The sequence below is a fragment of the Pleurodeles waltl genome, chromosome 9, assembly GCF_031143425.1.
Source record: "Pleurodeles waltl isolate 20211129_DDA chromosome 9, aPleWal1.hap1.20221129, whole genome shotgun sequence".
Classification (NCBI taxonomy): domain Eukaryota; kingdom Metazoa; phylum Chordata; class Amphibia; order Caudata; family Salamandridae; genus Pleurodeles; species Pleurodeles waltl.
The window spans coordinates 1,072,461,846-1,072,533,934 of record NC_090448.1 but is presented as its reverse complement, the minus strand read 5'-3'; positions in this window follow the sequence as shown (position 1 = coordinate 1,072,533,934).

Genomic DNA, 72,089 nt, shown 5'->3' with positions numbered 1-72,089 from the left:
ACCATTTTTAGAAAATAACCAGGCCAAATAAGAAGTAAAACCTGTCACAAAAAAAGATTGTGGTAGTGATCCGGAGCACTGCCAAGTAAATGCACAAATGTTTGAGGAACATGTTTGAAAAACTCACTAACAATATCAGAAAAACAGCTGAGGAAGAAACAATGTTTCCTGACAAAGCGTTACCTGGGTAAAAACAGCCACAGAGTAATCTGACTTGCATAAAAGTATAAATTGAGGAGTGGCTATACAATAACAAAAACAATGAGAGAAGAAAATGGCCACAGAGTATGACAAACGTGATGAATTACATTGATGGACATTTTACACTGGGGAGTAGCTTCAGAGGTTTTTTTGTGTGTTACACCCCCCTAATAAATGAATTTCTGGAAAATAGTTGGGCACAGATGCTTTCAGTTGTGCGTTTTTGTAGCGCTCTGCTTACTCGTTGATATGGTGAGGTGTCTGTCAGTATAGTGAGGTGTTTGTTAGACTTCCAAGGATATTTCACCTAAACGCAGACAAGAATGCAAGCACTCTCTTCCTCTCATCTTTGAAAGTCTTCAAAAATGTTGGCTATTTTAAAAAAAAAAAATGTTTTTCTTCACTTAGCACCCTATACCAATGTACAGACACTTGAATTGACCAGACAAATTGCTCCACCAATTAAGAACAGGCATGCACCACCACCCACAGAATCGACACAGAGCTATCAATCTGTCAGTCCTTTCCGTGTCCTCCTGATGGTGCCCTTCTGTCATGGCTGTTCTTAGTTGGTGGTGCAATTTGTCTAGTTAATTACGATAACAAACAAGACTCATCCATGCTAACAAGTTATGCAACCCCCAGGGGCTGTCAATGTCTTTATAATTGACCATACATAGAATGGGTGCTCTTACATTTTAATAAAAGGATCAAATTATACATGCTCTCCATGAACTCTCGTTCATGAATATTTAGACATTATTGTGGACTTATTTTGAGTGATGTGGTATTTTTCATTACATGTTAGTGCAGTGAAACTAATCCGGTCACACAGCTATGCCTTTTGGAAGTAGGGCATAATATATCGTTCCACACCACACAAAACTTATAATGTACCTTTTGCATACTTACCTGCCCACTTACTATTCAATACTTTGAGGAGGTGCATTCATCAAGACCACCACTACCCTGTGTTTTCAAATTATCGACATTGGTTTAATAAAATTAAGCAACACAACTCCTAAAACTGTGGCAGGAGACATTCACTGTCCTAGTCAGGAAAGATGTTTTGGCATTTGTTAAACCTGACAGCCTTGGATGGTCTTCCCATCAACCTTTTGCCTATCTCTTCCATTTTTCTGACCTTGTTTTTGTAGGTATTCGGGCCCTGTGCACTTTACCACTGCTAGCCAGTGCTAAAGTGCTTGTGTTCTCACCCTTAAACGTGGTGATATTGGTTCATCCCCAAATGGAATATTTAATTTACTTATACGTCCCTGGTAATGTACACTGCATGTGCACAGGGACTGTATAATATATGCTACTTGTGGGCCTGCAGCACTGATAGTACCACCAACTTAAGTAGTCCTCTATGCCTCCGGCCTGCCAATGCAGAGCCTGTGCAGATTTACACTATCATGTCGACCTTGCAATAACCCTTTTTCCTGGCCCAATCCTCTTTCTACATATTATTCACCCCTATGGTGGGCCCTTGACAACCCAGGGGGCAGGGTGCAATGTATTTAAAAGGCAGCACATGTACTTTTAATTGTTACATTTCCTGCTGGTAAAAAACTCCCAAAGTTGTTTTTCACTATAGCAAGCCTTATCTCTCCCATAGGATAACATTGGGATTACCGTATTAGATTTTCAAGTGTAATTCTGTTAGAAATTAGGTCTTTGGTTGGCAGTCAGGTTACCCCCTGTCCAAGCAAGGACCCTCACTCTAGTCAGGGTAAAACAGAATCACCCTCAGCGAACCCCTGCTTACCCCCTTGGTAGCTTGGCACGAGCAGTGGGCTTAACTTCAGAGTGTTAGGTGTAGAGTATTTGTACCAACACGAACAGTAACTTACTGAAATCACTACAAAATGACACAACACAGGTTTAGAAAAATAGGAAATATTTATCTAAACAAAACAAGACCAAAACGATAAAAAATCCACAATACACAAGTCAAGTTATCAATAAATATGCAAAAAGAGTCTTCATGTAATTTTAAACACACACTAACACTGTTAGCGTGAAATTGTACCTTGGGTGCGTCAAAAATAACCCTGCACAGGCGAGTGTGTGTCAAAAAGGGCTTGCGATGCGTCGATTTCACTCCAGAGCGAGACCTTGCGTCGTTTCTCTTTTCGTCAGGTAGGGGTGCGTCATTTCTTCTCTCTGCAGGAGAGCGATGCGTGGATCCGGTCAGCACTCTCGGGTTCCGGGCAGGCCTTGCATTGTTTTTACACGCCCAGCGGTACTTGCGTCGGAAATCCAGCCGCACGATGATTCGAAAACCACGCAGCGCAGGTTGTGATCTCACCAGCCTCTGTCAACGATGCTGGACGTCGTTTCTCCAGCTCCGTGTGTCGATTCTTTAGTTGAGTTGCAGACGAGCGTCGATTTTCAGCCACGAAGCCGGTGGTGCGATGATTTTTCAGCCGCAGATCGGAGTCACGATGATCTATTCCCTGCACTGCGTTCTGTGCATGGATTTCTTCCTCTTAGGCTGCCAGCTTTTCCTTTCAGTGTCCCAGGAACTGGATGGGCACCACAGGGCAGAGTAGGAGTCTCTCCAGAGACTCCAGGTGCTAGCAGAGAGAAGTCTTTGCTGTCCTTGAGACTTCAAACAACAGGAGGCAAGCTCTAAATCAAGCCCTTGGAGATCTTTACAAGATGGAAGGCACACAAAGTCCAGTCTTTGCCCTCCTAGTCTGGCATAAGCAGCAACTGCAGGCTAGCTCCACAAAGCACAGTCACAGGCAGGGCAGCTCTTCTTCCTCAGCTCTTCAGCTCTTCTCCAGGCAGAGGTTCCTCTTGGTTTCCAGAAATGTTCTAAAGTCTGTGGTTTTGGGTGCCCTTCTTATACCTTTTTTCTCCTTTGAAGTAGGCCTACTTCAAAGTAAAGTCTCTTTTGAATGTGAAATACTGCCTTGTCTAGGCCAGGCCCCAGACACTCACCAGGGGGTTGGAGACTGCATTGTGTGAGGGCAAGCACAGCCCTTTCAGGTGTGAGTGACCACTCTCCCTAGCTCCTACCACGGATGGCTCATCAGGAAATGCAGACTACACACCAGCTCCCTTTGTGTCACTGTCTAGTGTGAGGTGCAACCAGCCCAACTGTCAAACTGACCCAGACAGGGAATCCACAAACAGGCAGAGTCACAGAAATGGTATAAGCAAGAAAATGCTCACTTTCTAAAAGTGTCATTTTCAAACACACAATCTCAAAATCAACTTTACTAAAAGATGCATTTCTAAATTATGAGCTCAGAGACCCCAAACTCAATATTTCCATCCGCTCCCAAAGGGAATCTACACTTGAACAAGGTTTAAAGGTAGCCCCCATGTTAACCTATGAGAGGGACAGGCCTTGCAACAGTGAAAAACAAATTTAGCAATATTTCACTGTCAGGACATAAAAAATAAAATTACTATGGCGGTCATTACAACCCTCACGGGCTGGCGGTGCAATCTTGGGTATTTTGACCGCGGTCGCACCGCCGGGGGCCAACGGTTTCCCGCCACATTTGCCCCGGCGGTGATAATCCAGGGGATTACGAGTCCCCGACCGGCAGCCTTTTCCTTGCATTTTGAACCGCCAGGAAAACGCTGGCGGAACGGGGAGTCGTGGGGCCACTGGGGGCCCCTGCACTGCCCATGCCACTGGCATGGGCAGTGCAGGGGCCCCCTGACAGGGCCCCATGCAGCTTTTCACTGTCTGCTAGGCAGACAGTGAAAAGCGCGACGGGTGCAGCTGCACCCGTCGTACGCCCGCAACACCGCCGGCTCCATTTGGAGCCGGCTCCTGTGTTGCGGCCGAGATCCCCGGCGGCCCAGCGGGGATCTCATAATGACTGCGGCGGGAGTGCGGCCGGATTGGCGGCCACCTGGCGATCAGATCTTGGCGGGCGGCTTCATGAGGGCCAATATGTCCTACCTTAACCACATACTGCATCCTGCCCTTGGGGCTACCTAGGGCCTACCTTAGGGTTGCTGACATGTAAGAAAGGGGAAGGTTTAGGCCTGGCAAGTGGGTATACTTGCCAAGTTGAATTTACAGTTAAAACTGCACACAGACACTGCAGTGGCAGGTCTGAGACATGATTACAGAGCTACTAATGTGGGTGGCACAACCAGTGCTGCAGGCCCACTATTAGCATTGGATTTACAGGCCCTGGCACCTCTAGTGCACTTTACCTGGGACTTACTAGTACATCAAATATGGCAATCATGAAAATCCAATTACATACACATTTATTATAGGTGCACTTGCACTTTAGCACTGGATAGCAGTGGTAAAGTGCCCATAGTAACAAAAACAGCAAAAACAGAGTCCAGCATACTCAAAAACCTAGGAAGCAGAGGCAAAAAGTTAGGGGAGACCACGCCAAGGATGCCAAGTCTAACACGTGTCCCCTCAGCTGAAAGTGGGGAGCAACTACCCAACCTCATCGGAGTTTTCATCACTAAGGCGGAAGAATGTGGACAGACCATCAGCATTGGCATGTGCCAGGGTGGCGTTCCACTGTAAAGTCCATCCTCTGTAGGGAAATGGACTACGTCAACAGTTTTGGATTCTCACCCCTCAGCTGCATTAACCATCTGAGTAGCCTGTGGTCTGTCTGAACCCGGAAGTGAGTCCCAAACAAGTGGGGTCTTAGCTTCTTCAGCACCCAGACCACAGCAAAAGCTTCAAGCTCTATGGCACTCTACCTACGTTCCCTGGGAAGTAACCTCCTGCTAATGAAGGCTACCAGTTGATATAGGCCCTCTTCATTAAGCTGTGAGAGTATATCTCCTATACCATCCTCTGAGGCGTCTGCTTGCACAACAAACTCCTTGGAATAGTCAGGTGTCTTCAGCACAGGTGTTGTGCACATGGCCGCCTTCAGGGCATCAAAAGCAGTCTGGTAAGCCTCTGTCCAGATCACCTTCTTAGGTTGCTTTTTGGAAGTCAACTCAGTGAAGGGGGTAACAATGGTGCCATACTCCTTGACAAACCTAATGTAGTAGCCAGTGAGGCCTAAACAGGCTCTCACCTCAGTCTGTGTCTTGAGAGGCTCCCAAGACAGAATGATGTCAATTTTTGGCTGTAGGGGTGCCACCTGGCCACTCCCCACCTGGTGTCCCAAATATACCACAAAGCCTTGCCCTATTTGGCACTTGCTTGCCTTAATAGTGAGGCCTGACTTTTGCAGAACCTCCAACACTCTGCAGAGGTTGTGCAGATGTTCCTCCCATGTGGAAGCAAAGACAGCAGTGTCCTCCAGGTAGGTGGCACTGAACTCATCCAGCCCAGCCAGCACCTGGTTGACCAACCTCTGAAAGGTGGCAGGGGCATTTTCATCCCAAATGGCATCACCTTAAACTGAAAGTGCCCAGCTGGGGTAGAAAATGCAGACCTCTCCTTGGCCCACTCAGTCAAGGCAATCTGCCAATACCCAGACGTTGAATCAAACATGCTGAAGTAGGTGGCAGCTCCCAACCAATCTATGAGCTCTTCATCTCAGGGGATAGGGTGCGTGTCAGTCTTACTGACCGCATTGAGTCCCCGGTAGCCCACACAGAGCCGGAGTTCTGGAGTGGCACCAGGTGCAGTGGCCTTTGGGACCAAGTCCACAGGGCTGGCCCAAGGACTGCTGGAGTGCTCAATAACCCCTAGGGCTAACATTTGGATACCTCATCCTTAATGCTAGCCCTGACCTTGTCAGTCACCCTGTAAATCTTTTGTTAATGGGTGTATTGTCCCCAGTGTCCACATCATGTGTGCCCAAGTGTGTGACCCCTGGGATCAAGGAAAACAGTGAGGCGAACTGTCCCAACACGTGGCGACAGTCCCTCTGCTGCTCTGCAGTCAGGGAGAGGATCACTCCCTCCACAGACCCATCTTCCTCTCCTGCAGATAGGAAGTCAAGAAGAGGCTCACTCTCCTTCTCCACCCTGTCATCTGTTGCGAGGAGCATAGACAGTTCAGTCCGCTCAAAGTGTAGCTTGAGCCAGTTAACATGCTAGACCCTTAAAGGGTTCCTGGGAGTCTGCAAGTCCACCAGATAGGTGACTTCACTCTTTCGCTACACCACCTCAAATGGCCCAGTCCACTTGTCTTGGAGCACCCTAGGCTCCACTGGTGCTATCACCCACACTTTTTGACCAGGTTGAAACTCGAAAAGAGTGTCATTCCGGTCATTCCACCATTTCATATCCTCCTGGCTTGCTTCCAGGTTCTCCTGTGCGAGACCCCTGATGTGGGCAGTCTGGATTCTCAGAGCCAGCATGAAGCTAAATACATCCTGGGAAGGGTTTACTAGCAGCTTTTTCCAAAGCCTCCTTTACCAGACTTAACGGTCCCCTCACAGGGTGGCCATAGATCAGCTCAAAAGGACTAAAGCCAAGTCCCTTTTGAGGCAACACTCTGTAAGCGAACAGAAGGCATGGCAAGAGGATGTCTCATTTCTGCCTCAAGGGGTCTGACAGGCCCCTGATCATGCCTTCCAAGGTGTGGTTGAATCTCTCAACCAGACCATCTTCCTCAGCCTGGGTCCCCACCAATGACTACGCCACACACAGGGCTGTGTATTACACACCTTTATTCATTTGCATGTAATCACAAACTTAACATTCTAAACCTGCATTCACTTCACCATGCCCTAACACTTATGTCACAGTTCTATGAAAGTTCATCAGGAGCCAAAAGGTTTCTATCATTACAAACTCACAGGAAACTACATCTACCCCTCTGCTAAATAAAAAATTACAGTTTTTTACAAATGTATACACAATTATAGTTCTTTGATGAGCGTTCATGGTGATCTGATTACTTTCCTGATAGTGTCTTTGGAAACTGGGAATATGCAATAGAAATGGCCATGATCTGCATTGGCAAAGCAGGAGCAACAGCAGTCAGGGGTATTTTAACTGTACTTTAAGGACCAGTCTCTACCTTGACATCAGTATCTGATGAGTGGTGAGCTTTATGTTGGAAATGTGAGAAATCACATGTAATGGACTTAACAGGATGTTGTGAAGTCACCATGTGTCCTTTGCTTGTTTTGACATGGAATGGCTCTCCATCAAATGGAGCTTCAGACTTACATTTTCTTGACAAACTCTCAATCTCTTATAGTGGAAAAAATGTTTTTACATGTTGTTGCTTGTCTGCATAAGCCTAAAGTTTTCTTTTATGATCAATCAATCAATCAATCAGTCATTTGTAGAGCACGCTACTCACCCGCTAGGGTCTCAAGGCGCTGAGCGGGAGAGGGCAGGGGAGGTGCTACTGCTCGAATAGCCAGGTCTTGAGGTATTTCCTGAAGGTCAGCAGTTCCTGGGTCTGTCGTAGGTGGATGGGGAGGGAGTTCCAGCTCTTGGCGGCGAGGTGAGAGAACGATCTGCTGCCAGCTGTAGTTCGGCAGATGCGAGGAATGGTGGCGAGGGCGAGGTTGGCGGAGCGGAGTTGACTGTTGGGAGCGTAGAAGGTGAGTCGCTCGTTGAGGTAAGCAGGGCTGATGTTGTGGAGGGCTTTGAGAGCGTAGGTGAGGAGCTTGAAGGTGATCCTCTTGTTGATGGGGAGACAGTGAAGACCTCTCAGGTGGGCTGAGATGTGGTTACGGCATGGGATGTAGAGGAAGAGGTGTGCAGAGGGGTTCTATATAAGTTTTTTCTGGAGCTTGGCTGTGGTTCCCATGTAGAGAGCGTTGCTGTAGTCCAGTCTGCTGCTGACGAGGGCCTGGGTGACCGTCCTTCTAGTTTCAGTGGGGATCCACCTGAAGATCTTGTGGAGCATGCGGAGGGTTTTGAAACAGGAAGATGAGACGGCGTTGACTTGCTGGGTCATGGTGAGCGATGAGTCCAGGATGAAACCTAGATTGTGTGCATGGTCGGGGGTGTCGGTGCGGTGGCTGGCCACCAGGAGACCTCCCAAGCCGATGGGTTGGAGCCAAGGCTGAGGATCTCCATCTTGTCTGAGTTCAGTTTCTGGTGGCTGCTCCCCATCCAGTTGGCGATGGCCTTTATTCCATTGTGGAGCTTGGTTTTAGCAATGGGGGGGTCCTTGGTGAGTGAGAGGATTAGCTGGGTGTCATCGGCGTAGGAGATGATGTTGAGGTTGTGTGAGTGTACAAGCCGTTGGTACGGGTTTCTTCCTCAGTAGTTTTCTGTTTGGTCCATTGAGGTAACCTTATCATCATGGTTCTTCCGAACATTAAAGTTTCAGGGCATTCACCTCTGATGGAGTGAGGGGTTGGATGGTCGATTTCAAGACAGTTTTAAGGTCCAGCTTTTCCAATAGAGTACACTGAACAGCTTTCTTCAATGTACTCATGAAATGTTCAACAAAGCCATTGGCCCGCGGCCAAAGAGGTGTGCTCTTCTGATGCTTCACATTAAGGTGACTGAGAAAGTCACTGAATTCTCGAAAGGTGGACCATTGTAAGATTTCAAGATCGCAAGAATACCCCATATTGCAAATATGCTGTGTAATCTCTTGATGATTCCTTCTGAGCGATAGATGAGAGAGAGATCTTCTTTTAATGGAAAACAGGAGTATTCATCAACATTTACCATCAAGTCATATACATTGTGAAACGGAGAAAACAATTCAACAGCAATTCCTTCCCATACATGCTTTTGCAACTTTTACATGGTTAAGGCATGATGAGTGTTTTTTGTGGACAGGCAGTTGCGTATATGACAAGCCTTCAACTCTCTTTCAACTCTCTAATTGAGATGAGGAAACCAAACTCAGTCTCAGAGAGCTCATTTTGTGGCAACAATTCCACAACGTGCTCCATTGGTTACTTAAATTATCTGTTATACCAGAGTCTTCCGAATAAAAATTATGAAATCCTTCAGGATAATGTCTTCTTCAGTATGGACAGTTCATCTTTTACATTTTTTAACTTCTGGTATTCACTGTCTCTAGCAAAAGGTCAAATGTGCTTTGTTCCAAGAAGGATCTGTAATAATGTCTTTCACTTTTAACATGTCGTTATCTTGGCTCATAAAGTGACAATTTGCTGTAATGAAATGGCAGCTGATGTGTTTGATTTCACAATGAAATTCATGTAGACTTCAGTTGTCTTTGAAGGGATACCATGATACTATATAAGCACTCTTAGCAGGGTATTTATCTTTCCCTGGATGGTGCACGATTGTGTAGTTGATTTCTTGTAATCATAGACCCCCAACGTTCAATGCGAGGAGATATCTTGGCCGCAACAAAGATCAACAATGCTTACTGATGTATCACAAGTGTAAAAGACTTTCCGTATAAGAACACGTGGAAATGTTCACAAGCCCACACCACTGCTAAAATGTATTTCTCAGGTTGTGAATAAGCATGTTCAGTTTGGGGCAAACGTTTGCTTGCATTTGTCCAATATGTCTTCGAGCATTGAGGTGTCCACTGTGCTGTGCAAGGATTGCACCTAACCCAACTGGGCTAAAATCAACAACAACTTCTGTATTGAACTTTGGGTTAAAATATGCCATTTAGTTGGCATTCTTGATAGCTTGTTTCTCTTTAAGCTTTGCTCGCATTAATGTGACCAATGAAATGAAACTTTCTTTGCTGTCAAGTCTCTCAATGGAGCACTCAAGGTGGCAAATTCTCGTATGTATCTGGAAAACTAACTAGCCATGCTAAGGAATGATTGTTACATGGAAACATCTTGTAGGAATTTGGCAGTTGACAATGCTTGCACTTTAGCTGGATCAGTTGTCGTAACCCCATCAGAAAAGATATGGCCAAAGAACTTTAGCTTTGTCTTTTGGAAATCAAATTTCTCAGCATTCAAAAGGCAAATCTAGCTAAGCACTGGCTGGAGTTGTGCTTTGACTCCACATATGCCAAATGCCACTTCGACAGAGGTAAATATGGCACGCACAAGCAGCATGCTTGGACCACATCAATCTCTCTCGGAGAGTATTATCGACATTTGGGTTACTTGTTCCCTATCTCGCCAACAGTTGTAGCGTCCCTCCCAGCCTGGGTACCGCCAAAGACTATGACACACATGGAGCCTTGTATTACACATATTTATTTGTCTGTGTTTAATTGTGAACTCAACATTCTAAACCTGCATTCAGTCCACCATGCTCTAACACTTACGTCACAGTTCTACAGGAGCCAAAGGAGTTCCGTCATTAATAACTCACACAACACTAAAGAACCCATCTTGAACCCAGGACCCCAGAGTGACTAAAAGGGCTAGTTTGCTGGCCTCCTCATCTGAGCCTCAGAGACATAACAGGCTCCCCTCAGCTCCTGTACCCATCTTCAATGAGCTCCTGACACCACAGAAGGTGCAGAAGGTGCCTCTCATGTCCTAGGCCATTGAAAGTGGTCTTTTTGCCCTTTAATCAAGCTTTTGGGCTCTTCACGAACGCGAACGAGCATGTTTGCTCTGGAACCTCATTGCCCAGAAATCCACCACAAGAAGCCACACATTTGTCTCTTTGCACAGCACGTATGGCCGCTCGTGAATATAAGGCTCCAGCCCTCCATCGACTACACCCTGCTGGTGCTTCTCGCCCTACCGACCATAACGAGCAACACCCTCCTCTTCCCCATCAATGGGACTCTTGGCACAATGTTTGAGAAGGTAGAACTTCAGTGGGACTAATCTGGAACTGTTTTCAACCCATGCTACATCGTAGTCAGCTTGAACTTTTGACTTTCTCTTGGCACAGTGTGACCAGATAGCCGCAGTTAGCTCTTTATACATTTAGGCGCTATGTTGCAGTGTTGATTAAAAATTCATAACACCTGTTCTACTGATTGGATTTTTGTTGTTTTGGTCTTGTTTTATTTATTACATTTTGTTCACCAGGTTAGAAAATAACCTGGTAAGGAATCTTTTTGTGTGGTGTTTTCACAGTTTCACTGTTCGAAGTGTTGCACAAATACTTTACACACTGCCTCTAAATTAAGCGTGATTGCTCTGTGCCAGGCTACCAGAGGGTGAGCAAAGGTTAATTTAGTGTTTGCCTGACACTTACCCTGACTAGGACTGTGGTTGCTGTTTGACTAAGGTTTACACCCAGGTCGACCAACAACCCCATTTCTAACAGTATTCCTTCATAAGGTTCTGATAAAAAGTAGAGATTTACATGACCGGTGTAATTCCCTTTAGTGTAATCATGCAGCATTACCTAAAAATTCTGCAAGATCATGCAGAATTATGTGACACAAGTAATTCCGTATTTAGCACTATTTTCTTAGCACAAAACTGGCCCTTGCGTCCAAAATGGACACAACAATGTATTTTTTACTATGAATTACAGCTAAATGCGACACAAAATGAATAACAGCAAAAAGTAACAGCTTGTGATACTAAATGTACTCTAGGCACAGGATTTTCTCCCAACTTTTTCCCGGCATTTAGCACTAGTTTCTTACTACAAAATGCATCCTTGCGTCCAAAATTGATGCAAGGATACATTGTGTGCTAAGAAAATAGCACTAAATGCAAAACAACATGAACTGCAGCTAAGTGTATTGTTTCTGTGCTAACACCTCCACCCCCCAATTACTCTCAATTACGCAAGCAGGCATAATTGTGCATTAGTTGGTAATTCCATGTCAAAGAGTAATATAGAATTATTGAAATGACTTTGATTACTCCGGTGTAACTAAAATCACTCCCAGATGTATTAAAAAGGCCCACTTGGAGAGAATGGCCAACAAGTCAGATATGGAATGTAAGCAGCAATCTAATTAAATAGAAACCATCTTGTGGGACTCAGTTGGTTCTGCCATTTTAAGCAAATTATTGACCATTTCACAGAAAGCTATACCACAAAATTATGCAGGATATAATGGCATAAAAAGTATGTGATAAGAAAGGTTCTACCTAAATACGTGCCAAAATCAAAGCAGCATAAAGAATTACAATTTCGCAAAGCAATTGTAATATATTCATATAGAATTGACACACAAATCTATCTGTATGTAATGGCAAGTGAAAGTATTCAAACAAACAGCAATGTACATACATAATCTAGATATAATGAGCAGCAACTTAGGTCGTTTAAATTACAACCCTAGTATCCATAGCACGTAATTACATAATTGCAGTTATTGCAAATAGGGTAGTTATTCATAAAAGAGTGATTCAAAGAGTAACAGCAATAATGCAATCCATTCCATCAAATGTCCTTGTCTTGGACCCTGTGCTCACCAAGAGTCTGCTGTTTACAGCCTGTGAACAATGCAATGGGTATAGGGTGCTGGGACAGCTGTCAACCTATTAACTTCATCATGATACCCACCATGTTATGGGCCACAGTGAACCAGGAATGCTCACAGTTGACCAGGCGCCCTCTTTGGACATGTGAAGTTGACAAAAAGCCAGCTGCTATTTGCTCTCCCAAAAGCACCCCATCTCACCCTGGGGCACGGCAGTAAGATATTATTTAAAAATTAAACCCCCTCCCAACCAATGGACAAGGGAAAGGTAGAGCGGGAAATATCATCCTTGCCTTTTGGCAAAGGGTGTGAGGCTAACAAACACCATCCCCGGCCTTTGCCGAGCCGGTGGAGGGTGAAAAAAGTGTCTTCCTTTCAATGGACAATGGTGGGTTGTAGTATAAAGAGACAATACACAACCCTACTCTTAGGCAATGAAGAGAGAAATGGCCACTAGCCCCAAACTGTTCACAAGTAGGTGTTGGTAATAACAAATGTCCCCATCTTTGGGCAATGTAGAGTTTAAAAATAGATGAAATGCCTACCTTATAGTTAGGCAGATCTGGATGTGGAACCAAATAGCACTCATGCATTTTCAGAGGGCGCAAACATTTTTTTAAATCTCACTTTACATTTGTGAACATTGGATGAGACTCAAAATAAAAAACAGACTGTCAAAGGTAAGAGAGGCACAGCTAAGCTTGAATACTTCACCAACATGGCACTCAGTTTGAATATTTTCCTATAGCTTTACCCCATCCTAAATCCAGTAGGCAGAGGATTTCTCAACACCTGCTGCTTTGTCCAAGAGCCGGTGGGACAATTTCCTCCAAACCTTCCCTTGTATTATCAAAGTGATTGGAAGATTTTTTTCATACATTCCATGCCTTGCCTAAGGTGGAGGGATTAAAAGTTTACTCTCATTCTTTACTCCCATTTTTAACCCAGAATTTGTCAGAGTGCAGGTTGGGGAGGGGAGTTGTTATTTTGATTGACTTGTCTTCCCTGGTTGTAATAATTGGAAGTAAATGTGTCCTCAATAATCTTCCAACTGCATTGGCACAGTATTGGAAGAAGGGTTACAACACATCCCTGCTTTACAAAAGCCCAAGTGCTTTATCAAAGTATTGGTGGTGGTTACAAGCCCCACTACCCTGCCAAAGAAGGGGGCGAGCTATGCTGCTGACCTTGTCAAATTTACAGAGAAAAAAACAATACAGTTAACAGCCGCACCAGTGCATCATAATACTTGCTGAGACTCCACCAGAACAGTTAACACCTTCTGTGCTCCTTCATTGCCTGGGCTACGTTGTGGGACATGGAAGAGATGCTATCCCATACCCTTTTCTCAGGCAAAAGCAGACAGTAAATTCAAAAGACCCTTAGCTAGTCCTTAATTTGAGCCAGTGGTAACTTATTTTTCCTCAACAGACTTTGATACAGAGCCAGCAAGAGAAAAACACAAAGTGAGAAAGGAGGAGGAAGAGAAAGACAGAAAAACTGTGACAGGAATAAAAACGAACCTGGAAGAATGAGATAAAGGGGCAGGGAGTGTCTGGTGATGGATTAAAGAGAAATGAGTTGGAATAGACCTTCCATCGTGCCTTTTTGCACCAGCCCAGGCTTCTGAGTAACGTTTTGGGCGCTCACGCTGTGTGTGTGTATATATATATATATATAAAAAAATTGTGTGTGTTTGTTTTACAAATTAAGCACTGCATTAAATTGGAATGCAAAACACGTGATAAATTGTTTTAGTCAATCACGTGCAAGGTGGATATTGTAGCACTTTTGTTGGAAGGGCTTTTAAATTGCCAAGACATACGACTTAAAGTGCACACCTTGTTTCCTGTAACAGAGTTGTGGACATTCAGGAACGGAGGTCACATTAAGCTCGGTAATTCAAGGTCAGAATAAATGGTTTCACTCAGTCTTGTTAAAAAGGTTGATTGAAATGGACGCAGAACTATCTCCTTTCTCTCTTGGCTTGTAAAACATTCTACCATCTCACCGGAGGATCCATGTAGCCTGAAAATAAACATTCTTCCTAACTTAATAGTCTCTCTGTTTTGCCAGAGTCTGTTGCCCAGTCAAGTGTATGATTTATTCATGAAAGACACTGTCACAGCGAAGGGAGTGTCAATGACACAGTAGTACAAACCAATGGCGAACACATCAGAAGAAAGTTATTTACAGAACAATTTGTCTTTAATCAAGTGTGCTTGAAAGAGTCTTGATTATCGCATCACATTGCTGCCTGGCTGTTACAGATGGTTTCCAGAAGCATGGTATCCAAGACATCAACAATAATTGATATCTTCCTTGGGGGAGATGTCCAACAACCAATTAATGTGACTCTCAGGTCAGCAAAGCACTCAAGTGTGACACTGGGTGACGCGCTGTCTCCTGTGAATGAGCAGATTTATTTATAGGCATCCAGGGTCATGCGGGGAGCAGCGTGCCTCACACAATTCTTCAAGTATTGCAATGTGAGGAGAGTGACAGCTCTGACACAGCGCACAAGTTTCATATTTTGCCTCACAATCTCACATCATTACTGAACTTGTTTTGCCTCATAAGAACTGAAGGGACTTTAAAAGGGTGCAGTACATTTCTTTGGCGCATACAGTTGTAGGATGGATTATTTGTGTTTTGTTTTCAATTTGATGACAGAAACAGAATAAGAAATAGAACTTCTCTTAATGCTATCGAAGGTAAACGGATTCACGAATAATTTGTATTACAAGCATTGGTTTTATGAACATTTTATGAAAATTGCCATGTAAAACTCTATTGTGCGATTTACTTTTAGCAAGTACAATTTTTAAATCCATATTTTCGCCATTAATTAAATAGCCATTTTTCTAAATATATTCGAAGCCATATTTTTCTTCTTGACACAGATTCACAGCAGAATACCATAGGTCAAAGTCCATAGAGGGTCCCTTTCAACTCCTCTTTTCAACTTTCCAATATTTAATGAACTGCATCTATTTACATTTTAACACCTTCGCAGCCAGGCCTTTTCCCCCTCAGGTGCCAAGCGTTTTTTTGGCTGTTTGGGACAGTTTGCACTTAAGCCCTCATAACTTTTTGTCCACATCAGCTACCCACACCAAATTTACATCCTTTTTTCCCAACATCATAGGTATTCTAGAGGTACCCAGACGTTGTGGTTTCCCCTGAAGGAGACCAAGAAATTAGCCAAAATACAGCAACAATTGTGTTTTTTTCAAAAAAATGGGAAAAAGGGCTGCAGAAGAAGCCTTGTGGTTTTTCCCTGAAAATGGCATCAACAAAGGGTTTGTGGTGCTAAAATCACCATCTTCCCTGCTTTCAGGAACAGACAGACCTAAATCATTAAATCACACTTTTCATCAAAATTTTTGCATTTTACTGGGACATACCCCATTTTTTACTATTTTTGTGCTTTCAGTCTCCTTCCAGTTAGTGACAGAGATGGGTGTGAAACCAATGCTGGATCCCAAAAAGCTAAACATTTCTGAAAAGTAGACTAAATTCAGAATTCAGAAAGGCATAATTTGTGTAGATCCTACGAGCGTTTCCTACAGAAAATAACAGCTGAAATAAAAAAAATAGTGAAATTGAGGTAAAAAGCAATTTTTCTCCACGTTTTACTTTTTCCTGTGATGTCAGATTTTTGAAAGCAATATACTATTACATCTGCTGGACTCTTCTGGTTGCGCGTATATATAGGCCTTGTAGGTTCATCAAGAACCCTAGGTACCCAGAGCCAATAAATGAGCTGCACCTTGCAATGGGTTTTTATTCTATACCAGGTATACAGCAATTCATTTGCTGAAATATAAAGAGTGAAAATAGGTATCAAGAAAACCTTTGTATTTCCAAACAAATGGGCACAAGATAAGGTGTTGAAAAGCAGTGGTTATTTGCACATCTCTGAATTCCGGGGTCCCCAAACTAGCATGTGAATTACAGGGCATTTCTCAAAAAGATGCCTTTTTTACACACTTATTTTTGGAAGGGAAAAATCTAGAGAAAGACAAGGGGCAATAACATTTGTTCTGGTATTCTGTGTTCCCCCAAGTCTCCTGATACAAATGGTACTTCACTTGTGTGGGTAGGCCTACTGCCCGTGACAGGAAATGGAACATGGACACATCCATTTTACATTGAAATCTGATAAGTTTTTTGCAAGGTCCCTAGCTGTAGATTTTGGCCTCTAGCTCAGCCTGCCTCTCGGGAATCCTACCAAACCTATACATTTTTTTAAACTAGACATCTAAGGGAATCCAGGATGGGGTGACTTGTGGGGCTCTCACCAGGTTCTGTGTCCCAGAAATCTTTTCAAACCTCAAAATGTGGCCAAAGAACACTTTTCCTCACATTTCAGTGAAAGAAAGTTCTGGAACGTGAGAGGAATGTGAGAGGAGCCACAAATTTCCTTCCACCCAGCGATCCCCTAAGTCTCCCAATAAAAATGGTACCTAACTTGTGTGGGTAGGCCTAGTGCCTGCGAAAGGAAATGCCCCAAAACACTATCTGGACACATCAAAATTATCAAATACAAAACTACCTGTTTTTTCTTGGGGGGGGGGACCTGCATTTTTGGTCCTGGGCTCAGCAGCCATACAGTGTTTTCTTACCCAGAATCCTAAGCAGAGCTCAAATTTAGCCAAAAAATCACATTGTCCCCACATTTCTGTGTGGGATCACAGCCCCGGACAAATTTCCTACCACCCAACGTTCTCCTCAGCCTCCTGGTAAAAATTATACCTCACTTGTGTAGGTGGGCCAAGTGCCTGTCACAGGAAAGAGCCAAAAACATGTAGAAACTGAAGGGGAACCAAAGTGGGTCCAAAAGGGCAGTTGGAAAAAAACAATTTTAGGCTGACAAGTGGGGCAGAATTTTTATCGGTATAGATGAGACAATGCTGGGTGGTAAGAATTTTGTGGATTCCTGCAGATTTTTGAAGGTTCCATTAAAAAATGGGGAAAAAATGTGTGATTTCCAGCAGAGTTGGAGGTTTGCAGGGCATTGTGGGTAAGGAAATGGTGCGGCGTGCATGTGAAACACACCACCCTGGAATCACCCAGATGTTTAGTTTTCAGATGTGTCTAGTGCAGCTGAAGATTTTGAGAGTTAGCCAAGCTCTCATGGCCCAAATGTAAAACCAAAACCCCAAATAATCTAATGACCTCTTGCTTGCCATGGGATAAGATATTTTATTATGGGGGGGGAGATCTGAAAGACTGTTACCCCCTTCAGTTGGGGTGGGGGCATAACCAGGACCATACTGGTTGGTAACCACCAACCCACTATTTTTATTTATTTATTCCCTGGCATCTAGTAGACTTTCTGCCCCCTCACCCCCCCCCCAGGGTGTGGATCGGGCATAATTGCCCTATCTGCCAACTGGTGGGCAGAACAACCTTGGCCACATTTATTTCGGGCCACCCTCATATTTGGGGAAAATATCTTCCCAGGTCTCTGGTGGGCTTTCTGCCCCCCTTGGGGGCAGATGGGCCTTCCAAAAATACGTAAATCTGCCCCCAAGGGGGGCAGATATGGCCAACAGCTATGTGCCCCTTGGAGAGCGACCCTTGCCCAAAGGGCTGCCCCCCAAACAAAACACACACATACACACACAAATCTCTGGTGCATTAGTGGTTTCTGCACCCCCCAGGGGTAGATCAGCCTAATAGAAATAGGCTGATCTGCCCTGAAGGGGAGCAGAAATGGTTTAAAATAAATTCGCCCCCCCCAGGGGAGCGACCCTTGCCTAAGGGGTCGCTCCCCTTGCATGAAAGTGATGCAGACAAATAAAAATCCTTGGTGTCTAGTGGTTTCTGTCCCCCTTGGGGGCAGATTGGTCTAATAAAAATAGACTCCCCCTGGGGAGCAGCCCTTGCCCAAGGGGCCACTCCTCTCATGTAAATAACATAAAAAACAAACTCCCTGGTGTCTAGAAAGGCCTTTCCTTTCCTTTCCTTTGAGGCCTTTCTCAGCCCCTCCACGTGATCGGAGGAGAAATGCAAGAGCACTCGAAGCTCAGGGGCAGGCCTCTGATAAGGTCAGCGAGTGACGGCGCACTGACATCATCAGATGCCACAGGGGGGGACAGGGAGGCGGGGGTGGAAGGGGAAGTGATTCCCCTTCCATCCCTGCAGTGGGGGCGCCGAGGCTCGGCTCATGGGGGGAGCGCTAGCACTCCCTCCATGAGCCAGTCCAAGGACGTAACAGTTACGTCCTTGGTGCCTCAGCACCACAGCCACAGACGTAACTGTTACGCCCTTGGCTGCCAAGGGGTTAAGCCTAAATTCACAGACCTGTAGAATTTGGCAGGTCCATGATCTATATATCACTTAAAGTTTCAAAACAATCACCAGTGTTTGTGCTTCTTTTCACAATTATTACTGTTGCCCCTCACAACACTGTGTTCTCTGGATAGAATGCCAATCATGAAGACTAAAAGCCTTATTTAAGGTTTGCTGGACAGAGTGCAGTCTGTCAGGGTGGTAGAGAACATTACCTTCCCACCCTGGTGTAGTAATTTGTATGTTCAACCACTGACTTTCTGTTGCACCACTTTGCATTTGGATTAGTTGTTCAGGGTTCAGCAGTTGCAGACTACATTTTGTATTCAGTTTAGCTGCCTATTGACTTTATCGTGGTGTTAGACATTGCAGTTGAGACACTGCAGTTGAGCTGTGTTTTTCCTCATGGTAAACTGTGTTTGTTTTTCATATTCTTTCTCACCGAAGAGTTAGTCAGTCAGCATGATAAGAATGTACATGTTTTTTCAGTGCAGTGAACAGTTCAGCCTTGGGAGGAGAGCCTTGAGATTTTTGCCAGTTTTCAATGTTTTTCTTCCATCTCTGATCTACAGTATGTTTGAATATTTCTCTTTCATGGGAGAGTTTTTTCCAGAAAGCCCTTTCGGTTATTTAAGATATAAAAAGGTGGCCCTGCTCAGTAGCAGTGGAATTTCCAAGACCTCAGTCAGGATTAGACATCAAATGCCTGACTCTTGTCACATGAGGGTGGATATCTCTTTCTCGCAGTTGAAAGGGGCATCTTCTTGCTGGCATGAGAAAGATGAAGAGCTTGGCAGGCCTTAAGGTGATGAATTTTTACTTTATTTCTTTACTTTGCAATTATGCTATCATATGATCACATATATTTGCTGTGTACATTGCAGTTGAGAATCATTTTGATAAATTTTCCTTTCATTGCTGTGACTATTTTTAAGCAAGTGCTTTCGACCTAGTAATCTTCTTTTTAGGAACCGTTTGGTGAAATAATAATAAATGTCTTCTTTGAACTGAGAAGTGCATTCCATAGATTTTTGTCATCTCGGTCATTAGTGAAAGCAAAACACCTAGTGAAGTGCTGTTTGCCAAATTTAGAGATGACCGCCATCAGTGTCTAAAAAACGTAGTGGACAGCTGCTGTCGGTTTTGATGCCTGTCCACCAAACTTTTCTTTTTTCCAGAAACAAACTTCCAAAGTGGGAGTTTGTTTCTGAAAAACAAAAATACTAATAACCCCACACTGTGGGAGTTTTCTTTCAAAGTGTGGGGGTCATTTCTTTCCCTATCCCTCCCTTCCTGGTTTTCCTGGTAGTGATGGACATGAAAAAACAAATACATTACATCAACCACCCTAAATAGGGTGGGTGGTGTTATATCTTTTCTTTGATGTTCCCCACTCCATTAGGCCATTGAAGGGGATATTCCTTCTACGAAGCCAACAGGGGATCTGGCAATAGAAAACTTAAGGTCCGCCCTTCTCTAAATGCTAAATCAGGCATGCAGATGAAGGGTTTGATATGCAGGATATTCCATCATATTTGCAAAATTTTTGCCTTTGTCACGTAAATGCCATGTTTGTCAACCTCTAAATCTGTCTCTAAGGTGTGATCCAACATGCTTTTCTATACTTGTAGGCTCTAGTGTAGTCATCAAACAAGTGGCACCACTGGTCAGATGGATCTTTGATTATTGACTGAAAGCGTATTCAGGAACAGCACAATCACTTAGATTTCAGTGAAACCAATTTGGCTGCACAAGAACAAGAGTAGGGATGGTATTCAAACCATTAAGGGTTATTAGCAAATAAATCAACGTTACAAACCTTAGCCATTTAGTGAATCAGTTTATCAAGTAAGCATGAATATTGAAATGATTGTCAACTCTGAAGTTATATGTAATTTAAATAGCAATGCAAATCAGCAAATCATCAAATGTAAAGTTTTCAGAAAAAAATCAGTATGGGTTCCATAAAGGAAATTCCCTTTGGTAAATAAAGTATCAAAGAATGCAAGGGGACATTTCAAATTCTAAGTGAACAGATGAACCAAATTAATGTTCAGGGGAAAAGGCCTGGTCAGTGCATTGCTCTGCCTCCCGTGGCTCCACCCTCTAAGTAGAACCCTTTCCCTGGCTCCTCTGAACTCCTGACCCCTGTAAGGAGTTCGAGGCCTTCCTCCACCCGCAGGCTTCTGCCTGCGCCTCATCCCTGGTGTCTAGTAGGAGAGCTATGCTCTCCTATTAGGCTACCTTCTGCCTCTCTCCTCCTTTTGCATTGCTTTGCTCTCCGCTCTGCTTCACTACTGTACCTTAGTGCTCCTTTACCTTGTTTCTCTTTCACTCTGCTCTCCCTCTCTCACTTTCACTCTTCCCCTTTCTATTCCCCCACCACTGCTGCCCCGCAGCCCCACCCCCTTTTTCAGCTCCACCCCCTTTTTTGTGCCGTTTTTCATCCCCCTCCCACCTCCCGGCTGTCCTCTCCTCCCCCCACATATCAACTTAATGGCGGCTGTTGTGTGGCTGCATTGCTGGCGCACCACTGGTGTGCCAAAGGCAAGCCTGTCTACGCCCATCTGTGCCTGGACCGTGCCCAGCGCCAGAACCCCTGGCTCCTGTTCCCGCACCGCTGGCATGCACATCTTCACTACGATGCCACCACCCTCTGCCCCCTAAACACGAGGTGCTCCCCTGCCTGCCTTTAAGCCTCCCCACAGACCACCCGCGGACCCTGCTCCTGCCGGAACTGCACCTTCATCAGCCTCCACGCCAACGACCCACCCACCAAGGTAGGACGTAACCATCTCAGATGTAGCCTCCTCAACACCCGCTCTGTACACAGTAGAGCTATGGAATCTACTCGACTCAGCCTCCCCAGACGTTGCCTTCCTGACCAAGACCTGGATGAACCCCTCCTCAGCGGCTGACATCACTATAGCCACCCTGGACGGCTACAAGATCACCCGCAGGGACCGCTCCAACAAATCAGGAGGAGGCATCGCCATCATCCACAAGAACACCCTCAGGATCACAACTAACACTGAAGACACCATCAGTACTGCCGAACACCTGCCATTCCAAATCCACACTGGCCCAAACACCACCCTCGAAGGGACCCTCGTCTACAGCCCCCTGGCCCAGGACAGCAGTTCTGCGACTCCATTACCGACATCATCAGCACGCACGCTCTCACATCCACTGACTACATACTCCTTGAGGACTTAAACTTCCACCTCGAGAACACCAACGACAACAACACCGCCACCCTGCTCATCAACCTCTCCAAACTTGGCCTCTAACTGCTCATCACGACAACAACCCACTCCGCAGGACAAACACTCAACCCTATTTTCTCTGTCAGCAATCACGTCTCTTTCAGCCACACCACCAAACTCCAGTGGAAATACCACCGCTGCATCCACTTCTCCTTCAAGAAACCGACAACACACCACCACCTACAATGGATCGCCCACCGCAGTTGGAACAAGACCAAATTATAGCAACCCTCTCAATAGAACCCACCCATCGACACCACCGATACTGATGCAGCTGCCCGCAGCTTCAGGCAATGGGTCAACACCTGTGTCAATACTCTTGCGCCAATCAAGAATCCCTCCAACAGACGCACCAACAGAATGGCCTTCTGGTTTACCGCTGACCTCCATGAATCTAAGCAAGTAAGTGGCGCCAAGATCAGATGCTGGACAACCTCACAGCCTTCAAAAAGGCCATCCGTAGACACCACCAACTCATCCGAGCCACCAAGAGAACCGCCTTCAAAGACCGAATCAACAACAAAGCAACCCAGACACAAAGAGCTCTTCAATGTCGTAAAGGAACTCTCCAACCCCAGCTCCAACGCCAAAGACATCCCGCCATCCCAAGACCTCTGCGACTCCCTAGCCTCCTATTTCCACCACAAGATTGCAGACATCCACATCAGCTTCAGCACTCAGACCCCCCTCAGGCAACCACCAACACCACAGATTAATCTCTGACCAACCTCTTGCTCTCCTGGACACCCATCAACGACAACCACACCATCGAAATCATGAACACCATCCACTCCGGCTCCCCATCTGACCCCTACCCTCACCACATCCTCAATAAAGCAAGCTCCGTCATCACACCCTAACTACGGAAGATCATCAACATCTCCTTCAAGTCTGCCACCTTCCGGGAGAGCTGGAAACACGCCGAGATCAACGCCCTCCTCAAAAAACCCACAGCAGACCCAAAGGACCTCAAGAATGTCTGCCCTATCTCCCTGCTCCCCTTCCCGATAAAAGTCATTGAGAAGGCTGGCAACAGACAACTAACCTGCTTCCTTGAGGAGAACCGCACCCTGGACCCTTCCTAATCCGGATTCCGCAGCAACCACAGCACTGAAACCGCCTTCATCGCCGCCACCGACAACATCAGAACCATACTGGACAGCAGCGAAACCACGGCCCTCATCCTTCTGGACCTCTCGGCCGCGTTCAACACCATCTGCCACCACACACTACGCTCACGCCTCAGCAATGCTGGAATCCGTGACAGAGTCCTGGACTGGGTCACCTCCTTTCTCACTGGCAGAACCCATAGAGTCTGCTCCCCCCATTCTGCTTGCAGGCCACCGAAATCATCTGCGGTGTACCCCAGGGTTCGTCCCTCAGCTCGACCCTCTTCTATGTCTACATGGCCCCGCTCGCTAACATCGCCCAATCCCACAACCTCAACATCATCTCATATGCCGACGGCACCCAGCTGATCTTCTCCCTCACCAAGGACTCCGCCAAGACCTACCTCCACAAAGGAATAAAGGCCATTGCTGAATGGATGAAGAGCAGCGGCCATAAACTCAATTCTGACAAGATGGAAGTCCTCATCTTCGGCTCCACCCCCTCCACATGGGTTGACTCCTGGTGGCCTGCCACTCTCAGAATCACTCCGACTCCCACCGACCACGCACGCAACCTTGAATTCACCTTGGACCCCTCACTATCCATGACCCAGCAAGTCAACGCCATCTCCTCCTCCTGCTTCAACACCCTCCGCATGCTCCGAAAGGTCCACAAATGGATACCCACCGAAATCAGAAGAACAGTCACCCAAGCCCTCGTAAGCAGCAAGCTGGACTACGGCAATTCCCTCTATGCAGGAACCACAGCCAAACTCCAGAAGAGGTTGCAACGCATCCAGAACGCCTTTGCATGCCTCATCCTGGACTTCCCCCGCCACTGCAACATCACAGACCAACTGAAAAACCTGTACTGGCTCCCAGTCAACAAGAGAATCACCTTCAAACTCCTCACCCACACTCACAAAGCACTGCACAACACCGGACCAGAATACCTCAACAGACAACACTCCTTCTACACCCCGACCGGGCATCTCCACTCCACCGACCTCACCCTCGCAACCATCCCAACGTCCGCAGAACTACAACCAGCAGTAGATCTTTCTCGCACCTCGCCACCAAAATGTGGAACACTCTTCCCACCCACCTGCGCCAGACCAAAGACCTCCTTACCTTCAGGAAACTTCTCAAGACCTCCTGGCTGTTTGAGCAGTAGCAGCACTACCCCCCTTTGTCCCCCCTCCCCTCCTCAGCGCCTTGAGACCCTCATGGGTGAGTAGTGCACTTTACAAATTCCTAATTGATTGATTGATTGAAGGCAGAAATGTTCAAGAGGTAAGCTCAGGAACCAAAGATGGGGAAATCACTAGAATTTGGGAAGGATCTTCCCTAGGTAAAGTCAAGTCAGATTTACTAAACTATTCTTAAATCTGACAATTAAAAGACACATTGCATTCTCTTTGGAATATTTTCATACTGATGCCCCATCCTTGGAGCCAATCAGTTTTGGGCGTCTTCTGGGAGCAGGTGGACTCCCTATGTTCCCAGCACTGAACAAAGGGTGACACTGCTGCACAACCTTTGAGATAGCAACAGTCCGGTCCACCTGGTACAGAAAGCCCTTTCCCTTCTTAACACACCGAGCAAATCATAACAAGCATCCAATACATTTCTAAGTTAACATACCTAAAACAAAACAATTAGTTATTCTTCTACCTATGTGGATTGCAAGGCACCTGCAACAAAAGGAAAGAAATATGAAAACATTTCTGAGTTAACATGAGAATTACAATGGAAAACTTTGAGCAGTAATCGTTGGGCATTTGGTTAAAAAAAAGGCATTTGATTTAAGTACATCCAGCCTATGCTAATAATTATAGTATGACTATATCAAATGTTGCTTTTTCTGTAGATAGATTGCCAAATGTTAACACACAAATTAATATTATAACACATAGATTAACTTATGATTAGTAATAATTATGGAGCACTAAATTGCTGGTGCTCCAGGTGCAAAGCTAAAGGATGAAAGCCTGGGATAACTCTGGGGTGGAATCTGAGCTGCAACCACGTTCAATGTGCAGTGAGGCCATCGTTGTGCAGAAGACTACATTGTCTAGATCCCTGCAGACAACCTTGCCATATTACAAATTTTATTTGAGAGCATCATTTTTAATAATAGTAGTAACACTTGCTATGCTTTCTGTACATATATTGTAAACACTTTTGGAGCATACTTGAATTTTCCCATTCTTAGGATGTGGCCATAGCAGAAATTGCATACAAACAGAGTGAACCTTTTCCTCCAAAACCAAATCTAAAATGGGATGGACAAAGGAGAGGAAGGAGTCTCAGAACAGGAAAGGGAAGTTGTTACGGTTTATAAAGTATCATTCCAGCCTCTAGGACACTGCCTTCTGATTAAAATGGGGAAAAGCAAAAAGTGCTTCATGCTAAAAAACTTACCTGAACAGTTCTTTTGAGTAAGGATTAAACTTTTGAGTTGATTTCCTGGTCTTTTACATCCAAACACTTCTCCTCGCATTTGAATTTACAGGTTTATGCAAAAAAAAGTATCAGAATAGTCTGCTGGCATCAGAAATGATCTTTCTGAAATGTTTGTTGACCCCCCATGCTAAAGGAGCTGCTACTGGAGTTTGGAAGACCCAGCTCACATTTGTGCTTAGTTGTTTCCCTACATCCTGAGCTATAATTATTCCCCAAACAGAAGTCTTGTTACACATAAATTTCGTTAAAGGAAATTACTGAAATTATGCCAGTTATGGCAGCATGATTACAATTTCGCCCAGAAGGGTTTTTATAGTTGCCTATATGCAACATTTTTCTCATTAGAATTAGGTTTTGTGGGACCATAGTTTTAATTACACTGGACTGACTTGAGTTGCTCTTGTTACACAAAATTACAGAAACTTATGTGATTATGTCCACTTGCAAAATTCTAAATAATGTGGGGCAAAAATGCCCACTGGAAGAGCACAGGAACAAAGTGTGAATGGCTGCTGGCTGCTCCTCTTTGTGTTGTATTGTATTTAGTGCTATGTTCTTTGGACAAAATGCAACCCTAAATGCTGGTTATTCTCTTTTACTTAATTCAGCATTCTCTCATAACTGTACTGTAATTTCAGTTAATTATGTGCAAAACATTATGTGAGTTATGCCCACCCCTATTTTGAAGTCAATAGACCAGTTGGTAAGTCTGAACATTTTTTCACAATTATTAGTAACCAATTTCTTAAAAAAATAACATGATTTAATACAATTTATGAATGTAAATTTCTTTCTCATCTTTAAAAACATAGGTCCTGGTTTAGATATTGGCGGACGGGTTATTCAGTCACAATGGTGACATGTCCTGTCCGCCGAAATGTAAATCCCATAGGACATAATGGGATTTAGATTTCAGCAGACGGGAAATCCATCACTGTTGTGACGGGGTTACCTATCTGCCAATATCTAAATCAGGCCCATAATTACTAAATTAAATTTTGTTCAAAGCAATGTTTTAAAAATTACAAATATTTATTGAAAAAACATAACTAATAGCTAACCATTTTTAATTGAGGTTGCCACCAAACAAATAAAACAGGTAAATTAATTGCCAACCATTGTTAAATTTTAGATTAATAACATTACTTGAAAAGTATTGTTTTTCCATTTGAAGATTCAGGATGAACCAGAGTCAATTGATACTTTAGAATTCAAACATATATTGGTGTTAAAAGAGGAGAATAATCATTTAGTAGTAGTGATACATTTTTATGTTTTACAATGAAAAACAATGTGGTTAATTTGGAAACACGTTTTGCTGGGTTTGTGTAACAAAGGTGATGCTTGCCAAGAGCAAAGTCTTGTGTTGGGATCTGGGACCTGATGTACGAAATTGGCATTTGCAAAAACTGGTCACAAATTGTGCATCAACCTTGAGTGAATAGAAAGGAATTTTTCAAACCGAACCATATACTAATTGGTCAGTTAAAAAAATTCTCAACTTTAGGCAGAAAAAATCAGATCAACCTCATCAATTTTCATGAGGTAGAACTCAAATTGTGACTCACTAAATTTGGATGACATCACAGGGTTGGTGACCTGCTTCGATTTGGAAGTGGTCCCATAAACCACTGTCTACCCCCCAACAAACATTTTTTTTAACAGTCACAAGGGTGAAGAAGTCCCAGTATGACCTTTCCAGGTTCTGAATAGATTACCACCTCCTTTGAGGTGTAGGAAAAATTTCAATGTATTGCAAATTGATTTTTTTCTCCGATCATTGATACAATCCTTAACAAATGACTCATTGGAACAGACATCCCAAACACTCTTCTTCCAAAAACTGATTTGTTATGTGTTTCTAAATCGAGTTTATGCATCAGTAGCCTGTTACTGAATCTGAAAATGGGTTAACCACATACCAAACAGCCATTTGTAGCCACTCAGACCTGTATCACCAGCAGACTGGTCTACAGGAACATGCTTTACATAGGAATCAGTGCACGCTTCATAAAGAAACTCCAGACAATACAGAACTCAGTAGCACAACCAATACTCAACCTCCCCAGAAGAACCCACGTCACACACCATATCAAGAAACTACACTCGCTCTTGATTCAGAAGAGATGTCAGTTCAAGATGCTGACCCACTCCTACAAGGCTCTGCACAACGAAGGACCAACGTTCATCAACAAACGAGTGACCTTCCACCAACTGACCAGACATCTCCAATCAGCTTCCCTCTCCCTCACAGACACCCCACAGATCCATCAAGCCAACAGGAGAGGACGCTTCTTCCAGGACCTGGCAGCTATGGTTTGGAACAACCTCCCCCTGCACATCAGGACCACACCGTCATTCAATTGATTCTGAAGAGAACTAAAAAACTGGATGTTCGAATGATCATACCTTCATACAGCAGCATACAGATCCAGCGCCTCAAGACCTTCACTGGTGATTTACCATGCTCTATGAACGTATGATTGATTGATTTACAAGCTGTTTATTTTTTTCAATTGCAGGCTTACAACAGCAAAATTGCTTTTTCATCAAGCCCTCTATTTCCAGTGTAAATGCTTTTCATGGTGGAAAGTAGCTCTAAAGGAATGCAGACTGCTAGTACAGCCTTATGCGTCTTTGCTTCAATGGAGTATTGCCTTCGTCATTTTTGGGCATTCCCAAGCAACCACACTGGTGTTTGACACAAATATTTATTAATAAAGGTAGACACAGCACACATTTAGACTGTGGCATAGTCTGGGCCCTGAAGGTAGAAAAATTCACGGGAACTTTCACAGCAAGAATGTGATGGTAGAGGGAAATGTAGTCAATGAGTACCTCTGTGTCAATAACATGCTAGAAACATGTTTAATTCTCAAAGAAATGTAATACTTGAGAAACCAACATTTTGTAGGAGCCATCATTTATCACAGTAGCTAACTATAAGTTGAGCATGGCATTTACGATTTCATTTACAATTTTGAATGCTAGTTGTGAGTACAAAGACTTTAAAATGGATATGATAATAGATCAAATTTTGTAAAAGTATTCTTGAAAACATCCCCAGATATGCTTTGCACAAGGAAATCAATTTGTCTACTGAATGCAGCATCATATATGGACAACATTTCATGAAGTCTCAATGAAAAGTGTACTAAAACAAGAGGAGTGAAATCTAACATGGGGGACTTGCTGTTTTGGGAAAAATAACATTTTGACAAAGTGTACAAGAGTATGGCAAGGGTGTTATCCAGTAAGGTAATGAATGCAGTAGATGTCCAGGGACAAAACTAAAACAATTTGCTTATGGCTAGGTCCAAACTGAGGTGGCATGGTGTGCAAAATAATGATGGACTGGAATGTGCCCTCCAATAATTACCATTGGCTGACAATAATGAAAGCATTCAATCAAACACTTTTTTGCATACTTCTGTGAGATGACCTTCATGGGTTGGGTAATCTGAGACATGGGTCCCATGCACACTATGCCACTGGAGCCAAGCAATACCCGAGTGATGAGACCCCATGACTGCAAAACCAGTTTTGGGTTGCTTGCCTTTCGGTTTGGGGAGGACCTGGCCTGGGAGTATGGGCTGAACTGTTCCTACTGGAGCAGGGTCAAGACTGATTTGCACATCACTGAGTCAAAACTGAGGTGACGTGGTAGGCAAAAGAATGATGGGTTTGAATGCCACCCCAAGTGATTGCCAGTGGTTAGACAAATTGCAAGCATTCCTTCCATCACCTTTTGTGTGTTTGATGTACCAGTAGCCTGTTAGTGGCAAGGAAATGCCCATATGTATTTCCTGTATTCACTATGCTACTGGAATCAAACTATTCTTGAAACCAGTATTGGGTTGATTGTGTTTCAATTCCAGAAGGACGGACAATTCAGGCTGAACTTTTCCCAATTGGAGCAGGGTCAAGTTAAAGGCATTCCTCCCATTACCGTTTGAGTGCTTAAAAAACCTCTGTGGCATACATTAACAGAATCAATTTCATAGACACATGATGGAACTAAAACAGCATGCGAGACAAGGCCCTGTCTGAAAGCACATCATGCATCAGAACTCCACAGCATGAACAAAACCAAAATATAAACACTTTACTTTAAAGAATCAACCTCACAAGAAGAACCTCACAATAGTGGACTTAGACCTAAATCTACCTTCCTTCCAGACAGGAACGATATACCCTTGGAGATTAAGGTCTTTGAGGATTTAGTACTTAAAGAATTAGACCTACTTAGCTCAAAGACTGTCATTTTTAAAGACAATTGTACTAAAATGGAGAAAGCAGCTATCACCAATTTAGCTAACAGGAATGACATTATTATAAAACCGGCAGACAAAGGCAGTGGAATAGTAATATGGGATGTTGACCAATATGATCAAGAAGTATTAAGACAACTTAATAATACACTACATTATCGTGAAATACAAGCAGATGTCTTTAAACAAATTAGCTTGCACATTAAGTTGATCACATGCGAAGCGAGAGATAATAAATGGATATGTAAGAAATAATTTGAGTTTCTCAACCAGAATGATGGGAGAATTCCATGCTTTTATATTTTGCCTAAAATACATAAAAATCTAGACAAACCACCAGGGAGACCCATTGTTTCGGCTTGTGGGTCCATCCTCGAACCTTTAGCACAGTTCGTGGATGTTTTCTTGAAACCATATGTCACCCAGACTCAATCATATATCCGTGACTCCATGGACATCATTAATAAGATTGAAGCTTTTCCTTTTAATGACAACATGCAATTGTTGGTCACATTTGATATTTAATCCCTTTACACAAACATCCCTCAGGATGAAGCCATAGAAGTGATCAGGCAGGTGCTCAATAGCAGGAACGAGCCTAAGAGTACCCCCACAATATTTTTAGTGCCTTTAGCCACACTTTGCCTTAAAAATAACTTTTTCAAATATAAAGAAAAATGGTATTGACAAATCAAAGGTGTAGCGATGCGGTGCAGTTTTGTGCCAGAAATAACTAATCTAGTGATGGATTGTTTCGAGCAGAAATGGATTTAATCACACTCCAATCCTTTTGGTAACAACATCATTAAATGCTACAGATATATTGATGATGTGTTGCTGATCTGGGAAGGTAATGAAGAGACGCTTAGTTCATTTCATGGTTGGCTGAACGAACGTACAGTAGACTTTTAAATTTAGTATAAGCAAAAACAGCACAAGAATCAATTTTTTAGATTTGTGGATTATAGCCAGAAATGGGAAGTTAGAAGTGAGTCTATATAAGAAACCAACAGACCGTAACACACTTCTCCATTGTTCAAGAGGACATCCAAGAACACTCAGGGAAAACCTGCCATATGGCCAATTCCTGTGCATCAGGCGTAACTGCAGAGACAAAGATGATTATTTTAACAACGCTAAAGATCTAATAGAGAAATTGCTCAGTAGAGGATACCCGAAAAAATGAGTGAGAGCAGCTGCCAAGAGAGCTTGGTATACCCCAAGAGAGACATTACTGGCACCGAAAGAAAAACCTAAAGAAACTCCCTTGACTTGTGTTATTACATTTAGCCCGAAAGCTAACAAAATTAGATCCATTATAGAAAGAAATTGGAAGATAGTGAAGGATCTAGGGATAACGAAACCCTTGTTTGCTTTTAAAAAAGCCCGCAGTTTACGAGATCAATGGGTAAGAGCAGACAATACACAAATACAAAAAAGAGGACTTAGGACCATGCTTCAGTTACCACCTCTACAAGGACATTATAGATGTTGTAAATGTTTGGCATGTCATTTTACATGTGATTCAAAAGAAGTGGTGATAAATGGTAAAGTGCATTCTCAGAGAGACTTTTCAAATTGTAACACTAAGAATGTCATTTATTGTATCACGTGTCCCTCTGGAAAAGTGTATATCGGTCAAACTTCGCAGTTGGTGAAGACACGTATCCTGCAACACAGATCGAGGATAAAATGTTCCATAAAAGGAGCACCATTGGTAGAACATTTAATGGAAATTAACCATACAGCAGAAGACATTCATTGGACAGTGCTGGCTGTAGTACAAACCAAGACAGCTGACCAGCCCATAACGGAGAAATTACTTAGGCTGGAAGCACGATTGATAGAAAAATACCAAACAGCCCGAAATGGATTAAATGACATTGATGAAATTTGGACACTCATTTAACAACATACTTATGTTTATTTGCTATTCCTTGGGAATAGAGTGCAGATATATTTCTATGTACATATTTCTATGTTTGATTTGACATCCAAATGCTAGTACAAATGTCGCCGGCCGTTTCCGGCGAGGTAGCTCATAAAGTTATGTAAAAATTTTGTATATGGAATTGAGACATCTGCAATAGGTTACAGTCGTTGTATGTACAATCTAAGTGGATTTGGCAATAGCCACAGTGTGACATGGCCCATTACTTGGTTAGAGTAGGGGGTTGCCTCAATATTTGTAAATCATCAAGAAAGCCATAATTTGTGAGCGTTGGGTATATGTTCAAGATTTTGGTTTTACCCTAATATTCTGTCAATAACACATGTTAATCTCCTGCAGTGCGAGTGTATTACAGGGTAACCAGGCTTAGCCCGTACAGGTTCCAAAGAGACTTTTGACAATCTACGCTGCTTTTAACCCCTTCCCCGCCACGGACGTAATGGTTACGTCCATGGCAGCGCCCGTGTGGCGCCATGGACGTAACCATTACGTCCAGGGACTGGCAGTCGGGGGAAGCGCTAGCGCTTCCCCCGAGGGCCGCCCCCCAACACCCCCAGGCCAGGGCTGAAAGGGGAATCCCTTCCCCTTTCACGCCCACCCCCCCCGCCCCCTCCCCCATGACGTCAGGGCGCGATCGCGCGCTGATTTCATGGAAAGGGGGAATGACGCGCTGGAAGCCATTTGCTTCCAGCGCGTCAAGGGAGAAGGTGAGTATTTCACCTTCCTGCGGGGTGGGGTGCTCTCAGAGAGGCATCGAGGGAAAGGAAAGGGTTTTCCTTTCCCTCGATGTCTCTTTGAGCATTCCTGCTGCCCGATCGCGATGCGATCGGGCAGCAGGAATGCCCACTAGACACCAGGGATTTCTGTATGTGTGTGTGTGTGTGTGAGTGAATATTAGTGTAGGGGAGCGACCCCTTGGGCAAGGGTCGCTCCCCTTTGGGGGCACATGCTTTTTACGTCGTTTCAGGCCCTATTTTTAGGCCGATCTGCCCCCAAGGGGGGCAGAAAGCCACTAGACACCAGGGATTTTATTGTTGCTGTGTATTTTTTGTGTTGGGGGGCGGCCCCTTGGGCAAGGGTCGCTCCCCTTTGGGGGCACATGTATTTTACGTCGTTTCTGCCCCCCCTGGGGGCAGATTGGCCCTATTTTTAGGCCGATCTGCCCCCAAGGGGGGCAGAAAGCCACTAGACACCAGGGATTTTATTGTTGATTTGTATTTTTTGTGTTGGGGGGCGGCCCCTTGGGCAAGGGTCGCTCCCCTTTGGGGGCAAATGTATTTTACGTCGTTTCTGCCCCCCCTGGGGGCAGATTGGCCCTATTTTTAGGCCGATCTGCCCCCAAGGGGGCAGAAAGCCACTAGACACCAGGGATTTTATTGTTGATGTGTATTTTTTGTGTTGGGGGGCGGCCCCTTGGGCAAGGGTCGCCCCCAGGGGCCCTCATGTATTTTTGGGCAGTTCTGCCCCCCTTGGGGGCAGAGAGGCCTATTTTTTTTAGGCCTTTCTGCCCCCAAGGGGGGCAGAATCCCAATAGCGCCAGAAATAGTATGTATGTATGTGTGCTTTGTGTTGGGGGGTGGCCCCTTGGGCAAGGGTCGCTCCCCCCAGGGGCGCAATGTATTTATTGTCGTTTCTGCCCCCCTTGGGGGCAGATTGGCCCTATTTTTAGGCCGATCTGCCCCCAAGGGGGGCAGAAAGCCACTAGACACCAGGGATTTTATTGTTGATGTGTATTTTTTGTGTTGGGGGGCGGCCCCTTGGGCAAGGTTCGCCCCCAGGGGCCCTCATGTATTTTTGGGCAGTTCTGCCCCCCTTGGGGGCAGAGAGGCCTATTTTTTTTAGGCCTTTCTGCCCCCAAGGGGGGCAGAATCCCAATAGCGCCAGAAATAGTATGTATGTATGTGTGCTTTGTGTTGGGGGGTGGCCCCTTGGGCAAGGGTCGCTCCCCCCAGGGGCGCAATGTATTTATTGTCGTTTCTGCCCCCCTTGGGGGCAGATTGGCCCTATTTTTAGGCCGATCTGCCCCCAAGGGGGGCAGAAAGCCACTAGACACCAGGGATTTTATTGTTGATTTTTATTTTTTGTGTTGGGGGGTGGCCCCTTGGGCAAGGGTCGCCCCCAGGGGCCCACATGTATTTTTGGGCAGTTCTGCCCCCCTAGGTGGCAGATATGCCTATTTTTTAGGCCTTTCTGTCCCCAAGGGGGGCAGAATCCCCATAGCGCCAGGGATACTATGTATGTGTGTGTGTGCTTTGTGTGGGGGTGTGGCACCTTGGGCAAGGGTCGCCCCCCCCCAAAGGGTGCAATGTAATCTGGGTGATTTCTGCCCCCTCCCCTTGGGGGTAGATTGGCCTATTTTTTTTTTAGGCCCATCTTCCCCCAAGCAGAGAAGACTAGACACGGGAAAATGAAAAAATGGTTAGTGGCGGAGTGTTTGTCAACTGGCGAAGTATTTACTTTTATGATAATAACAGTTTTTCTCCTTTTTGTTTTAGTTCAAAGCTTTTGCTGACTTTGCTGTGGCTTGTTGCAGTTTTGGCAGTAGTTGTCCTGCGGTTTGCGTAGTTGCATGTTTTAGGTAAGTAAATAAATTTACTCCAAGTGAGTATTGTTGCAATGCATGAATGACATGTTTGTAGGTGGTGTACTGAATGCAGGATTGTGTGTGAAATTGTCCTTAGAGTTATGCACAATGATTATTGTGTTGTCTTATGTCTAATTTGCTTTTTTTTTTCTCTTTTTAGTGGGATATCGTTGGTGATTGCTGTGGCTGTGCAGAGTAGTTGCTGGTGAGTCAAGCTTTTTCAGGCAAGTGAGCAGTATAGTTTTTGAGTTTATAATTCTTAGTGATAAACCTATACTTTGTTACTTATCTTACACAGTGCTGGTTGTTGGTGGTGTATTTGTCCAGTTAATTTTAGTAGGAAGGATCATGGCCAGCCGTAGGATGACCGCTCAGCAGGTTGTTAGTGTGCTTTTTGAGTCATCTTCTGACCATGAATATGAGACTGACTCTGCATCTGAGGCAGAGGAGGAAGTGCAGGATTCTGGAAGTGAATTTTCTGTCAGAGATGAATCATCTGATGATGAAGCCACTCTCAGTGCTGATGAAGGGCCTGTTTTAGAGGAGGACAGTGATGTGCCAATGGTGCAGGAGCCAGCGGCTGAAAGGCTTCCCATTGGAAGACCTGACGCATGGGTTGCACCAAACATGGAGCAGCCACAGTTGCCTGCGTTTACTGGTTTTCCAGGGTGTCGAGTTAATACGGAAAACTTTTTGCCCGTCAACTTTTTTGAGTTGTTTATGGACGATATATTTTTGGAAGAGATTGTTGAGCAGACTAATTTGTATGCAGAGCAGTTTTTGAGGGACAACGCTGCCAGACTTAGGCCACACTCTAGAGCTAGCCGGTGGATTCCCACAAATCTGGAAGAGTTGAAAAAGTTCTTGGGTTTAACTTTTTTGATGGGGCTGATAAGGAAGCCGTCGCTGTCTTCATATTGGTCTACTAGTCCCTTGATGGCAACTGCTATATTTCCTGCCATCATGAGTCGTAACCGGTATGAGCTTCTTCTTCGGATGTTGCATTTTGTAGATAATGCTTTAGCCTTGCCACGAGATCATCCTGATTCTGACCGTCTTTTTAAGATTAGACCTGTCCTTGATCATTTGGTAGATCGGTTTTCAGAGATCTATGTTCCAGGGAAAGAAATATCTGTAGATGAGTCTTTGGTCCTGTTCAAGGGTCGTTTGGTTTTTAGGCAGTACATTCCTAGCAAGAGGGCACGGTATGGAATTAAATTGTATATGCTGTCAGAAAGTAGTACAGGATATGTTTATAATTTCCGGGTCTACACTGGTAGGGATTCCAATATTGACCCCCCTGGTTGTCCTCCCACTTTTGGAGTTAGTGAGAAAATTGTGTGGGAACTTGGTAGACGACTGTTTAACAAAGGTCACCATTTATATGTAGATAACTTCTACACTGGAGTTCGGTTGTTCAAGGAGTTGTTCAGAGTGGACACTGTTGCTTGTGGCACAATCCGCTCTAATCGGAAAGGCTATCCAAAAGAGCTTGTCTGTAAAAAACTTGAGAAGGGACAGTGCAGTGCCTTGCGGAATGATGAGCTGCTAGCTCTGAAATTTGTAGACAAGAGGGATGTATACATGCTAAGCACCATCCATGATGAGAGTACTTCACCTGTGGCTGTTTGGGGTCAGGTTGCCGAAGTGCGCAAACATGTGTGCATCTTAGACTATAATAAGCACATGGGTGGTGTTGATAGAGTAGATCAGAGGTTAGAACCTTACACTGCTGCTCGTAAGTCTTATGTGTGGTATAAGAAATTAGCGCTTCACTTGTTCCACTTGGCAACTTTTAATGCTTTTGTTGTGTTTAAGGATAGTTCTCCAGAGTCAAGGATGACATTTGTGAAATTTCAGGAGTCTATCATAGCTAGCCTTGTTGTGCTGGAACAGGCAAGAGTTCCTAGAGAAGCAGTGGTGGAGGATGTGGCTAGATTGAAAGATCGTCACTTTGCTGAGCACATTCCTCCCACGGCCAAAAAAAACTTTCCTGCTAAGAGATGTAGAGTCTGTGCTCGAAGAGGTATCAGGAAGGAGACTAGGATGTACTGCCCTGATTGTCCTTCAAAGCCTGGGCTGTGTGTGGGTGGCTGTTTCAGGAGCTACCACACACAGAAGAATTATTGGGAAATTCCGTGAGCGTAAACTGGTGTTTTATATTTTTATATGTTCGGTTTCACGGTTGGCATTAGTCATGTATTCAGTTAGAGCTTTTGTGTTTGTAGTTTTGTACTAATTTATGATTAGTGGTTTCTTTGTTGTTTAAAAACAAAAAAAAGGGATGGCATGTGTAGAGTGGCGCTTGGCTGGCGGCGTGGGTGTGGTGGCGCTTGGCTGGCGGTGTGTGTGGGGTGGCGCTTGGCTGGCGGTGTGTGTGGGGTGGCGCTTGGCTGGCGGTGTGTGTGGGGTGGCGCTTGGCTGGCGGTGTGTGTGGGGTGGCGCTGGGCTGGCGGTGTGTGTGGGGTGGCGCTTGGCTGGTGGTGTGGGTGGGGTGGCGCTTGGCTGGCAGTGCCGGCCAAACGCCAGTCCACACACTCATCAGCTGGTGTGATTGCTGTATCAGGCATGTGGGCGTATGAAAGTGATGGGCCCTTGACTGGCGCTGTCTGTGGATGCGAGTCTTGTAATGTGCTGGGCCCGTGGCTGGTGGCGTGAATGGTCTAGTGCATGTCATGTATGAAAGGTGTGTGAATGGACTGTAAAGCGGTTGGTGCCTTGTCGTGGCTTTACAGCTCACGAGCTGTGAGTCATTGGTTCAGTTTTTTGGCCTTTCAGTTATTACCAGTGCATTTCACTTTTGTGAAATCTCTTGTTAATAAAATTTGATCTACTGAACCATCACTCACCCTCGTGCCAAATCCAACCAGTATGTGTGGTACAAATGACAAAACCTGCTCCGCTGTAATCAGGCGTCGCAGCACACTTGAGACACGCTAGGTGCCTCAGGTGGGACCCCGATGATGAAGCATGCCACCAACTTGGTTGGTGGGTGAGGGGTCTTCTTCACATAACCTAAGTGTGTTTCTTTTCACAATTTTAGTGTTTGGCACATCACGGACGTATGTGCACACATCAAAGTGATATATTCCAAAAATACCTGTGTTTGGGGGGGAGGGCCCACCTATGTTTTTGGTCCTGGGTGCGGCCGTCATGTAGGGAAACCTACAAAACCCAGAAACTTTTTAAAACTAGGCACCCCAAGGAGTCTAGGGAGGTGTGGCTTGTGTGGCTCCCCCAACATTTTCTTACCCAGACTCCTCTGTAAACCTCACAATTTGCATAAAAAAGCATATTTTCCTGATTTTTCTTAGTAGGATCACCGCTCCAGCACAAAACTCCTACTCCCCAGTTTTCCCCTCAGTCTCCCAAGTAAAATGACACCTCACTTATGTGGGTCCCCAAAGCAGAGTCCGTCTAAAGATGTATAAAAGAATATGCCCTTATAAACTTGCTGTGCTATCCCTTCTATCCCTTCAGGTTTTGGGCCTTATTATGTTGCAGGCACCTGGGCCACCCACACAAGTGAGGTATCATTTTTATCGGGAGACTTGGGGGAACGCTGGGTGGAAGGAAATTTGTGGCTCCTATCAGATTCCAGAACTTTCTGCCACAGAAATGTGAGGAACATGTGTTTTTTTAGCCAAATTTTGAGGTTTGCAAAGGATTCTGGGTAACAGAACCTGGTCCGAGCCCCGCAAGTCACCCCTCCTTGGATTCCCCTAGGTCTCTAGTTTTCAGAAATGCACTGGTTTGGTAGGTTTCCCTAGGCGCCGGGTGAGCTACAGGCCAAAATCCGCAGGTAGGCACTGTTTTCTCCCAAAATTGTGGATGTGTCCACGTTGCGCTTTGGGGTGTTTCCTGTCGCAGGCGCTAGGCCTACCCACGCAAGTGAGGTATCATTTTTATCGGGAGACTTGGGGGAACGCTGGGTGGAAGGAAATTTGTAGCTCCTCTCAGATTCCAGAACTTTCTGCCACAGAAATGTGAGGAACATGTGTTTTTTTAGCCAAATTTTGAGGTTTGCAAAGGATTCTGGGTAACAGAACCTAGTCCGAGCCCCGCAAGTCACCCCTCCTTGGATCCCCCTAGGTCTCTAGTTTTCAGAAATGCACAGGTTTGGTAGGTTTCCCTAGGTGGCGGCTGAGCTAGAGGCCAAAATCTACAGGTAGTCACTTTGCTAAAAACAGCTCTGTTTTCTGTGATATGTCCACGTTGTGTTTTGGGGCATATCCTGTCGCGGGAGCTAGGCCTACCCACACAAGTGAGGTATCATTTTTATCGGGAGACATGGGGGAACACTGGGTGGAAGGAAATTTGTGGCTCCTCTCAGATTCCAGAACTTTCTGCCACAGAAATGTGAGGAACATGTGTTTTTTTAGCCAAATTTTGAGGTTTGCAAAGGATTCTGGGTAACAGAACCTGGTCCGAGTCCCGCAAGTCACCCCTCCTTGGATCTCCCTAGGTCTCTAGTTTTCAGAAATGCACAGGTTTGGTAGGTTTCCCTAGGTGGCGGCTGAGCTAGAGGCCAAAATCTACAGGTAGTCACTTTGCTAAAAACAGCTCTGTTTTCTGTGATATGTCCACGTTGTGTTTTGGGGCATATCCTGTCGCGGGCGCTAGGCCTACCCACACAAGTGAGGTATCATTTTTATCGGGAGACGTGGGGGAACGCTGGGTGGAAGGAAATTTGTAGCTCCTCTCAGATTCCAGAACTTTCTGCCACAGAAATGTGAGGAACATGTGTTATTTTAGCCAAATTTTGAGGTTTGCAAAGGATTCTGGGTAACAGAACCTGGTCCGAGCCCCGCAAGTCACCCCTCCTTGGATTCCCCTAGGTCTCTAGTTTTCAGAAATGCACAGGTTTGGTAGGTTTCCCTAGGTGCCGGCTGAGCTAGAGGCCAAAATCTACAGGTAGGCACTTCGCAAAAAACACCTCTGTTTTTTTCCAAAATTTAGGATGTGTCCACGTTGCGCTTTGGGGTGTTTCCTGTCGCCGGCGCTAGGCCTACCCACGCAAGTGAGGTATCATTTTTATCGGGAGACTTGGGGGAACGCTGGGTGGAAGGAAATTTGTAGCTCCTCTCAGATTCCAGAACTTTCTGCCACAGAAATGTGAGGGACATGTGTTTTTTTAGCCAAATTTTGAGGTTTGCAAAGGATTCTGGGTAACAGAACCTGGTCCGAGCCCCGCAAGTCACCCCTCCTTGGATCCCCCTAGGTCTCTAGTTTTCAGAAATGCACAGGTTTGGTAGTTTTCCCTAGGTGGCGGCTGAGCTAGAGGCCAAAATCTACAAGTAGTCACTTTGCTAAAAACAGCTCTGTTTTCTGTGATATGTCCACGTTGTGTTTTGGGGCATATCCTGTCGCGGGCGCTAGGCCTACCCACACAAGTGAGGTATCATTTTTATCGGGAGATGTGGGGGAACGCTGGGTGGAAGGAAATTTGTGGCTCCTCTCAGATTCCAGAACTTTCTGCCACAGAAATGTGAGGAACATGTGTTTTTTTAGCCAAATTTTGAGGTTTGCAAAGGATTCTGGGTAACAGAACCTGGTCCGAGCCCCGCAAGTCACCCCTCCTTGGATCCCCCTAGGTCTCTAGTTTTCAGAAATGCACAGGTTTGGTAGGTTTCCCTAGGTGGCGGCTGAGCTAGAGGCCAAAATCTACAGGTAGTCACTTTGCTAAAAACAGCTCTGTTTTCTGTGATATGTCCACGTTGTGTTTTGGGGCATATCCTGTCGCGGGCCCTAGGCCTACCCACACAAGTGAGGTATAATTTTTATCGGGAGACGTGGGGGAATGCTGGGTGGAAGGAAATTTGTAGCTCCTCTCAGATTCCAGAACTTTCTGCCACAGAAATGTGAGGAACATGTGTTATTTTAGCCAAATTTTGAGGTTTGCAAAGGATTCTGGGTAACAGAACCTGGTCCGAGCCCCGCAAGTCACCCCTCCTTGGATTCCCCTAGGTCTCTAGTTTTCAGAAATGCACAGGTTTGGTAGGTTTCCCTAGGTGCCGGCTGAGCTAGAGGCCAAAATCTACAGGTAGGCACTTCGCAAAAAACACCTCTGTTTTTTTCCAAAATTTAGGATGTGTCCACGTTGCGCTTTGGGGTGTTTCCTGTCGCCGGCGCTAGGCCTAACCACGCAAGTGAGGTATCATTTTTATCGGGAGACTTGGGGGAACACTGGGTGGAAGGAAATTTGTAGCTCCTCTCAGATTCCAGAACTTTCTGCCACAGAAATGTGAGGGACATGTGTTTTTTTAGCCAAATTTTGAGGTTTGCAAAGGATTCTGGGTAACAGAACCTGGTCCGAGCCCCGCAAGTCACCCCTCCTTGGATCCCCCTAGGTCTCTAGTTTTCAGAAATGCACAGGTTTGGTAGGTTTCCCTAGGTGGCGGCTGAGCTAGAGGCCAAAATCTACAGGTTGTCACTTTGCTAAAAACAGCTCTGTTTTCTGTGATATGTCCACGTTGTGTTTTGGGGCATATCCTGTCGTGGGCGCTAGGCCTACCCACACAAGTGAGGTATCATTTTTATCGGGAGACGTGGGGGAACGCTGGGTGGAAGGAAATTTGTGGCTCCTCTCAGATTCCAGAACTTTCTGCCACAGAAATGTGAGGAACATGTGTTTTTTTAGCCAAATTTTGAGGTTTGCAAAGGATTCTGGGTAACAGAACCTGGTCCGAGCCCCGCAAGTCACCCCTCCTTGGATCCCCCTAGGTCTTTAGTTTTCAGAAATGCACAGGTTTGGTATGTTTCCCTAGGTGGCGGCTGAGCTAGAGGCCAAAATCTACAGGTAGTCACTTTGCTAAAAACAGCTCTGTTTTCTGTGATATGTCCACGTTGTGTTTTGGGGCATATCCTGTCGCGGGCGCTAGGCCTACCCACACAAGTGAGGTATCATTTTTATCGGGAGACGTGGGGGAACGCTGGGTGGAAGGAAATTTGTAGCTCCTCTCAGATTCCAGAACTTTCTGCCACAGAAATGTGAGGAACATGTGTTTTTTTAGCCAAATTTTGAGGTTTGCAAAGGATTCTGGGTAACAGAACCTGGTTCGAGCCCCGCAAGTCACCCCTCCTTGGATCCCCCTAGGTCTCTAGTTTTCAGAAATGCACAGGTTTGGTAGGTTTCCCTAGGTGGCGGCTGAGCTAGAGGCCAAAATCTACAGGTAGTCACTTTGCTAAAAACAGCTCTGTTTTCTGTGATATGTCCACGTTGTGTTTTGGGGCATATCCTGTCGCGGGCGCTAGGCCTACCCACACAAGTGAGGTATCATTTTTATCGGGAGACGTGGGGGAACGCTGGGTGGAAGGAAATTTGTAGCTCCTCTCAGATTCCAGAACTTTCTGCCACAGAAATGTGAGGAACATGTGTTTTTTTAGCCAAATTTTGAGGTTTGCAAAGGATTCTGGGTAACAGAACCTGGTCCGAGCCCCGCAAGTCACCCCTCCTTGGATTCCCCTAGGTCTCTAGTTTTCAGAAATGCACAGGTTTGGTAGGTTTCCCTAGGTGCCGGCTGAGCTAGAGGCCAAAATCTACAGGTAGGCACTTCGCAAAAAACACCTCTGTTTTTTTCCAAAATTTAGGATGTGTCCACGTTGCGCTTTGGGGTGTTTCCTGTCGCCGGCGCTAGGCCTACCCACGCAAGTGAGGTATCATTTTTATCGGGAGACTTGGGGGAACACTGGGTGGAAGGAAATTTGTAGCTCCTCTCAGATTCCAGAACTTTCTGCCACAGAAATGTGAGGAACATGTGTTTTTTTAGACAAATTTTGAGGTTTGCAAAGGATTCTGGGTAACAGAACCTCTTCCGAGCCACACAAGTCACCCCTCCTTGGATTCTCCTAGGTCTCTAGTTTTCAGAAATGCATAGGTTTGGTAGGTTTCCCTAGGTGGCGGCTGAGCTAGAGGCCAAAATCTACAGGTAGTCACTTTGCTAAAAACAGCTCTGTTTTCTGTGATATGTCCACGTTGTGTTTTGGGGCATATCCTGTCGCGGGCGCTAGGCCTACCCACACAAGTGAGGTATAATTTTTATCAGGAGACGTGGGGGAACGCTGGGTGGAAGGAAATTTGTGGCTCCTCTCAGATTCCAGAACTTTCTGCCACAGAAATGTGAGGAACATGTGTTTTTTTAGCCAAATTTTGAGGTTTGCAAAGGATTCTGGGTAACAGAACCTGGTCCGAGCCCCGCAAGTCACCCCTCCTTGGATCCCCCTAGGTCTCTAGTTTTCAGAAATGCACAGGTTTGGTAGGTTTTCCTAGGTGGCGGCTGAGCTAGAGGCCAAAATCTACAGGTAGTCACTTTGCTAAAAACAGCTCTGTTTTCTGTGATATGTCCACGTTGTGTTTTGGGGCATATCCTGTCGCGGGCGCTAGGCCTACCCACACAAGTGAGGTATCATTTTTATCGGGATACGTGGGGGAACGCTAGGTGGAAGGAAATTTGTGGCTCCTCTCAGATTCCAGAACTTTCTGCCACAGAAATGTGAGGAACATGTGTTTTTTTAGCCAAATTTTGAGGTTTGCAAAGGATTCTGGGTAACCGAACCTGGTCCGAGCCACACAAGTCACCCCTCCATGGATTCCCCTAGGTCTCTAGTTTTCAGAAATGCACAGGTTTGGTAGGTTTCCGTAGGTGCCGGCTGAGCTAGAGGCCAAAATCTACAGGTAGTCACTTTGCTAAAAACAGCTCTGTTTTCTGTGATGTGTCCACGTTGTGCTTTGGGGCATATCCTGTCGCGGGCGCTAGGCCTACCCAAACAAGTGAGGTATCATTTTTATCGGGAGACTTGGGGGAACATAGAATAGCAAAACAAGTGTTATTGCCCCTTGTCTTTCTCTACATTTATTCCTTCCAAATATAGGGGTGTGTGTAAAAAAGACATCTATTTGAGAAATTCCATGTAATTCACGTGCTACTATGGTCACCCGGGAATTCAGAGATGTGCAAATAACCACTGCTCCTAAACACCTTATCTTGTGCCCTTTTTGGAAATGCAAAGGTTTTCTTGATAGCTATTTTTTACTCCTTATATTTCAGCAAATGAATTACTGTATACCCGGTATAGAATGAAAACACACTGCAGGGTGCAGCTCATTTATTGGCTCTGGGTTCCTCGGGTTCTTGATGAACCTACAAACCCTATATATCCCCGCAACCAGAGGAGTCCAGCAGACGTAACGGTATATTGCTTTCGATAATCTGACATTGCAGGGAAAAGTTACAGAGTAAAAAGTAGAGAAAAATTGATGTTTTTTTCACCTCAATTTCAATATTTTTCTTTTTCAGCTGTTATTTTCTGTAGGAAACCCTTGTAGGATCTACAGAAATGACCCCTTGCTGAATTCAGAATTTTGTCTACTTTTCAGAAATGTTTAGGTTTCTGGGATCCAGCATTGGTTTCATGACCATTCCGGTCACTGACTGGAAGGAGGCTGAAAGCACAAAAAATTGCACAAATGGGGTATGCCCCAGTAAAATGCCAAAATTGTGTTGAAAAATTGGGTTTTCGGATTCAAGTCTGCCTGTTCCTGAAAGCTGGAAAGCTGCTGAGTTTAGCACCGCAAACCCTTTGTTGATGCCATTTTCAGGGGAAAAACCACAAGCCTTCTTCTGCAGCCCCTTTTTCCAATTTTTTTGAAAAAAACGAAATTTTCACTGTATTTTGGCCAATTTCTTGGCCTCCTTCAGGGGAACCCACAAAGTCTGGGTACCTTTAGAATCGCTAGGATGTTGGAAAAAAAGGACGCAAATTTGGCTTGGTTAGCTTATGTGGACAAAAAGTTATGAGGGCCTAAGCGCGAACTGCCCCAAATAGGCAAAAAAAGGCCTGGCACAGGAGGGGGAAAAGGCCTGGCAGCGAAGAGGTTAAATAATCCTCGTTTTCCAACTCAGAGAGTTATATGCATTTATTTGCGTTTTTTAGCCACTCTAAGATGGCCGCCATAGTTGTCAGCAGTGCCCCGCCTATTTAGATCCCTCAGACTCGGTGAGTCCGACGTTGCGCGTCTGTTTAAACAGACGCTCCGAGCTCGAATGAGTTCAGAACCGGCTTTTTGACAGCAAATCGTGCTGTTTACTTAACGCCAGGAATGTCCAGCTAAATGCGCATGCTGGGCGTCACGTGGACTTCACATGCGGAGTCAGTGAAGGAATGTTCAAATTTGTGTAAGTTATGCCTTGGCCCTAAGAGAATGGTAAGTCGGGTTGCTTCGGCAATTCTTTTCAGATACAAAAGAGGCAACAGGCATGATTGACAGTGTATTATTTCTCTTTACATGTAGGACTTCCCGCATTGAATTTCCCACGGAAGAGAATCCATGTTTTAGGTACAATCAATATTTTTGTAAGTTCTAGTTAGGTGTTTGGACTGATAAGGTGGTGCACCTTTAAACCACATGATTAACCACTTCGCTGCCAGGCCTTTTCCCCCTCCTGTGCCGGGCCTTTTTTTGCCTATTTGGGGCAGTTCGCGCTTAGGCCCTCATAACTTTTTGTCCACATAAGCTAACCAAGCCAAATTTGCGTCCTTTTTTTCCAACATCCTAGGGATTCTAGAGGTACCCAGACTTTATGGGTTCCCTTGAAGGAGGCCAAGAAATTGGCCAAAATACAGTGAAAATTTCGTTTTTTTCAAAAAAATTGGAAAAAGTGGCTGCAGAAAAAGGCTTGTGGTTTTCCCCCTGAAAATGGCATCAACAAAGGGTTTGCGGTGCTAAACTCAGCAGCTTCCCAGCTTTCAGGAACAGGCAGACTTGAATCAGAAAACCCAATTTTTCAACACAATTTTGGCATTTTACTGGGGCATACCCCATTTTTGCAGTTTTTTGTGCTTTCAGCCTCCTTCCAGTCAGTGACAGAAATGGGCATGAAACCAATGCTGGATCCCAGAAACCTAAACATTTCTGAAAAGTAGACAAAATTCTGAATTCAGCAAGGGGTCATTTGTGTAGATCCTACAAGGGTTTCCTACAGAAAATAACAACTGAAAAAGAAAAATATTGAAATTGAGGTGAAAAAAACATAAATGTTTCTCTACGTTTTACTCTGTAACTTTTCCCTGCAATGTCAGATTATCGAAAGCAATATACCGTTACGTCTGCTGGACTCCTCTGGTTGCGGGGATATATAGGGCTTGTAGGTTCATCAAGAACCCAAGGAACCCAGAGCCAATAAATGAGCTGCACCCTGACATGCGTTTTCAATCTATTCCAGGTATAAAGCAATTAATTTGCTGAAATATAAAGAGTAAAAAATTGCTAGCAAGAAAACCTTTGTATTTCCAAAAAGGGCACAAGATAAGGTGTTGAGGAGCAGTGGTTATTTGCACATATCTGAATTCCGGGGTGACCAAACTAGCATGTGAATTACAGGGCATTTCTCAAATAGATGTCTTTTTTACACACTCTCCTACATTTGGAAGGAAAAAATGTAGAGAAAGACAAGGGGCAATAACACTTGTTTTGCTAATCTATGTTCCCCCAAGTCTCCCGATAAAAAAGATACCTCACTTGTGTGGGTAGGCCTAGCGCCCGCGACAGGAAACGCCCCAAAGCGCAACGTGGACACATCCACATTTTTGGAAGAAAACAGAGGTGTTTTTTGCGAAGTGCCTACCTGTAGATTTTGGCCTCTAGCTCAGCCGGCACCTATGGAAACCTACCAAACCTGTGCATTTCTGAAAACTAGAGACCTAGGGGAATCCAAGGAGGGGTGACTTGCGGTGCTCGGACCAGGTTCTGTTACCCAGAATCCTTTGCAAACCTCAAAATTTGGCTAAAAAAACACATGTTCCTCACATTTCTGTGGCAGAAAGTTCTGGAATCTGAGAGGAGCTACAAATTTCCTTCCACCCAGCGTTCCCCCAAGTCTCCCGATAAAAATGATACCTCACTTGCGTGGGTAGGCCTAGCGCCGGCGACAGGAAACACCCCAAAGCGCAACGTGGACACATCCTAAATTTTGGAAAAAAACAGAGGTGTTTTTTGCGAAGTGCCTACCTGTAGATTTTGGCCTCTAGCTCAGCCGGCACCTAGGGAAACCTACCAAACCTGTGCATTTCTGAAAACTAGAGACCTAGGGGAATCCAAGGAGGGGTGACTTGCGGGGCTGGGACCAGGTTCTATTACCCAGAATCCTTTGCAAACCTCAAAATTTGGCTAAAAAAACACATGTCCCTCACATTTTTGTGGCAGAAAGTTCTGGAATCTGAGAGGAGCTACAAATTTCCTTCCACCCAGAGTTCCCCCAAGTCTCCCGATAAAAATGATACCTCACTTGCGTGGGTAGGCCTAGCGCCGGCGACAGGAAACACCCCAAAGCGCAACATGGACACATCCTAAATTTTGGAAAAAAACAGAGGTGTTTTTTGCGAAGTGCCTACCTGTAGATTTTGTCCTCTAGCTCAGCCGGCACCTAGGGAAACCTACCAAACCTGTGCATTTCTGAAAACTAGAGACCTAGGGGAATCCAAGGAGGGGTGACTTGCGGGGCTCGGACCAGGTTCTGTTACCCAGAATCCTTTCCAAACCTCAAAATTTGGCTAATAAAACACATGTCCCTCACATTTCTGTGGCAGAAAGTTCTGGAATCTGAGAGGAGCTACACATTTCCTTCCACTCAGCGTTCCCCCAAGTCTCCCGATAAAAATGACACCTCACTTGCGTGGGTAGTCCTAGCGCCGGCGACAGGAAACACCCCAAAGCGCAACGTGGACACATCCTAAATTTTGGATAAAAACAGAGGTGTTTTTTGCGAAGTGCCTACCTGTAGATTTTGGCCTCTAGCTCAGCCGGCACCTAGGGAAACCTACCAAACCTGTGCATTTCTGAAAACTAGAGACCTAGGGGGATCCAAGGAGGGGTGACTTGCGGGGCTCGGACCAGGTTCTGTTACCCAGAATCCTTTGCAAACCTCAAAATTTGGCTAAAAAAACACATGTCCCTCACATTTCTGTGGCAGAAAGTTCTGGAATCTGAGAGGAGCTACAAATTTCCTGCCACCCAGCGTTCCCCCAAGTCTCCCGATAAAAATGATACCTCACTTGCGTGGGTAGGCCTAGCGCCGGCGACAGGAAACACCCCAAAGCGCAACGTGGACACATCCTAAATTTTGGAAAAAAACAGAGGTGTTTTTTGCGAAGTGCCTACCTGTAGATTTTGGCCTCTAGCTCAGCCGGCACCTAGGGAAACCTACCAAACCTGTGCATTTCTGAAAACTAGAGACCTAGGGGAATCCAAGGAGGGGTGACTTGCGGGGCTCGGACCAGGTTCTATTACCCAGAATCCTTTGCAAACCTCAAAATTTGGCTAAAAAAACACATGTCCCTCACATTTTTGTGGCAGAAAGTTCTGGAATCTGAGAGGAGCTACAAATTTCCTTCCACCCAGCGTTCCCCCAAGTCTCCCGATAAAAATGATACCTCACTTGCGTGGGTAGGCCTAGCGCCGGAGACAGGAAACACCCCAAAGCGCAACGTGGACACATCCTAAATTTTGGAAAAAAACAGAGGTGTTTTTTGCGAAGTGCCTACCTGTAGATTTTGGCCTCTAGCTCAGCCGGCACCTAGGGAAACCTACCAAACCTGTGCATTTCTGAAAACTAGAGACCTAGGGGAATCCAAGGAGGGGTGACTTGCGGGGCTCGGACCAGGTTCTGTTACCCAGAATCCTTTGCAAACCTCAAAATTTGGCTAAAAAAACACATGTCCCTCACATTTCTGTGGCAGAAAGTTCTGGAATCTGAGAGGAGCTACAAATTTCCTTCCACCCAGCGTTCCCCCAAGTCTCCCGATAAAAATGACACCTCACTTGCGTGGGTAGGCCTAGCGCCGGCGACAGGAAACACCCCAAAGCGCAACGTGGACACATACTAAATTTTGGGAAAATACAGAGGTGTTTTTTGAAAGTGCCTACCTGTAGATTTTGTCCTCTAGCTCAGCCGGCACCTAGGGAAACCTACCAAACCTGTGCTTTTCTGAAAACTAGAGACCAAGGGGAATCCAAGGAGGGGTGACTTGCGGGGCTCGGACCAGGTTCTGTTACCCAGAATCCTTTGCAAACCTCAAAATTTGGCTAAAAAAACACATGTCCCTCACATTTCTGTGGCAGAAAGTTCTGGAATCTGAGAGGAGCTACAAATTTCCTTCCACCCAGCGTTCCCCCAAGTCTCCCGATAAAAATGATACCTCACTTGCGTGGGTAGGCCTAGCGCCGGCGACAGGAAACACCCCAAAGCGCAACGTGAACACATCCTACATTTTGGAAAAAAACAGAGGTGTTTTTTGCGAAGTGCCTACCTGTAGATTTTGGCCTCTAGCTCAGCCGGCAACTAGGGAAACCTACCAAACCTGTGCATTTCTGAAAACTAGAGACCTAGGGGAATCCAAGGAGGGGTGACTTGCGGGGCTCGGACCAGGTTCTGTTACCCAGAATCCTTTGCAAACCTCAAAATTTGGCTAAAAAAACACATGTCCCTCACATTTCTGTGGCAGAAAGTTCTGGAATCTGAGAGGAGCTACAAATTTCCTTCCACCCAGCGTTCCCCCAAGTCTCCCGATAAAAATGATACCTCACTTGCGTGGGTAGGCCTAGCGCCGGCGACAGGAAACACCCCAAAGCGCAACGTGGACACATCCTAAATTTTGGAAAAAAACAGAGGTGTCTTTTGCGAAGTGCCTACCTGTAGATTTTGGCCTCTAGCTCAGCCGGCCCCTAGGGAAACCTACCAAACCTGTGCATTTCTGAAAACTAGAGACCTAGGGGAATCCAAGGAGGGGTGACTTGCGGGGCTCGGACCAGGTTCTGTTACCCAGAATCCTTTGCAAACCTCAAAATTTGGCTAAAAAAACACATGTCCCTCACATTTCTGTGGCAGAAAGTTCTGGAATCTGAGAGGAGCTACAAATTTCCTTCCACCCAGCGTTCCCCCAAGTCTCCCGATAAAAATGATACCTCACTTGCGTGGGTAGGCCTAGCGCCGGCGACAGGAAACACCCCAAAGCGCAACGTGGACACATCCTAAATTTTGGAAAAAAACAGAGGTGTTTTTTGCGAAGTGCCTACCTGTAGATTTTGGCCTCTAGCTCAGCCGGCACCTAGGGAAACCTACCAAACCTGTGCATTTCTGAAAACTAGAGACCTAGGGGAATCCAAGGAGGGGTGACTTGCGGGGCTCGGACCAGGTTCTGTTACCCAGAATCCTTTGCAAACCTCAAAATTTGGCTAAAAAAACACATGTCCCTCACATTTTTGTGGCAGAAAGTTCTGGAATCTGAGAGGAGCTACAAATTTCCTTCCACCCAGCGTTCCCCCACGTCTCCCGATAAAAATGATACCTCACTTGTGTGGGTAGGCCTAGCGCCCGCAACAGGAAACACCCCAAAGCGCAACGTGGACACATCACAGAAAACAGACCTGTTTTTAGCAAAGTGCCTACCTGTAGATTTTGGCCTGTAGCTCAGCCGCCACCTAGGGAAACCTACCAAACCTGTGCATTTCTGAAAACTAGAGACCTAGGGGAATCCAAGATGGGGTGACTTGTGTGGCTCGGACCAGGTTCTGTTACCCAGAATCCTTTGCAAACCTCAAAATTTAGCTAAAAAAACACATGTTCCTCACATTTCTGTGGCAGAAAGTTCTACAATCTGAGAGGAGCCACAAATTTCCTTCCATCCAGCGTTCCCCCACGTCTCCCGATAAAAATGATACCTCACTTGTGTGGGTAGGCCTAGCGCTCGCGACAGGAAATGGCCCAAAACACAACGTGGACACATCACATTTTTTCATAGAAAACAGTGCCTACGTGTGGATTTTGGCCTCTAGCTCAGCCGGCACCTGGGGAAACCTAGCAAACCAGCGCATTTTTGAAAACTAGAGACCTAGGGGAATCCAAGATGGGGTGATTTGCGGGGCTCTGACCAGGTTCTGTTACCCAGAATTCTTTGCAAACATCAAAATCTGGTTAAAAAACACTTTTTCCTCTCATTTCGGTGACAGAAAGTTCTGGAATCTGAGAGGACCCACAAATTTCCTTCTACCCAGCGTTCCCCTAAGTCTCTCCATAAAAATGGTACCTCACTTGTGTGGGTAGGCCTAGCGCCCACAAAAGGAAATGGCCCAAAACACAACATATTTTTTCACAGAAAACAGAGGTGTTTTTTGCAAAGTGCCTACCTGTGGATTTTGGCCTCTAGCTCAGCCGGCCCCGGGGGGGGGGAAATGCCCTAAAATAAATTTGACCCCCCACCCCACCAAACCCCCCCTGCCCAGGTGCGACCCTTGCCTACGGGGTCGCTACCCCTGCGTGACATTGGCGCCAAAAAACAAATTCCCGGTGCCTAGTGGTGCAGATTGACCTAAAATCGACCAATCTGCCCCCAAGGGGGGCAGAAATGGTCTAAACACAGTTTGCCTCCCAGGGGAGCGACCCTTGCCTGATGGGTCGCTCCCCATCTCTAAAAAAAACCAAACAAACAAAAAAAAAACACAACATTTTTTTTTGCCCTGGCAACAAGAGGTTTCTGCCTCCCCTGGGGGCAGATTGGCCTAATATTAGGCCGATCTGCCCCCAGGGGGGGCAGAAATGGCCTAAAATAAATTTGCCCCCTCAACCCCCCCCCCCCCTCCGGAGCGACCATTGCCTACGGGGTCGCTCCCCCTGCGTGACATTGGCGCCAAAAAACAAATCCCCGGTGCCTAGTGGTTTCTGCCCCCTTGGCAGAAATGGGCTAAACACAATTTGCCCCCCAGGGGAGCGACCCTTGCCTGATGGGTCGCTCCCCATCTCTAAAAAAAAACAAACAAACAAAAAAAAAACACAACATTTTTTTTTGCCCTGGCAACAAGAGGTTTCTGCCCCCAGGGGGGGCAGAAATGGCCTAAAATAAATTTGCCCCCTCGAACGCCCCCCCCCCTCCGGAGCGACCATTGCCTACGGGGTCGCTCCCCCTGCGTGACATTGGCGCCAAAAAACAAATCCCTGGTGCCTAGTGGTTTCTGCCCCCTTGGGGCAGATTGACCTAAAATCGACCAATCTGCCCCCAAGGGGGGCAGAAATGGGCTAAACACAATTTGCCCCACAGGGGAGCGACCCTTGCCTGATGGGTCGCTCCCCTTCTCTAAAAAAAACACCAAACCAATAAAAAAAACACAAAAAAAAAATGTACCCTGGCGCCTAGACGTTTCTGCCCCCCCTGGGGGTAGACCGGCCTAATACCAATAGGCCGATCTTCCCCCAGGGGTGGCAGAGATGGCCTAAAATAATTTTCCCCCCACACCCCTACCCCCCCCCCGGGGAGCCACCCTTGACTACAAGGTCGCTCCCCTTGTGTGACGGCGCAAAAAAAAGATCCCTGGTGCCTAGTGGTTTCTGCCCCCCTTGGGGGCAGATTGACCTAAAATCGGCCGATCTGCCCCCAAAGCGGGCAGAAATGGCCTAAATACATTTTGCCCCTCCAGGGGAGCGACCCTTGTCCAAGGGGGTCGCTCCCCATCTGTAAAACAGAAAAACAAAAAAATCCCTGGTGCCTAGTGGTTTCTGCCCCCCTTGGGGGCAGATCAGCCGAATCAAAATAGGCTGATCTACCCCCCCCATGGGGTAGAAATGGCCTAAAATAATCCCACCCCCCCCCAGGGAGCGACCCTTGCCAAAGGGGTCGCTCCCCTTGCGTGAAATTCACGCAAAAAAAAACAAACTCCCTGGTGTCTAATGGTTTCTGCCCCCGTGGGGGCAGATTGGCCTCATCAAAATAGGCCAATCTGCCCCCAAGGGGGGCAGAAATGGCCTAAATATAATTTGCCCCCTAGGGGAGCGACCCTTGCCTAAGGGGTCGCTCCCCACCTAAAAAAAAAAAAAAAACATAACAAAAAGAAAAAAAAAAAAAAAGATCCCTGGTGCCTAGAGGTTTCTGCCCCCCCTGGGGGCAGATCGGCCTAATAATAGGCCGATCTGTCCCAGGGGGGGCAGAAAAGGCCTTCCCAAAAAATTGCCCCCCCTGGGAGCGACCCTTGCCAAAGGGGTCGCTTTGTTGCGTGACATTCGCGCGCAAAAACAAACTCCCTGGTGTCTAATGGTTTCTGCCCCCCTTGGGGGCAGATTGGCCTTATCAAAATAGGCCAATCTGCCCCCAAGGGGGGCAGAAATGGCCTAAATATATATTGCCCCGTAGGGGTGCGACCCTTGCCTAAGGGATCGCTCCCCACCTAAAAAAAAAGAAATCATCACAAAAAAAAAAAAAAAATAAAATAGGTCCCTGGTGCCTAGAGGTTTCTGCCCCCCCTGGGGGCAGATCGGCCTAATAATAGGCCAATCTGCCCCCAGGGGGGGCAGAAAAGGCCTTCCTAATAAAATGCCCCCCTGGGAGCGACCCTTGCCCAAGGGGTCGCTCCCTTTTGCCAATTTCAAGGAAAAAAAAAAAATCCCTGGTGTCTAGTGGGGTTTCAAAAGCCGGATTGCAAGCAATCCGGCTTTTGAAACCTGTGAGAGACTTCAAAGGGAAGGAAATACATTTCCTTCCCTTTGAAGCCTCTCGGGGCCTCCCCCATGGGATTGAAAAAGAAATGCAAAAGCATTTCTTTTTCAATCGCGCTGGAAGCTCTGCTTCCAGCGCGATGGGGGAGACCCTGTGACTAATCAGCGCACGCTGACGTCACAGGGGGGGTTGGGGGGGTCGGGGGTGGGAGGGGAAGGGCTTCCCCTTCCATCCCTGACTTGGGGGGATGGGGGGGAACCCCACAGAGGGAGCGAGAGCGCTCCCTCTGGGCTCTGTGCACAGGACGTAATGGTTACGTCCTGGGCGCAGCAGCACTGTGCCTCAGGACGTAACCATTACGTCCTGGGCACAGAAGGGGTTAATGCACTTAGAAGTGTGCCTTATTCACCAAAAATAGGCCTTTGCCATTTAAAAAAACTTTTTGTATGAGCACATTCTTTTGTGCATGTGCGAACACATTCACGTTGAGGTTAACCATGACACTTGTGCCACAGAGCTTGCACTGGGTGTTTCCAAAAGCGGTTTTAATGCATTGGATAGATTTGCTTTTAGAATATTCATTTTTAATTTTTAATTCTATTATTTAGGTTAAGTTGTCCAATTCTAGTCCTGATGAGGCCCAGAATTGGAGGGGCTGAAACGCATCAACACCATGCGGATAACAACAGGGTTGGGTAAAAAACATAATTGATTGCTCAGAAGCACATTGTACAGTGCAAGTAACCCCAGGAAGTAGCGGATCAGGGTACAGCACTCGTTTGTAGAATTTACCTGAACTATTGCTAGGAAGTGGATTACGTCCTTAAGCTCTCTTCGTACCAAAACCTCCCAAGGAGGTGATTTAATTGGGACAATTCCTAGATATTATTGTGGATCACATTAGTTGTATTGTTAGATTCTGTGTTAAATGTGATGCAAATATATACATTTTGTGTTTGTGTTGATGTGAGTCGTAATTGTTTGATGATTTAAGAGAGAGTTTGTGTCTCAGAAGATTCTTTTTGTCCTATTTTGATTGTACAGAAATACATTTGATAAAGAAAGAATTCATCCCCAAAAATTATTTAGCATTTTGCTTGTCAGAAAATTTAAAATAATTTATCCCAGCTTTTTGACCATTTTTTGATGTATACATGTTTCCTTACCCAGGTAAGGTAGGGTCTTTGGGTAAACCTCTTTTGTCATTGTTTTCATAAAAGGAACATCAGCACATATATGTAATGTCACAAAAGCAGGGAGGAAACATATAAACCCCCCAAAGTCCATACTAGGCTCATGGAGCCAATATATCCTAAAACGTTCCTGTTTATATGAAGAGGCGCTCCTCGTGCCTAGAAGCGGAGCATGGGGGGCCCCCGGTGCTCCTGGGCACACAACAGGGGCCACTCTGTGCTCCTGGGGGAGAAGGGCGTTCGGAACCCTCTCCTTGTGATAAACAGGCCCGCGATCTTAGTTGTGGCCTGCCTTGGCCTCCTCTCACCCTGTCCGCGGGGCGGGGGCCAGGAAAGGCCCAACAAGCAATTACGAGGCGAGAGGAAGGGGGCCTCCGTTGAGGTCTCCCTTCCCCATGTTTAAACAAATGGGTGCCTGGTTTCAAAAAGAGAGGAGCGTCCTGCTCCTAAGGCAGAGACTGAGGGAAGGGGTGTTCCCCTTGCCTTCCCCCTAGTCCTGTGTTTCTGATTCGGAGATCGGACCCCTCCTGAGGCCCGAGAAGACACTCGCCCGCACCTCATGCAGTGTGCAAGTGTGTGTATCTTGTTCCCAGGCCGCCGCGGTGATCCAGAGGAAGTAGAGGCTGGCTGGTGCCCGGGGGGCACTCCAACGAGCGGACCATGCCAAGAGGGCGCCAATAGGAGCACTCTTGCTCTACTTTCCTTTTTCTCATGCCCCGGGGGCACTGGGAGGTGCGTGATCCTTGCGCTTGGTGTGTAGGGGAGACCCTGGCTATGGCAGTGATTTGGGCAACTAAGAAGCACTTTCCAAAGTGCAAAGGTCTGCTTTGCAGCCCAGGTGGCAGCGGTGATGTTTGTGGGCACAAAGAGCACTCCAAAACAGCGCTACCACAGCACAGCAGCCCTCCTGTTGTCAAGTAAGTTTTACAGAGGTCAGGGGCCACAGCACCCTGCCTCTGGAGACAAAAGAAAGGAGAAGGGGCACAGGGCTGGCGAACCCAGCTACAGGCCAGCACACAAAGGGATGTCAGCAGTGGCAGTTTCTCCTTGTGACCAGGCAGGTCACAGGTCAGCACAGCAGCAGCAGTCCAAGGTGGTCCTGGTGAGTCCTCTCTACAGCGTCCTGTCCAACTCCAGGTAAGGTTCCTGGAGTTCCAAGAATGTCCAAAATGATGTCTAAATTGTGGGGAAAATCCCCTGTACTTATACTAAGTTTACAGTGTTTTACAATGGGGAGGAGAGGGGGTTCCAACCAGTTACAACTGGTTCTGGGAGTGCCCTTTCTCTCTTCCAGCACAGGCTCCAAACATCAGTGGGGGACAAACGACCCTATTGTGTGAGGCCAGGACACAGCCTTTACAAATGTAGGTGTGCTCCACCTCTCCCTTCCCTCAGCCCAGGAAGGCTATACAGTATGTAGATGCACCTCTGTGACACCTCCACCCTCCCTGTGTACAGGCTGTCTGAAAAGTATGCACAAAGCCCCAACTGTCAGTCTGCCCAGACATGGATTGGAGGCAAGCTGCAAAACACCAGAGTCATAAGCACAGATAAATGCACACTTTCTAGAAGTGGCATTTCTGTGATAGTAATAAAAAATACACCTACACCAATAAGCAGCATTTCTCATCACTATTATAACCATACCAAACATGCCTACGCTACCCCTCATAAATCAGACAATACTCCTTACACATAAGGCAGGGCATCTCCAATCCAATCCTATGAGAAGGCAGCACTCACAGCAGTGAGACACCAAGTTAGGCTGTTTGTCACCACCAAGACAGGCAACGCAACCTGGCACATGTCCTGCCTTCTATATAAATGGCACCCTGCCCATAGGGCTAGCTAGGGCGTACCTTAGTGTTGACTTACATGTAGTAAAAGGGGAATTCTAGGCCTGGCAAGTAAATTTAGATGCCAGGTCCCTGAGGCAGAAAACTGTGATACTTCAGTGGTTGGCGCAAGCAACAATGCAGGCCCACTAGTAGCATTTAATTTACAGGCCCTGGGTATAGGGTCACCACTTTACAAGGGACTTATAGGTAAATTAAATATGCCAATTAGGTATAAACCAATCATACCAATTTTGTAAGGGAGTGCACATGCACTTTGGCACTGGTTAGCACTGAAAAAGTGTTCAGAGTCAAAACGTCAGCCGACAAAGGTCAGAAAAATAAGGAGGCAAAAGGCAAAAAAGGCTGAGGAATGACCCTGTAAACGGGCCAGGTCCAAGAACTAATACTCCTGTTTTTCACATGAGGGACAGATGTCCTGACTGAGCAATGGAGATAGCGTACAAAATAATGTTAACAGAGATGGGTTGCTGTGTGGAAAATAAATTACATTTTAAAAAATAGCCAAATTGTAAATATTCTAAAAGAAACCTTAAACAATGGTCTTGTTAAAACAAACACTGTGCTTTAATAATTGTAAATTGGTGTGGTGATATATACTTCATTATATTTGAGTTTATACAGCCCCATGCTGCCTCCCTACGATGCTTATGTTCCATAATCTATACTATGAAAGTAAAATTGATAAATCTCTTCCACAATATACTATAGACAAATTTAATCAGTACCATCCCTGCTCCTCTTGGGAAATCTCCGGTCCAAACTGCAGGTGAAACACTCTTAAAAAGGAAACACAAGCAACACCAGACCATCTTCGTCCTAGTTGAGGTTGTCAGTGTTGTGCAACTTGAGTCCTATGACACAGTGAGCTCTGGCCCCATGTCTGGGCATACCTGTTGCACTTAGGGCTTCAAATGCAGTAACAAAGTTGATGGACTAAAAGCTTGAATTGATCTCAGACACTGGCGATCCCTGAGGCCTCATTCCAGTTCCTATTTTTTCACCCAGCATGCTACTCTAGACAAAGGCCTGACTTATGCAAATTGATACGGACCCTGACTCTCATAGGAATAGTCCGTCCTGAACTGAGGTGAGGTCCCTCCAGCAACACCCAAAAGCAAACTCAGACAGGTTTTGCCCTACTTAGAGCTCATCAGTAGGGTGTGGTTTTTATCTATGGCACACTGAGCATGGAAATCATGCCTAGGCATACCCGTCACATGTAGGGTCTCAAATGCAACAACGAGGTGATCAATGGAGTGCTTGAATTAATCTCAGGCACTGACAACCCCTTGAGCCACATTGCAGTTCATTGCTTTTTTCATTCACCATGCCACTCTAAATAAAGGCTCTCCTTATGTTAATCAGTACAAACCTTGCTTCTCATGGGAACCGTCCATCCCAAAGTGGAGTCAAGGCCCACTTTAGAAGAGAGAGCAAGCAACTCCAAACTGGTTTTCACCCTATTTGGGGCTCGTCTGTAGGGTTTAGCTTGAGATCTATGGCACAGAGAGCAGCAGATCCATGTTTGGGCATTCCAGTCACACTTAGGTTGTTAACTACAACAACAAGGTGATAGCTAGAATGCTTGGATTGATCTCACCCACTGGCCATCACTTGGGCTGCATTCGAGTTTGTCCTTTTTACCCACCATGTCACTCTAGACAAAGACCCACCTTAATCAAATCAGAACTGACCTTGTTCCTCATGGAAAAAGTCTGCCCCGAAATGCCAGGTGAGGATTCCACCAGAAGGGACCACTTGCATCCCCAGTCCATTTTTATTTTTGTGCATCTGCACACCATCACTGAATTTTGTGTAAAAATATGTTGTAAAACTGAAATTTTACATTAACGCAGGCACAACAGAAACAATGTTGATGCTGTGCAACACAACATTAACCTTAGTAAATCTGTTCCAGGTCTCCCCCTGAGTTCATTGTGTGGAAGTTGCTCATGATCCTTTCCAGGGAAAGAAAAAGTTGTCTTCAAAGTATGCCACATGCATAATTTGCCACAAAAACACTGAGATGGAGAAGCCATGACAAATCCTAATTAAATATTAATTAATAATGCCTGAATTGAATGTCCAAAAGAAAGAAGTACTCTAAAAAGGATGCTTTTACATCTACTACCACATTACTCCACACCCTCACCTTGGTCATATATTGCCACAGGATGTCCTCCAGCAAAAAGAGGATAAGAGCAATACAAATAGCTTTAATGGGCACTTCCAGCTATAATCTGTTGAATCCCTTATAGTTCCACACTGTCCACTGCTATCTTCAACCTGTACATAAAACAACTTGCCTGTAAAATACAGTTTACAGTACCTGCCCGCACTCTACTGGTAGGGAACACGTCAGTGTTCTGGGGAATGAGGTCCCTGGGGCACCTGGACACTGTACTTATATGGCCCCAGGGGATGAGGTCCTTGGGGCTGGGGTATGACTCGCTGTGGAAGGCCACTCACCCGCTCCTCAATGCTTGAAACTCAGCCTTGGGTTGGTGTCTCTTGGGTCTCCATGAGGCTTAGGGAGGGGAAGCACACATTCCCCTCCCCTAAATTGAAAACTCGGCCCCAGAGGATGGGGTCTCTGGTGAGTAGTGGCCACACTTACATTAAGATTTGTTAGCTCCGCAGATCCTCTCTAGCATGATAAATATATACATTTTGAACCTAAACTTCTTTAAAAATACTGAACAAATTTACACCAAATCTCAACAAACTTTACAGGAAGGAGTTATGGCGGATGAACTTTTTTTCTGAAAGTTTTGTACGGATTCCTCAAACGGCACCAAAGTTGTTAGAAAATCAAAAAATACTCTTTCCATGGGCATGCAGACCTTACTATACCTACCTAGTAGTTATTTAGCCACTCTAAGATGGCCGCCATAGTTGTCAGCAGTGCCCCGCCTATTTAGATCCCTCAGACTCGGTGAGTCCGACGTTGCGCGTCTGTTTAAACAGACGCTCCGAGATCGAATGAGTTCAGAACCGGCTTTTTGACAGCAAATCGTGCTGTTTACTTAACGCCAGGAATGTCCAGCTAAATGCGCACGCTGGGCTTCACGTGGACTTCACATGCGGAGTCAGTGAAGGAATGTTCAAATTTGTGTAACTTATGCCTTGGCCCTAAGAGAATGGTAAGTCGGGTTGCTTCGGCAATTCTTTTCAGATACAAAAGAGGCAACAGGCATGATTGACAGTGTATTATTTCTCTTTACATGTAGGACTTCCCGCATTGAATTTCCCACGGAAGAGAATCCATGTTTTAGGTACAATCAATATTTTTGTAAGTTCTAGTTAGGTGTTTGGACTGATAAGGTGGTGCACCTTTAAACCACATGATTAACCCCTTCGCTGCCAGGCCTTTTCCCCCTCCTGTACCGGGCCTTTTTTTGCCTATTTGGGGCAGTTCGCGCTTAGGCCCTCATAACTTTTTGTCCACATAAGCTAACCAAGCCAAATTTGCGTCCTTTTTTTCCAACATCCTAGGGATTCTAGAGGTACCCAGACTTTGTGGGTTCCCTTGAAGGAGGCCAAGAAATTGGCCAAAATACAGTGAAAATTTCGTTTTTTTAAAAAAAAATTGAAAAAGTGGCTGCAGAAAAAGGCTTGTGGTTTTTCCCCTGAAAATGGCATCAACAAAGGGTTTGCGGTGCTAAACTCAGCAGCTTCCCAGCTTTCAGGAACAGGCAGACTTGAATCAGAAAACCCAATTTTTCAACACAATTGTGGCATTTTACTGGGGCATACCCCATTTTTGCAGTTTTTTGTGCTTTCAGCCTCCTTCCATTCAGTGTCAGAAATGGGCATGAAACCAATGCTGGATCCCAGAAACCTAAACATTTCTGAAAAGTAGACAAAATTCTGAATTCAGCAAGGGGTCATTTGTGTACATCCTACAAGGGTTTCCTACAGAAAATAACAACTGAAAAAGAAAAATATTGAAATTGAGGTGAAAAAAACATAAATGTTTCTCTACGTTTTACTCTGTAACTTTTCCCTGCAATGTCAGATTATCGAAAGCAATATACCGTTACGTCTGCTGGACTCCTCTGGTTGCGGGGATATATAGGGCTTGTAGGTTCATCAAGAACCCAAGGAACCCAGAGCCAATAAATGAGCTGCACCCTGACGTGCGTTTTCAATCTATACCGGGTATAAAGCAATTCATTTGCTGAAATATAAAGAGTAAAAAATTGCTAGCAAGAAAACCTTTGTATTTCCAAAAAGGGCACAAGATAAGGTGTTGAGGAGCAGTGGTTATTTGCACATATCTGAATTCCGGGGTGACCAAACTAGCATGTGAATTACAGGGCATTTCTCAAATAGATGTCTTTTTTACACACTCTCCTATATTTGGAAGGAAAAAATGTAGAGAAAGACAAGGGGCAATAACACTTGTTTTGCTAATCTATGTTCCCCCAAGTCTCCCGATAAAAAAAGATACCTCACTTGTGTGGGTAGGCCTAGCGCCCGCGACAGGAAACGCCCCAAAGCGCAACGTGGACACATCCACATTTTTGGAAGAAAACAGAGGTGTTTTTTGCGAAGTGCCTACCTGTAGATTTTGGCCTCTAGCTCAGCCGGCACCTATGGAAACCTACCAAACCTGTGCATTTCTGAAAACTAGAGACCTAGGGGAATCCAAGGAGGGGTGACTTGCGGGGCTCGGACCAGGTTCTGTTACCCAGAATCCTTTGCAAACCTCAAAATTTGGCTAAAAAAACACATGTTCCTCACATTTCTGTGGCAGAAAGTTCTGGAATCTGAGAGGAGCTACAAATTTCCTTCCACCCAGCGTTCCCCCAAGTCTCCCGATAAAAATGATACCTCACTTGCGTGGGTAGGCCTAGCGCCGGCGACAGGAAATACCCCAAAGCGCAACGTGGACACATCCTAAATTTTGGAAAAAAACAGAGGTGTTTTTTGCGAAGTGCCTACCTGTAGATTTTGGCCTCTAGCTCAGCCGTCACCTAGGAAAACCTACCAAACCTGTGCATTTCTGAAAACTAGAGACCTAGGGGAATCCAAGGAGGGGTGACTTGCGGGGCTCGGACCAGGTTCTGTTACCCAGAATCCTTTGCAAACCTCAAAATTTGGCTAAAAAAACACATGTCCCTCACATTTCTGTGGCAGAAAGTTCTGGAATCTGAGAGGAGCTACAAATTTCCTTCCACCCAGCGTTCCCCCAAGTCTCCCGATAAAAATGACACCTCACTTGCGTGGGTAGGCCTAGCGCCGGCGACAGGAAACACCCCAAAGCGCAACGTGGACACATCCTAAATTTTGAAAAAAAACAGAGGTGTTTTTTGCGAAGTGCCTACCTGTAGATTTTGGCCTCTAGCTCAGCCGGCACCTAGGGAAACCTACCAAACCTGTGCATTTCTGAAAACTAGAGACCTAGGGGAATCCAAGGAGGGGTGACTTGCGGGGCTCGGACCAGGTTCTGTTACCCAGAATCCTTTGCAAACCTCAAAATTTGGCTAAAAAAACACATGTCCCTCACATTTCTGTGGCAGAAAGTTCTGGAATCTGAGAGGAGCTACAAATTTCCTTCCACCCAGCGTTCCCCCAAGACTCCCGATAAAAATGATACCTCACTTGCGTGGGTAGGCCTAGCGCCGGCGACAGGAAATACCCCAAAGCGCAACGTGGACACATCCTAAATTTTGGAAAAAAACAGAGGTGATTTTTGCAAAGTGCCTACCTGTAGATTTTGGCCTCTAGCTCAGCCGGCACCTAGGGAAACCTACCAAACCTGTGCATTTCTGAAAACTAGAGACCTAGGGGAATCCAAGGAGGGGTGACTTGCGGGGCTCGGACCAGGTTCTGTTACCCAGAATCCTTTGCAAACCTCAAAATTTGGCTAAAAAAACACATGTCCTTCACATTTCTGTGGCAGAAAGTTCTGGAATCTGAGAGGAGCTACAAATTTCCTTCCACCCAGCGTTCCCCCAAGTCTCCCGATAAAAATGACACCTCACTTGCGTGGGTAGGCCTAGCGCCGGCGACAGGAAACACCCCAAAGCGCAACGTAGACACATCCTAAATTTTGGAAAAAAACAGAGGTGTTTTTTGCGAAGTGCCTACCTGTAGATTTTGGCCTCTAGCTCAGCCGGCACCTAGGGAAACCTACCAAACCTGTGCATTTCTGAAAACTAGAGACCTAGGGGAATCCAAGGAGGGGTGACTTGCGGGGCTCGGACCAGGTTCTGTTACCCAGAATCCTTTGCAAACCTCAAAATTTGGCTAAAAAAACACATGTCCCTCACATTTTTGTGGCAGAAAGTTCTGGAATCTGAGAGGAGCTACAAATTTCCTTCCACCCAGCGTTCCCCCAAGTCTCCCGATAAAAATGATACCTCACTTGCGTGGGTAGGCCTAGCGCCGGAGACAGGAAACACCCCAAAGCGCAAAGTGGACACATCCTAAATTTTGGAAAAAAACAGAGGTGTTTTTTGCGAAGTGCCTACCTGTAGATTTTGGCCTCTAGCTCAGCCGGCACCTAGGGAAACCTACCAAACCTGTGCATTTCTGAAAACTAGAGACCTAGGGGAATCCAAGGAGGGGTGACTTGCGGGGCTCGGACCAGGTTCTGTTACCCAGAATCCTTTGCAAACCTCAAAATTTGGCTAAAAAAACACATGTCCCTCACATTTCTGTGGCAGAAAGTTCTGGAATCTGAGAGGAGCTACAAATTTCCTTCCACCCAGCGTTCCCCCAAGTCTCCCGATAAAAATGATACCTCACTTGCGTGGGTAGCCCTAGCGCTGGCGACAGGAAACACCCCAAAGCGCAACGTGGACACATCCTAAATTTTGGGAAAATACAGAGGTATTTTTTGCGAAGTGCCTACCTGTAGATTTTGGCCTCTAGCTCAGCCGGCACCTAGGGAAACCTACCAAACCTGTGCATTTCTGAAAACTAGAGACCTAGGGGAATCCAAGGCGGGGTGACTTGCGGGGCTCGGACCAGGTTCTGTTACCCAGAATCCTTTGCAAACCTCAAAATTTGGCTAAAAAAACACATGTCCCTCACATTTCTGTGGCAGAAAGTTCTGGAATCTGAGAGGAGCTACAAATTTCCTTCCACCCAGCGTTCCCCCAAGTCTCCCGATAAAAATGATACCTCACTTGCGTGGGTAGGCCTAGCGCCGGCGACAGGAAACACCCCAAAGCGCAACGTGGACACATCCTAAATTTTGGAAAAAAATAGAGGTGTTTTTTGCGAAGTGCCTACCTGTAGATTTTGGCCTCTAGCTCAGCCGGCACCTAGGGAAACCTACCAAACCTGTGCATTTCTGAAAACTAGAGACCTAGGGGAATCCAAGGAGGGGTGACTTGCGGGGCTCGGACCAGGTTCTGTTACCCAGAATCCTTTGCAAACCTCAAAATTTGGCTAAAAAAACACATGTCCCTCACATTTTTGTGGCAGAAAGTTCTGGAATCTGAGAGGAGCTACAAATTTCCTTCCACCCAGCGTTCCCCCAAGTCTCCCGATAAAAATGATACCTCACTTGCGTGGGTAGGCCTAGCGCCGGAGACAGGAAACACCCCAAAGCGCAAAGTGGACACATCCTAAATTTTGGAAAAAAACAGAGGTGTTTTTTGCGAAGTGCCTACCTGTAGATTTTGGCCTCTAGCTCAGCCGGCACCTAGGGAAACCTACCAAACCTGTGCATTTCTGAAAACTAGAGACCTAGGGGAATCCAAGGAGGGGTGACTTGCGGGGCTCGGACCAGTTTCTGTTACCCAGAATCCTTTGCAAACCTCAAAATTTGGCTAAAAAAACACATGTCCCTCACATTTCTGTGGCAGAAAGTTCTGGAATCTGAGAGGAGCTACAAATTTCCTTCCACCCAGCGTTCCCCCAAGTCTCCCGATAAAAATGATACCTCACTTGCGTGGGTAGCCCTAGCCCTGGCGACAGGAAACACCCCAAAGCGCAACGTGGACACATCCTAAATTTTGGGAAAATACAGAGGTATTTTTTGCGAAGTGCCTACCTGTAGATTTTGGCCTCTAGCTCAGCCGGCACCTAGGGAAACCTACCAAACCTGTGCATTTCTGAAAACTAGAGACCTAGGGGAATCCAAGGAGGGGTGACTTGCGGGGCTCGGACCAGGTTCTGTTACCCAGAATCCTTTGCAAACCTCAAAATTTGGCTAAAAAAACACATGTCCCTCACAATTTTGTGGCAGAAAGTTCTGGAATCTGAGAGGAGCTACAAATTTCCTTCCACCCAGCGTTCCCCCAAGTCTCCCGATAAAAATGATACCTCACTTGCGTGGGTAGGCCTAGCGCCGGCGACAGGAAACACCCCAAAGCGCAACGTTGACACATCCTAAATTTTGGAAAAAAACAGAGGTGTTTTTTGCGAAGTGCCTACCTGTAGATTTTGGCCTCTAGCTCAGCCGGCACCTAGGGAAACCTACCAAACCTGTGCATTTCTGAAAACTAGAGACCTAGGGGAATCCAAGGAGGGGTGACTTGCGGGGCTCGGACCAGGTTCTGTTACCCAGAATCCTTTGCAAACCTCAAAATTTGGCTAAAAAAACACATGTCCCTCACATTTCTGTGGCAGAAAGTTCTGGAATCTGAGAGGAGCTGCAAATTTCCTTCCACCCAGCGTTCCCCCAAGTCTCCCGATAAAAATGACACCTCACTTGCGTGGGTAGGCCTAGCGCCGGCGACAGGAAACACCCCAAAGCGCAACGTGGACACATCCTAAATTTTGGAAAAAAACAGAGGTGTTTTTTGCGAAGTGCCTACCTGTAGATTTTGGCCTCTAGCTCAGCCGGCACCTAGGGAAACCTACCAAACCTGTGCATTTCTGAAAACTAGAGTCCTAGGGGAATCCAAGGAGGGGTGACTTGCGGGGCTCGGACCAGGTTCTGTTACCCAGAATCCTTTGCAAACCTCAAAATTTGGCTAAAAAAACACATGTCCCTCACATTTCTGTGGCAGAAAGTTCTGGAATCTGAGAGGAGCTACAAATTTCCTTCCACCCAGCGTTCCCCCAAGTCTCCCGATAAAAATGATACCTCACTTGCGTGGGTAGGCCTAGCGCCGGCGACAGGAAACACCCCAAAGCGCAACGTGGACTCATCCTAAATTTTGGAAAAAAACAGAGGTGTTTTTTGCGAAGTGCCTACCTGTAGATTTTGTCCTCTAGCTCAGCCGGCACCTAGGGAAACCTACCAAACCTGTGCATTTCTGAAAACTAGAGACCTAGGGGAATCCAAGGAGGGGTGACTTGCGGGGCTCGGACCAGGTTCTGTTACCCAGAATCCTTTGCAAACCTCAAAATTTGGCTAAAAAAACACATGTTCCTCACATTTCTGTGGCAGAAAGTTCTGGAATCTGAGAGGAGCTACAAATTTCCTTCCACCCAGCGTTCCCCCAAGTCTCCCGATAAAAATGATACCTCACTTGCGTGGGTAGGCCTAGCGCCGGCGACAGGAAATACCCCAAAGCGCAACGTGGACACATCCTAAATTTTGGAAAAAAACAGAGGTGTTTTTTGCGAAGTGCCTACCTGTAGATTTTGGCCTCTAGCTCAGCCGTCACCTAGGAAAACCTACCAAACCTGTGCATTTCTGAAAACTAGAGACCTAGGGGAATCCAAGGAGGGGTGACTTGCGGGGCTCGGACCAGGTTCTGTTACCCAGAATCCTTTGCAAACCTCAAAATTTGGCTAAAAAAACACATGTCCCTCACATTTCTGTGGCAGAAAGTTCTGGAATCTGAGAGGAGCTACAAATTTCCTTCCACCCAGCGTTCCCCCAAGTCTCCCGATAAAAATGACACCTCACTTGCGTGGGTAGGCCTAGCGCCGGCGACAGGAAACACCCCAAAGCGCAACGTGGACACATCCTAAATTTTGAAAAAAAACAGAGGTGTTTTTTGCGAAGTGCCTACCTGTAGATTTTGGCCTCTAGCTCAGCCGGCACCTAGGGAAACCTACCAAACCTGTGCATTTCTGAAAACTAGAGACCTAGGGGAATCCAAGGAGGGGTGACTTGCGGGGCTCGGACCAGGTTCTGTTACCCAGAATCCTTTGCAAACCTCAAAATTTGGCTAAAAAAACACATGTCCCTCACATTTCTGTGGAAGAAAGTTCTGGAATCTGAGAGGAGCTACAAATTTCCTTCCACCCAGCGTTCCCACAAGTCTCCCGATAAAAATGATACCTCACTTGCGTGGGTAGGCCTAGCGCCGGCGACAGGAAATACCCCAAAGCGCAACGTGGACACATCCTAAATTTTGGAAAAAAACAGAGGTGATTTTTGCAAAGTGCCTACCTGTAGATTTTGGCCTCTAGCTCAGCCGGCACCTAGGGAAACCTACCAAACCTGTGCATTTCTGAAAACTAGAGACCTAGGGGAATCCATGGAGGGGTGACTTGCGGGGCTCGGACCAGGTTCTGTTACCCAGAATCCTTTGCAAACCTCAAAATTTGGCTAAAAAAACACATGTCCTTCACATTTCTGTGGCAGAAAGTTCTGGAATCTGAGAGGAGCTACAAATTTCCTTCCACCCAGCGTTCCCCCAAGTCTCCCGATAAAAATGACACCTCACTTGCGTGGGTAGGCCTAGCGCCGGCGACAGGAAACACCCCAAAGCGCAACGTAGACACATCCTAAATTTAGGAAAAAAACAGAGGTGTTTTTTGCGAAGTGCCTACCTGTAGATTTTGGCCTCTAGCTCAGCCGGCACCTAGGGAAACCTACCAAACCTGTGCATTTCTGAAAACTAGAGACCTAGGGGAATCCAAGGAGGGGTGACTTGCGGGGCTCGGACCAGGTTCTATTACCCAGAATCCTTTGCAAACCTCAAAATTTGGCTAAAAAAACACATGTCCCTCACATTTTTGTGGCAGAAAGTTCTGGAATCTGAGAGGAGCTACAAATTTCCTTCCACCCAGCGTTCCCCCAAGTCTCCCGATAAAAATGATACCTCACTTGCGTGGGTAGGCCTAGCGCCGGAGACAGGAAACACCCCAAAGCGCAAAGTGGACACATCCTAAATTTTGGAAAAAAACAGAGGTGTTTTTTGCGAAGTGCCTACCTGTAGATTTTGGCCTCTAGCTCAGCCGGCACCTAGGGAAACCTACCAAACCTGTGCATTTCTGAAAACTAGAGACCTAGGGGAATCCAAGGAGGGGTGACTTGCGGGGCTCGGACCAGGTTCTGTTACCCAGAATCCTTTGCAAACCTCAAAATTTGGCTAAAAAAACACATGTCCCTCACATTTCTGTGGCAGAAAGTTCTGGAATCTGAGAGGAGCTACAAATTTCCTTCCACCCAGCGTTCCCCCACGTCTCCCGATAAAAATGATACCTCACTTGCGTGGGTAGCCCTAGCGCTGGCGACAGGAAACACCCCAAAGCGCAAAGTGGACACATCCTAAATTTTGGAAAAAAACAGAGGTGTTTTTTGCGAAGTGCCTACCTGTAGATTTTGGCCTCTAGCTCAGCCGGCACCTAGGGAAACCTACCAAACCTGTGCATTTCTGAAAACTAGAGACCTAGGGGAATCCAAGGCGGGGTGACTTGCGGGGCTCGGACCAGGTTCTGTTACCCAGAATCCTTTGCAAACCTCAAAATTTGTCTAAAAAAACACATGTCCCTCACATTTCTGTGGCAGAAAGTTCTGGAATCTGAGAGGAGCTACAAATTTCCTTCCACCCAGCGTTCCCCCAAGTCTCCCGATAAAAATGATACCTCACTTGCGTGGGTAGGCCTAGCGCCGGCGACAGGAAACACCCCAAAGCGCAACGTGGACACATCCTAAATTTTGGAAAAAAACAGAGGTGTTTTTTGCGAAGTGCCTACCTGTAGATTTTGGCCTCTAGCTCAGCCGGCACCTAAGGAAACCTACCAAACCTGTGCATTTCTGAAAACTAGAGACCTAGGGGAATCCAAGGAGGGGTGACTTGCGGGGCTCGGACCAGGTTCTGTTACCCAGAATCCTTTGCAAACCTCAAAATTTGGCTAAAAAAACACATGTCCCTCACAATTTTGTGGCAGAAAGTTCTGGAATCTGAGAGGAGCTACAAATTTTCTTCCACCCAGCGTTCCCCCAAGTCTCCCGATAAAAATGATACCTCACTTGCGTGGGTAGGCCTAGCGCCGGCGACAGGAAACACCCCAAAGCGCAACGTTGACACATCCTAAATTTTGGAAAAAAACAGAGGTGTTTTTTGCGAAGTGCCTACCTGTAGATTTTGGCCTCTAGCTCAGCCGGCACCTAGGGAAACCTACCAAACCTGTGCATTTCTGAAAACTAGAGACCTAGGGGAATCCAAGGAGGGGTGACTTGCGGGGCTCGGACCAGGTTCTGTTACCCAGAATCCTTTGCAAACCTCAAAATTTGGCTAAAAAAACACATGTCCCTCACATTTCTGTGGCAGAAAGTTCTGGAATCTGAGAGGAGCTGCAAATTTCCTTCCACCCAGCGTTCCCCCAAGTCTCCCGATAAAAATGACACCTCACTTGCGTGGGTAGGCCTAGCGCCGGCGACAGGAAACACCCCAAAGCGCAACGTGGACACATCCTAAATTTTGGAAAAAAACAGAGGTGTTTTTTGCGAAGTGCCTACCTGTAGATTTTGGCCTCTAGCTCAGCCGGCACCTAGGGAAACCTACCAAACCTGTGCATTTCTGAAAACTAGAGTCCTAGGGGAATCCAAGGAGGGGCGACTTGCGGGGCTCGGATCAGGTTCTGTTACCCAGAATCCTTTGCAAACCTCAAAATTTGGCTAAAAAAACACATGTCCCTCACATTTCTGTGGCAGAAAGTTCTGGAATCTGAGAGGAGCTACAAATTTCCTTCCACCCAGCGTTCCCCCAAGTCTCCCGATAAAAATGATACCTCACTTGCGTGGGTAGGCCTAGCGCCGGCGACAGGAAACACCCCAAAGCGCAACGTGGACACATCCTAAATTTTGGAAAAAAACAGAGGTGTTTTTTGCGAAGTGCCTACCTGTAGATTTTGTCCTCTAGCTCAGCCGGCACCTAGGGAAACCTACCAAACCTGTGCATTTCTGAAAACTAGAGACCTAGGGGAATCCAAGGAGGGGTGACTTGCGGGGCTCGGACCAGGTTCTGTTACCCAGAATCCTTTGCAAACCTCAAAATTTGGCTAAAAAAACACATGTCCCTCACATTTTTGTGGCAGAAAGTTCTGGAATCTGAGAGGAGCTACAAATTTCCTTCCACCCAGCATTCCCCACGTCTCCCGATACAAATGATACCTCACTTGTGTGGGTAGGCCTAGCGCCCGCAACAGGAAACACCCCAAAGCGCAACGTGGACACATCACAGAAAACAGACCTGTTTTTAGCAAAGTGCCTACCTGTAGATTTTGGCCTGTAGCTCAGCCGCCACCTAGGGAAACCTACCAAACCTGTGCATTTCTGAAAACTAGAGACCTAGGGGAATCCAAGATGGGGTGACTTGTGTGGCTCGGACCAGGTTCTGTTAACCAGAATCCTTTGTAAACCTCAAAATTTGGCTAAAAAAACACATGTTCCTCACATTTCTGTGGCAGAAAGTTCTACAATCTGAGAGGAGCCACAAATTTCCTTCCACGCAGCGTTCCCCCACTTCTCCCGATGAAAATGATACCTCACTTGTGTGGGTAGGCCTAGCGCTCGCGACAGGAAATGGCCCAAATCACAACGTGGACACATCACATTTTTTCACAGAAAACAGTGCCTACGTGTGGATTTTGGCCTCTAGCTCAGCCGGCACCTGGGGAAACCTAGCAAACCAGCGCATTTTTGAAAACTAGAGACCTAGGGGAATCCAAGATGGGGTGATTTGCGGGGCTCTGACCAGGTTCTGTTACCCAGAATTCTTTGCGAACATCAAAATCTGGCTAAAAAACACTTTTTCCTCTCATTTCGGTGACAGAAAGTTCTGTAATCTGAGAGGAGCCACAAATTTCCTTCCACCCAGCGTTCCCCTAAGTCTCTCCATAAAAATGGTACCTCACTTGTGTGGGTAGGCCTAGCGCCCACAAAAGGAAATGGCCCAAAACACAACATATTTTTTCACAGAAAACAGAGGTGTTTTTTGCAAAGTGCCTACCTTTGGCTTTTGGCCTCTAGCTCACCCGGCCCCGGGGGGGGGGGGAAATGCCCTAAAATAAATTTGACCCCCCACCCCCCCAAACCCCCCCTGCCCAGGTGCGACCCTTGCCTACGGGGTCGCTACCCCTGCGTGACATTGGCGCCAAAAAACAAATTCCCGGTGCCTAGTGGTTTCTGCCCCCTTGGGGGCAGATTGACCTAAAATCGACCAATCTGCCCCCAAGGGGGGCAGAAATGGTCTAAACACAGTTTGCCCCCCAGGGGAGCGACCCTTGCCTGATGGGTCGCTCCCCATCTCTAAAAAAACAAACATACAAAAAAAAAAAAACACACAAAAAAAAATTGCCCTGGCGCCTAGAGGTTTCTGCCCCCCCCTGGTGGCAGATCGGCCTAATAATAGGCCGATCTGCCCCCAGGGGGGGCAGAAATGGCCTAAAATAAATTTGCCCCCCGAACATCCACCCCCCGCCCCCGGAGCGACCCTTGCCTATGGGGTCGCTCCCCCTGCGTGACATTGGCGCCAAAAAACAAATCCCCGGTGCCTAGTGGTTTCTGCCCCCTTGGGGCAGATTGACCTAAAATCTACCAATCTGCCCCCAAGGGGGGCAGAAATGGTCTAAACACAATTTGCCCCCCAGGGGAGCGACCCTTGCCTGATGGGTCGCTCCCCATCTCTAAATAAAAAAACAACAAACAAAAACAACAACACAAATTTTTTTTTTGCCCTGGCAACAAGAGGTTTCTGCCCCCCCTGGGGGCAGATCGGCCTAATAATAGGCCGATCTGCCCCCAGGGGGGGCAGAAATGGGCTAAAATAAATTTGCCCCCTCAACCCCCCCCCCTCCCGGAGCGACCATTGCCTACGGGGTCGCTCCCCCTGCGTGACATTGGCGCCAAAAAACAAATCCCCGGTGCCTAGTGGTTTCTGCCCCCTTGGGGGCAGATTGACCTAAAATCTACCAATCTGCCCCCAAGGGGGGCAGAAATGGTCTAAACACAATTTGCCCCCCAGGGGAGCGACCCTTGCCTGATGGGTCGCTCCCCATCTCTAAAAAAAAACCAAACAAACAAAAACAAAAACACAAAAAAAAAATTTGCCCTGGCAACAAGAGGTTTCTGCCCCCCCTGGGGGCAGAAATGGCCTAAAATAAATTTGCCCCCCGAACACCCCCCCCCCGGAGCGACCCTTGCCTACGGGGTCGCTCCCCCTGCGTGACATTGGCGCCAAAAAACAAATCCCCGGTGCCTAGTGGTTTCTGCCCCCTTGGGGCAGATTGACCTAAAATCTACCAATCTGCCCCCAAGGGGGGCAGAAATGGTCTAAACACAATTTGCCCCCCAGGGGAGCGACCCTTGCCTGATGGGTCGCTCCCCATCTCTAAAAAAAAACAAACAAACAAAAAAAACAACACAAAAAAATAATTTGCCCTGGCAACAAGAGGTTTCTGCCCCCCCTGGGGGCAGATCGGCCTAATAAAAGGCCGATCTGCCCCCAGGGGGGGCAGAAATGGCCTAAAATAAATTTGCCCCCGAACACCCACCCCCCCCCCGGAGCGACCATTGCCTACGGGGTCGCTCCCCCTGCGTGACATTGGCGCCAAAAAACAAATCCCCGGTGCCTAGTGGTTTCTGCCCCCTTGGGGCAGATTGACCTAAAATCGACCAATCTGCCCCCAAGGGGGGCAGAAATGGTCTAAACACAATTTGCCCCCCAGGGGAGCGACCCTTGCCTGATGGGTCGCTCCCCATCTCTAAAAAAAACCAAACAAACAAAAAAAAAAAAAAAAAATTTGTTTTGCCCTGGCAACAAGAGGTTTCTGCCTCCCCTGGGGGCAGAAATGGCCTAAAATAAATTTGCCCCGTCAACCCCCCCCCCCCCCCCGGAGCGACCATTGCCTACGGGGTCGCTCCCCCTGCGTGACATTGGCGCCAAAAAACAAATCCCCGGTGCCTAGTGGTTTCTGCCCCCTTGGGGCAGATTGACCTAAAATCGACCAATCTGCCCCCAAGGGGGGCAGAAATGGGCTAAACACAATTTGCCCCACAGGGGAGCGACCCTTGCCTGATGGGTCGCTCCCCTTCTCTAAAAAAAACACCAAACCAATAAAAAAAACACTAAATTTTTTTTTG